The sequence below is a fragment of the Nicotiana tomentosiformis genome, chromosome 11 (assembly GCF_000390325.3).
Source record: "Nicotiana tomentosiformis chromosome 11, ASM39032v3, whole genome shotgun sequence".
NCBI lineage: Eukaryota > Viridiplantae > Streptophyta > Magnoliopsida > Solanales > Solanaceae > Nicotiana > Nicotiana tomentosiformis.
In genome coordinates this window covers 78432933-78505021 of record NC_090822.1, presented here as the reverse complement: position 1 = coordinate 78505021, position 72089 = coordinate 78432933, and the positions used below count along the sequence as shown (strand labels likewise).

Genomic DNA, 72089 nt, shown 5'->3' with positions numbered 1-72089 from the left:
AAAACACACGAAGCTATAACAAGGAATCATACCTCAACATAACTCCGCTGCAATGCAGGACTCTATCCAACCGATGATCCATATCATATACCTCAAGCCACCCTGCTCAAAATCAATAGCCACGCGAAATTCGACATCAAGAACCCAAAGTGCATTACCATAACCACGGAGAATCAGATAACACAATGCCACACAAAACCTGAAAGAACATAACCAATACGCCATCAATCATGCAATACCCAACTACTCATCTCGCTCAAATTCCACTATAAGACCACAATAGAACCGCACCATGTGTGCCTAAAACCAACGAATCACAACTCCTCGTAGCATAGAAGAGTAACTCACAGAAAATTCCAGAACACGAATAAGCTCAGCAACAACCAAATGGCACGTCCCTCAATAATAACAGTATGGAGCTAACCAATCCGGCTCGGTGTAGAATACACATCCTAATTGGGCCTACCAATGGACTCCCAAATCAGCTCTAGTCACCCACAGATAGATAAATAACCTCCGAAAGTCTACAATAACTGAATCATAACACTTTCTATCATCTGGCTAGCTTCGGCCATAACTTCACAGTCCACAACCATGAAACAATCTACTCTTGAGAACTCCCAATCTCCAAATCCATAGAACACAGTAATCACCATATTTGATCCCAACTCTACCGCTAGAATGTCTAATACATCTCTCATACATGATCATCCCACGAGGAATACTTCTAAAATTCTTCCGTGCCACATAGAAAAATTTGAATATCAATAGTCAATCAACCAGAAGAGTGACGCAGTACCAGTGAAGTATCCATACATCAAAACACATTGGCCCTTCTGAAATATATACTCTCATCAAGCCATACCAAATAGTAATATCATTTACCTAGTTATCTGAAACCATTCATGCTGCCTACGAATTTTATGACCTTCCCTTCCAAAACAGAACTGTGATCCCATTCACGTAAATCTCAATCCCATACAACATACCGCATATACCATGCCATCATATGAAAAATACGAGAACTTCATAGTCCACTCCGAGTCACAAGAAACTACATACTCGATTAGCCAAGGACCTTCTATTTGATTTCATCCAGGAGAAATTCACTATACACTAGATGCTCCTCACGCCAGCAGGAAAAATACACCTCGAACCTTGGTAAAAACCATTGAGAACTCTTCAAACCTATTTGCACATAACCACGCTATCAGAACCGAATCTCTCTAACTCAACCCAGCCACGCAAGCTGCAAAAACCCAAGAGCATTGCCATGAAACACCTGTAGAGACTAGCCACGTCGTAAGTACCCAAAGAACCGATTATATCTGTTACTGTGCTAACCCAACCTACTACCAAGCTGTCCTATTTCTCCAAGTCCTTTCCAAATTGCCTTAAAATTGATACTTCTCCTTGCTAGAACACCACGATCCTTAACCAAAATTCACTACACAAGAGACCCTAGTATAAAACCACAACGCCCTAAAGCCCATAAGCCGTTGACTTCCCTCTTAAGCACCCCGAAACACCACAACCGAGACACCCACTTTAAAAGAACTTATGTGAATTTAAAATTGTTCCTCTTCCCTTTTTCTTATACTAAAATGTAGAATCTGTAGTCATACAGAATTATCGCAAGTATAGACACCATCCAATGTAACTCTCAGTTTCTAGCCATATATGCATCTTGAAAATTTCAAACCGCTACATATAAATCTTGAATCCATTAGAACCATTCTCGAGAGTCATCCACTCTACTCAAACCTCAATTAAACCGACCAAATGGACCGAACGACATGTGCCCCATTAACACACCCACACCCAAGGGAGTAACCCATACTCCTAAGCAACCGAGCAAATTTCTACTCCTTGTACACTACATCTTTCATGACAAACCACTCAATCATTCCATAATTCCCATATACCCAGAGAGTGTAATACAACCCGTATCCAGAAATCCATTTACTCGAGTCATCCTCAATCTCAACCCCTGCAAGTCATAACTGATTCACCAGTATACCCTGAACCGAAACCAATACAACACATAACTGTACAATCAACTCATCGATAGAAGGCTCCCCCACTTGGCTCACATACATGGAAAAAAAACACTCGATAACATCACGATACACATACTCTATTATTGCCAGAATCCAACACTGAAATTCAACTAAATCATGCGTAAGCTCATGTAACACAAACCATATAATATCTCAAATCATCTGCAAATCTCGCATTAATCCTCGTGATAGCCAGGTCAACTGTTACAACCGATCCAAACTCAAATTTCACAAATATACCCCACTGGTAAAAGAGAACTCTCAACAAAACATCATAAGGATCACACAACCTAAGGACACCTCACAGAAGATAACCCACCTACTCTGCCTCAAACTGACATCTCTCTATACCCTTCCATAGTCACGACTACTACGCAATCACTTTATCTTCTTGATTCTGAACTCATCAACAGGACATGAGAATCTACTTCACTCCACAACTAAACAACATGAGAGATCCCTCAACACACCCATAACTCGAGACCATACGCTATATCAAGACAGAAATCAAACACCCAATAGTCTTTGCTACCTCTCAAGTAAACTCTTCTCGTCACATTCGAACAATCCGAACACATCTCGCAGTCATATCATACTCACCACATAGCTATTTCACCTCTCATCGAGCCACAAATTCCTCTCGTAGGGACATTACCAGTCATATGAGTCCAAATGTACAAGTTACCACTGAAGCTACCGAGCTCAAGCTGCAGTCTAACCAAGGCCTCAAATCCTCCAGGCTGGCGCATCACCAAAACACAGAATGCAAATCTCAAACCGTATTCATAGAATCATAAGCCGGCGATGCACAGCTGATACCGAGCGCTCATGTGCACATACGAATGCGTGGAAGGAATTCAAAAGGTTACACTTCAAGGTGAATCAATGCCACACGATAAGGAAAGAAAGATGGGAAGTATATCCTAAATGTCATGTAGCCTCTCGAAGAGAGGTATGGACGTCATCATACAAATTCGCAAGACTCTACTAGACACTTGCTCATGACTTGTAGAACCTATGAACCTAGAGCTCTGATACAAACTTGTCACATACCCAAATCCACTAGTCGTGATGGCACCTAACTCAACCCGCTAGGTAAGCCAATTATCAACTATCCAATTCCAATGAATTTAATAAGGCAATTAATTAAAAGAAGATATATAAAACTAATAAATTTTCCCAAGAACTGGTAGTACAAATCATAAGCTTCTAAGAATAGAGTTTACAAAGCGGAAATGAAATATATACATAGTCTGTTTGAAAAGTACATAAATAGAGTTTTATAGATATAAGGCTACCATAAACAAGAGACAACTACAACACACAGGTACATCTTCAGATCCAGCTCCCAACGAACACAGCAACATCAACAGCCAACATCTGCACGCAAGGTGCAGAAGTGAAGTATGAGTACAACCGACCGAATTTACTCAATAAGTAACAAACCTAACCTTAGGTTGAAAGTAGTGACGAGCTAACAAAAAGGTCGGGTCCAACACCAATATTCCACAATAGTTCTTAACAACATAGTACGAGTTACAAAAGAGTATCTCAGAAATAAAAGGCCCAGTTCGTTCACGGTTCCAGAAAAGTAGGCGTTTCTTTTGAAGTATCTCAGTGAAAACCCAAATCCTTTACCGAAAAAAAGCCAAAATACGAGTAAGTTTGAAAACTGTGATTTTTCCCAAAATCTTTTCAGCAATAAGTAAGATTTTTCATTTTCAGATAGCATGAGGAAAGTATTTCTCTATCCCTACATGTCAAGATACCGATAGAATCATAAATGTCTCCAAAACTGGGTAGCAAAAGGAAATGCACCTCTATGCATGTATCACAAGTATGCATGTCAAATGCAACACATTTCTATGGTGAGCTCATATACCCACACTCTCAGAGTACTCAATCTCACTGTCTCACATTCTCTCTCACTATGCTTAGCACACTCAATCACTCATAGTTGTACAATACCTGTTGCGGCGTGCAGCCTGATACACATATATTTAGTCGACTTCGCTCACTGGGGGTGTGCAGACTCCGGAGGGGCTCCATCAGCCCAAGCGCTATATTGCTGCGGCGTGCAGCCCGATCCAATATTGTTGCGGCGTGCAACCAAATCCAATATTGTTATGGCGTGCAACCCGATCCAATATTATTGCAGCGTGCAACCCGATCCAATAATATATATATATATATATAGAGAGAGAGAGAGAGAGAGCTCGAAGGCTCGTTGTGGCGTGCAACCCGATCCATATAAAATATAATCAATATAATATGTTGCGGCATGCAGCCTGATCCCAAAATTTCACTCTTACTCAGGCCCCTCGGCCTCACCCAGTCATCAATCTCTCCTGTCTCACTCACGGGCTCACAATGTCATGAAACTAGCCTGACAACAATGATATGATGTATCAATAAATAATATCTTAGACTGAGATATGTTATGAACACATAGATATGACTGAGTATGAAATATCAATGAACTCAGTCAGATGACAGTAAGAGACAACCACTATAGGTCCAAATAGTATCGGCATAATGCCTAAACATGATATCTACCATGATTGATAGCTTAACTACTTTACCACATGGTGAAAATACGGATATCAACAAAGTAGGACCATTATACAGTGCCATGGGAACAATAGTCTCAATTCACATGGTGCACGCCCACACGCCCGTCACCTAGCATGTGCGTTACCTCAATACTAATCACATAACACGTATTTCGGGATTTCATATCCTCAGCACTAAGATTAGAAGAGTTACTTACCTCGAACAAGCCAATTCCAACACTGAGCAAGCTAGCGATGCTCCAAAAAGCCATCCCGCGCGTTCCGACCTCCGAACGGCTCAAAAACTAACCAAAAACAACTCAAATACATTTGTTACACCCCATGTTTTCGTACGTAAAAGTACGCCATAAGTAAATTGATGAAAGCTCGGAAATGAGATATTACATCTCGCATTTTCGTACATTAATGTTTCGCCGTAAGTTAATCGACGTAAGTTCGAGAATGGGATTATTTTGAGATTATAAGTATTATGCTATTTCAAACAAGTGATGAGTAAAATCGTGAAGGTGAGAGGGTAAACAAATCGAAGAAAATAAATTTTGTCGAAGTTTGACATTTTGGGATAAAATACGGCCCAAGCTAAAATACCCGGCATTTATGGACTAGTACCATACAAGGTACCACATGGCCATGATAGTAATGTGTATTAAAAGTAAGTATTATTTTAAGTAATTTGAGATGATTCATAATTATGTGGGTAATTGGTTAACTGTTGGATTAGTGGGGAATTTTCATGTTAATTAGGAAATTGGTAATTTATTTAAGACATTTTGGATTGTCTTTTGGATAAAGTCTTGAAACCAACGTGGCAGCCAATAAAAAGCCCCAAAGAATGACTCTTCAATTAAGTGTTATGTGGCAGATTTAAGAGAATTGCTGGCACACAAACCTCAAAATAAGGGATTATTATGCATAAGTTAAGAGGAAAAATTCATAAGCTTGCTAAAGCTCACGGGTGAAGCTCAAAATTTCAAGAATCTCTTTATTCACTATAAGACTTCTAATTCACAAAGGAACGTGAATTAGAATTAAGCAAAGTAACAGATTTTGGGCAAAAGTTTCATACGGATTTCCCCCTACTTCGATCCGCTGTTACGTGTTGTCGCAATCAACGTGTGTTAGAGGGATTGTCAAGAGAATCGACTCAGGTATGTTAAGGCTAAGCCCTTCCTTCATTTTGACATGATCTCGTAATTACATGTGTTTGATAACGAGGCATAAAGAGAAGTTCAAACTCCCGAATTTATATACATTATCCTAGTCTCATAAATTACAGTATTCTCCTTATCGGGACTTCATATTTAATTGAGTATTGTATTCTTCCAGTCAAGAGAGCAGAGAGCCTATACATACAGTATTATAGTAGTTTCATTACCATCGAGCTATAATCGATGGGCAGGACCCTATTGGGCAACCTCTGATCAGATGGTAAGTTATATACCGAGCCTACTGTGGTCGAGCGCCTATGAGCGAGCCCAGTATGGCCGAGATATAGAGCCTAGTATGATCGAAGACCTATGAGCAAGCCTACTATGGCAGAGCAATTATGTATACTGAGCCTTATAAGACCGGACAGCTATTTTACTTACTATATTGAGAGAGTTGAGTCAGTATCAGCAGGTGAGCATATCTTCAGATTATCTTTGACTCCCAGTTACTTTCAGTTATTATATTATCAGTTCAGTTTCAGCTTTCAGTATATTTCCTTACATACTCGGTACATTATTTCGCACTGACGTCCCTTTTCTAGGGGTGCTGCATTTCATGCGTGAAGGTTCAAATAGACAGACGGGTAGACCTCCTCATTAGGTGTAGCCCGAGTTTAGCTTGATCGCTAAGCTCCATGCCCTTAGGAGTTGCTGGGTCTAGAGCTTTATGTACATCTTGTGTATATATGTATATATGATATGAGTAGGTCAGGGCCCTGTTCCGATCATAGTATATCCATCAGTAGAGGCTTGTAGACATATTCTGTCAGTTAGTGCAGTATTTTGGTCTTGTAGGCATTTTATGTATATTTTGTTGGTTTGCCAGTTGTAGTAGTTATGACGGCCTTGTCGGCCAAGTATTATATTGATGTTTAGTTAGCATTCGCAATTGTCTTGCAATGTGGCCCATGCACAAAGTATGATATTATATGTTCAGAATCCGTTAGTCGCAAGTTGGTACGCAAAGATAGGTGAGACACCGGGTGCCGGTCTTGCCCCCCAAGTTTGGGGCGTGACAAAAGTGGTATCAGAGCAATTATGTCCCAGGGAGTCTGCAAGTCGTGTCTAGTTGAGTCTTGTTTATGGGTGTGTTGTGCACCACACTTATAAGCAGGAGGTTACAGGGAATTTAAGACTGTCACTCTTTCTTCTTACTCTAGATCGTGTGGTAGAGTTCAGTCGTAAAAATTCAAATTCCTAAATTCTATTATATTTGTAATACAATGATACCGACATCTAGAAAGACAGTTGGTAAGGGATTAAATATGGCCGTGGAAGAATTGAGTCAGAGGAACTCAATTTTGCATCATGCTTATGATGAGTAAATGTAAGGTCTCCAACAGAATATGTGGATACTAAGACGTGCAAACTTCTTGATAAGGAGCCTTAAGGCAAGAATATCTATCCACCCCTATGGTGAAAGGCAATGAGAGATTTAGAAGATAGATACAAATTTAAACAAGTAAAAAAAGCAAGGTGAAGAAGGGTACGCGTTACCCAGTTAGTAAATATGAACATTATCTACAATCCAGGAAGAGAGATATAAGCATTTTGAGTTACCTTTAACAGTAACAGAGTTATTTAAAATTGGCCACACCCATTTCAGTTATACCCTATGGGGGTTAATAGGTGTAGTTTAAGGGAAGGACGTGATATCAGGATCCGGCTTGGGTTAGAGTAACCCAAAATGGTGAATGGATTGTTTGCATTAGTTGAAATTTCTGAAGGATATAGAAAATGTGCTAATAGATCTCCTTGTGAAACACCCAGATGGTGCACTCTAGAATAGTATTGATAGATATGAATACTAGAATGTTCAAAGACATGCACTGGAATCCTGGAAGGAATAAATATTACCTTAGTATGGCTCCCATCCCAAGTAGAGCGAGAATGCTAGGCAACCCGAAGCGCCAATGGATGAAGTAAGAGGAGCTAAAAGCAAAATAATGTCTTGTTGAAGTTTTCAAAAGAAAGTGAGGTAGAAATATTAGCGGGGAAATAAGGAGAGAGATAAGGAAGCATTATGATTAAGGTGTGATACATGGATGACAACGGTATATCAAAAAATAATGACAGTATTACAGAGTTTATAGTCAGGTGAAGGAAGAAACGAGAGGTGATAGGCCTTGAGACAACAAAAGAGCATAGGCCATAAAGTCATATCCTTATTTTGAGAAATAAGTTCGTGACTCTAACGTGATTACGAGAGGGAAAAGCTAGACCTTCAGAGTAATAGAAATCAGTATGGGCTGGCAAACAAGATAAACTAAACATGGATTAGGAACTAAGTAATTTGATAATGGTCGACATCATGAGAACTTTAGATTTTGTTCCGGCGATAATAGGATAGACAACAGAAGAAGATTCAAGAAAAATTTAGAGAATGGTCATTCAGGAAGACACTTCCCTAAAGCAAGCAATGTGAGAAAAGTTAAGCTTAAGGGATTGTGTGTGCCAGTTACACTAAGTGTCACCCTCGCGAGTGAGGAATTTCGTTATCCTTGGTACAGAAGGATTATCGCGAGGCGAGTAGGGATCATCGATGATGTGAAAAGATTCCAAAGATGAGAAGGTAAAACTTCTATACGTAGATCATCGTAGCACTAAATCTTAGTTCTCCCCTAAAGGAGGGAATATGGTATGATGTGGCATTAAGTCAGAATTAAGTGGTTCTAGTAACTATGGAATGGTAAAGGAAGAATGCGATAAAAATGAGAAAGGGATGAGAATGCACTCATCCAAATCCTATAGATATTCTATGATTCCAGAATATTATGCAAGCACGACGTCAAGGAGAGGAAGTAAGGGTTCCTACCCGAGATGTTATTGATAGAAAAGGAGCCAGAATGAGACGTAAGTTAAGACAAAAGAAATAACCCAAGAAATATTACACGGATCATTAATATGAGAATGGGCCAACGAGTAGTTGGTAGTTGATTCAGGAAGAGCCTAGTTATGTCTAGACAGGAGGTTGAAGACGAGTCAGAAGATCGTGCAAGATAAACATAATAAAACCCAATACGGTGAATTCAGCCTCGCAGTAATGTCATTGTAATACTTGAAAAATATTCAGATAGGAGTTGGGGTAGTTAAAGGTACTGAATGAGTGTTACGGAGATAAAAGAGAGTGCCACTGGGAAGACAATCAAAATATCAGCTCAGAAGCAACCCTACAAGTACAAGGGCATGGAGGTAAGTAACTACAGATAATTATAGGCGAGGAAGGACATCAAAAACATTCCGTCGAGTATACGATGTAATAAGCTCGCAGCTTTACAAGAGTCAGAGGGTCCTCCCTAAATACTACAATGAAAGACTAGCTGAGGAAGTAAAGAAGAAGGCTTCAACCTAAGCTCAGTAACCTAAGGCGGAAGTGGTCTTATAATAACAGTCTCGCAACAATATTGTATGCACCCCATAAGAAAGTGGCACCTATCGTGGCCAATATGTGTGGGCACTACTGTCAAAATTCTGAGACTTAAGCTTCCGTTTTTAGGGACTAAGTGTCCCAAAATACTCTGAAACCAAAACAAGACCTCTCGGCAAGTCACTTAAGAAGGAACAGATACAGGAAAAATAGTAAATAGGGGATCAGGGCTAATACACTCAAAACGAACGATCGGGTCATTACAGTAGAAGTAGTTTAGAATGAATTGGAAAGGAAGAAAATTACCATAGCTCCACATTCCCTAATTTCAAACGATCATATATTTCAATGTATAATGAGTTGAGATATGAACCATATATATATATATATATATATATATATATATATATATATATATATATATATATTAAAGAAATATCTTTGAGTTTAATTTTTAGAACTTTAAACCGGTTGTTATTCTAAAATTTCTATAAGAAGTTATGGCATTTTCATTAGATAGTAGCAGAATATCCAAATGAGACCCAGCCAAACTGTGGGCAACGGATCCAAACATGGCAACGGTTGCCCCAGTTGTGGAAAATTGGAGCAAGCGAGAAAGGGGAATATCCTGAAGGTCTAGGCCAAACATGGCCAACGGTTGCCCCAGCAGTGAACAATTGTTGCCCCAACCATGACCAACTATCCCCAACCGTGGCCAACGGTTATTCCTTTCAAGGAGATGTTAAGTTAAGATCATTCTACGCCACTCAATGTGAGTTTTTAACAAGATTAAATTTAAGAATACAATAGATTGACATCGTCTAACATCTAGAAATCTCAAAATCCTAGGTTTATATCAACAATTTGGGGAGCTGTTTAAGACCCAAAACCTAGGGTTTTGAGGACAATATTCAAGGTAATTTATTTACTCTCTACTTTAAAATTAAAAATTTTATAGTGTATAATAGCATTTAGATCATATGGATGATGAAGTTCATGCGTAGAATCAATATGAAGCCATCTATGGTTAAGTAAAACTTGAATTTGAAAAAAAGAAATAAGATTGTCATTGCGTTAATGGTTTTAGCTTTAATATAGATTTTTGAGATGATTGAATATATGAATTAGTTGGTAGAAGATCTTGACGATTGATTAAGGTAAATTGTATAATTTTTCGTAAGGCAAGGGCTTAATAAGAGAATTATCCGATAAGAAATTCTTGAATGTTCTTAAGTATAAAAGTTCATATTATGCGTTGGAAAACTTGTGGTTGCTTAAATGTTATGAATATATTCTTAGTTCATGACACAGATTATCTTACAGAAAGTAAATTGTCTTGCTTGATAACTAAACCAGCTCAGAAAATTAGAAGTAATTGAATCTCTTGTTTGATTTGATTTATGTTATGTCATTGCTCGCTTTGTTCAGATTCAACTCAAATTAGATATATGTGATCACATGTATTTTTAAAGAAGTAGGAAACTTCCCAAGTATGAGAGTTATAGCCGCCAGGCTAGTTGCTTCACACTTGTAGGTGTTTCACGTCTTCAAATTTATGTGTTTGGAAGAAGTAGTCAACCTACCCAAGTGCAAAAGTCACAAGGGCCGAAGAAAGATCTAGCCATCATCATACTCGCGGGTGCCATTGTTTGTAAGATAAGATTTTCAGAATACAGTATCTGAGCTATGTTTACTTTCAGTGCTTAACCCAATGTCATGACTTGTTTCAGTTTCTAGATTTCTTTGCTATTTGATTAAACTACTTACGTTATGATCATTGCCTTTTTATTATCATTGTTTAGTCTAGAAAAATCTTGTCCTTCACTTAGGGGGTAGTAAACAAGGCTTGTTGGGTATCTTTGGAAATACTTAGCTCGTTTAGGCCTGCCACGTTGCGTGATAGGTGTTGAGTGTCCAGGTGAAGAAACTCGTGGCTAGAGGCACACTTTTTAGACTCAGAGTACATGTTCTGTTGATTTTACCCAGCGATAGCTATCCTTCTCAGGATTTCATATTTTTTCAAATATTATTAGTTATTCCCTAGGAATGCCTTGTAGACTTATGTATTAAGACTTGCAGTTACAGGCTCATGACTTTGCGACTGGATTTTAGACAATAAACTCGGTAGTGTTGAGTTAGTGTTCGGGTTCTAGGCTTATATTATTTAAAGATATTATTATTATTTCTTTTGGATATTATGTTCAGTTTAGACCTACAGCTGGTTAGAAGAAAGTTTGCTTGACGAGTTAGAAAGATCATGTAACGACCCGACCGGTCGTTTTGAGATCTAACGCATCATTCAGCGGTTTGAGGCCATGAAAAACTTCACTTCGGGTATTATGACTTGTACGTGTGGTTGGAATTGAAATTCGGGAAATACAGAGTTAATTTGGAGAGAAAATTCTAATTTCGAAAGCTTTAAGTTGGACGAAATGACTAAGGTTTAACTTTTAAGTAAACGACCTCGGAATCGGGATTTGAAAGTTCCAACAGGTTCGTATGATGATTTTGGACTTGGGCATATATTCGGATTGGGTTTTGGATGACCCGGGAGCGTTTCGGCACCTATTGTGAAAAGTTGGTATTTTGGAAGGATTTCATAAATTTGGGGTTGAATTGTATTTTAATGTTATCCATGTACGTTTGGGATTTCGAGTCTGGAAATAGCTCTGCATGGTGATCTTGGTCTTAGGAGCGCGTCCGGATGTGAATTCGGAGGTCCGTAGGTCATTTTGGGGTCATTTGGGCGAAAATTAGAAATTTGGATAATTTTAAGAAGTTTGACCGGGAATGGACCTTTTGATATCGGGGTCGGATTCCGATTCCGGAAGTGGAGTAGGCCCGTAATGTCAATTATGAATTATGTGCAAAATTTAAGGTCAATCGGACATGATTTGATAGGTTTTGACATCGATTATAGAAATCTAGAATTTCAAAGTTCATTAAGTTAGAATTTGAGGGTGATTCGTTGTTTCAATGTTGTTGGGCGTGATTTGAGGCCTTGACTAAGTTCGTAATATGTTTTGGGATGTGTTGGTATATTTGGTTGAGGTCCTGAGGGCCTCGGATGGACTCCAGATGGTTAACAGATCAACTTTTGGACTAAAGGAATGATAAGGCAGCTAATATCTGGTGTGACCACACCTGCGAGGTTTTGACCGCAGGTGCGGAGCCGCAGAAGCGGCCAGGAGGGGTGCAAAAGCAAAATTAGTTGGGGAAGCCTGAGACCGCAGACGTGGTCAAGTTCCGCAGAAGCGGAACCACACATGCGCAAGAAGGGACGCAGAACCGTAGGCGTAGATGCGCAACATGGGTCGCAGAAGCGTGGTTTTTCGCAGGCGCGAGACTTGGAGCCGCAGAAGAGGTTGTTGCAGAAGAGACTATATCACCGCAGAAGGGTTCAATTTCACTTCATTTCGCACATGGGAGCCGATTTTGGTGCACTTTTGGAGTGCCATCTTCATCAATTTCAATGGGGTAAGTGCTTTCTTCACATTGTGAATTAAATACATGATTTTTGGATACGAATTTAAGCATGGAACTTTGTAGAAATGGGATTTTTGGCAGAAAACCTAGAAATTGGTATTCTTTGATTTTGATATTTGGGCATAAATTTGAGGATAAACTATATATTTGAGTTCTTAATCCTATGGGTGGTGTTTATCTTCGGAAATTTTTGGAATCCGGACACGTGGGCCTGAGGGTGATTTTATCGACTTTTCGAGCAGAGTTAGAAATTATTGTAAATTGAATTATAATGAGTATTAGAGAATATATTTATGGATATGCATATTTATTGAATAGTTTTGGAGCGATGGGCATCGGTTCGAGCTGTTGGAAAGGCTTTGGAGCCGGCTATGGAATTTCAGAGCGAGGTAAGTCTCTTTTCTAACCTTGTAAGAGGGAAATTTCCCCCATAGGCGAACTAAATTCATATGTGCTCTTATTCGCAGGGGCTACGTACGCACGAGGTGATGAGAGTTCGTGCGTAGCTACTAATTATGCTTATGTCCGGGTAGTTTTAGGTTTACACCATGCCTTGTTGATACCGTTATTTGATTATGCTTATTAATTGCCTTGAAAAAAGTTGAAATTGAGGATTTCAAAATTTGAAGGTTTTCATTTGATTTTCGCATTCTGAAAAGAATTGAGGAATTTTATAATAACTTGAGAAAATCTATGTTGAACTGCGTCGCAACTATATTCTGCGAGCGGGGTAAATTTCCACTACACTCATGGGAGCGAGTCGTTCGCCTCGTCAGGTTAATAGATGCATCTATGGTTCGCGTCGTTCGACCCTTGGAAATACACAGTTTTAATATTTATGTTGGATCGGGCCGTACAACCTCGGCATTGACTTGCGCATGATAACTCTTTGGAACTAATAATACTTGACATTGCTTTAGTGGCTTGAGATATAGATTGTTAAATGATAAAAATAAGATTTGGTAATTTCTATTAGTAAAAGGATTGTTTATTATTTTCGGTTATTGAGTTTTCAGTTATATTATGAAAAATCCATGCTTAATTAACATCGGTATTTTATTGTTAGCCCATAGTAAGTGTCGGAGTCGACCTCTCATCACTACTTCTTCGAGGTTAGACTGGATACTTACTGGGTACGCGTTGATTTACGTACTCATACTACACTTGCTGCACATTTTTGTGCAGGTACATATATATCTAGTGGCCTTGTGAGCGCAAAGGCGGTCATTACGGGGACTTATGTGAGCTGCATCTCTTGTTATGATCCACAGCCAGCAGAGTCTCCTTCAGAGTTAATTATATTTACTCCTGTCTAATTTGTATTCCGGACATATGGTGTATTTTATTTTACTTCCTAGTTGATGCTCATGCACTTGTGACACCGGGTTTTGGGGGTACTTATGGGTTGTCCAGTATTGAAATTGTGAAAAATATCTTCATTTATTATGTTAATCGCATCTCTTATTATATAATTGAAGGAAATTATGATTTCAAAAATACTAAAATGAGTAACTAGGGTAATCATTATTGTTGGCTTGCCTGACAACGGTGTTAGGCGCCATCACGACCTTAAATGGATTTTTGGGTTGTGATAACATGGTATTAGAGCACTAGGTTCACTTAGGTATCACGAGTCATAAGCGAGTCTAGTAGAGTCTTGCGTATCGGTACGGAGACGTCTGTACTTATCTTCGAGAGGCTACAGGACTGTTAGGAGCACTTCCATTCTTGATTCCTCATCGTGCGATTTGATTCCTTTGAGGTTTATGCCTTCAATACCTTCCCATTCAATCTTATGCGACGAGAAGCGCTTGTTATAAATTGGGAATAGTGGAATTTTAATGGCACTAAAGATGTAGTGTATGATGTTTCTCCTTACATATTCGATTGGGCTAATGTCATCGCCTTGCGGAAGGATGTTCTGTCATCTCAGCTCAGTAGCTGTATTTCTGATAGTTTTGGGGCTATGCACCAATTGCTATGATATTCATGAGTTGTTATTGCATAGTATTGATGTAATGGTAGGATACTTGTTTACGTGTCGGGACAGTGAAAGATTTGAAAGGAGGTTCTTCTCAATGCATGATTCAGAGGTTCAGTGTTTTATTTCCAGTGGAGGAAAGAAAATCGGGCTAAGAATGTTTAGGTTTGGGTTGATGGAGTAATGAGACTTGGTATTTTCGAGCATGGTAGAATCTTTATTTGTGATGTGGTGTCGTCATCTTCGATTGAATGTGTTAAGTTCGCCGGTGTTATGGCCTTCTTCAAATCGCCTTTGGGGTAGGGTATTGTGAATGGTGCCGGAGAAGCGGCTGTCGGAGGTCGCAGTGTGTTGTGGTTCAGAATCGAATCGGTGATCCTAATGTTGATTGCTCAAGGAAGATGATCTTCGAGGAGGTTTAGAGTTGGCGGCGATCTGTTGGTTCAGGTGTTACAGAGATAAATTTTGGTTTAAGGTAATAACTGGACATCGAAGGATGAGGGTTTGGCCAAAGTGGGAGAGTAGCAGAGTATCATATGGGTTCTAGGGTAGGATAGCTACACGCCTTGAGGAAATTTTGGAGTAATTTGGGATTCATGATGGACAATGACTAGGTCTACGGGCTTAATTTGGAATATTGGCTGCTATACGGAGGAAGGATGGATACGACGGAAAAGAGTTGCATGATATGAAGAAGGATACAACATGACTTTGGATTGGAATGTATTGTCGCACCTTTAGTTGATATCCATGAGGAGTGAACGGACTTGTACAGCTGGTGAATGAGCACGGGCTCAAGATGGTTTATTTGTTTCGTGGTAATTGTACTCGGTGCAGCATTGTTGGAAGATGTCGGCATGGAATTTCCACAGGTGGAATATTTTCGGTGAGCAGGTTAACGGTTGTGTGGTGTTGACAAAGCTTCTGTGAAGAATTCTACTGGCTACTCGGTATGAGTTCGAACATGTAAATATGGCTAGGGATTCAGAGCGTTCATGAAATGGTTAATAGGAAGATTTCGCGGAATTTGGCGGGTCGATTGTGCGAGGTCATGTCAGTGAGGAAGAAGGAATCTTGGTAGGTTCTAGGGTTATGTAATGGTAGCTTCAAGCTAAGTGGGAGAGCCTCATCGCCTACGATTGGATTGCATGGTTGTCTACTTGTGAGATTTCTGGTTATCAGCATATTGGTGGGTTATTACGACTAAGGAAAGAGAATATAAGTGGTGATTTGAGGAAAGGATTTGAGTAATGTGTGCTACAATTGGCCTTATCGATTCATGTTCAGGCTTTGGGAAGACTCAGGATTTATGTTTCGTGTAGATGTGGTGTACAAGAAAGGTGATTCAACCGGGTGCTTCTTTGAGAGGGCATTCATGTGCTAGCAGAGACTTGGAGTTTGATCATATTTGGGAACAAGTCAGAGTGGGTGACTCTCAAAAACAGTCCTAGTGGATGCCTAAGGATTTTGAGTCCGTAGTATGATTAAGTATCGAGCATTATAGCGGATTACGAATAGGGGCTTGGAGCGTTCTATGTTATCATCGGTCTGCGGTGTAACATTGGAGGAATGGGAAAAAATAACTTCGGATTCGTAAAGGAAATATTAGAATTGGTGTACCAGTTGAACATGAGAATGTGCGCACAAGCGGGTATGAGATAGTTTGTGGGTTTTGAGACAACTTGGTCTCAAGAAATAGAGTCCTTCTAGATGAGTGCGGATTGGGTTTGTCATATTTTGAATTGAGCTATTATTATTCCAAAGGCAAGACCGGAGTAAATTAGAAGAAGTCGGATCGGTTAGCAATGGTTGGATCGGCATGATGGTGGCAATGATCAATTCCTTCAACGTGTTAAGTTTTACATGTTATTATGGCGATACGTGTGAGGCTTGACGTCCACCGTAATTGATTTTACTTGGAGGCATTCGAGTTATTATGGCCTGTTATGTGTAGATGGATCCCGGAAGAGTCATGGTGGTTTAGACCACAACTTGGGGTTGTATTTTCTATGGTTATGAGAATTTGGTCGCGTGTTGCAATGGTTCTCCTGAAATGAGTTAAGTGAAAGGTTTCTATATGACGGAGTGTTTATTTTATTAGTCGATTAGTGGTTATTATGGAATTCTCGTACTCTCATGTATTGGAATGATTAGGTGCAGTGAGCAGCATGGGAATCGGAAGGTGAGGATCAAGGTTGCGGTTCGGTGTTGACAAGAATGTCACGAGCTCGGATGAGTAGGAAAGAATTCAGATGGTTAGAATCAGTTGGTATTGTCTTTAGCGTCACCTGAGATCGGTGTCCTGTGTAAGAGGCTTGTGTACTAAATTTTGGATTCTTGATTTGCTTTACAGCATTAATGTGGCCGACGGTATGGATGTGCAGACTTGTTACCTGGTGCGGAAGGTCATGGGAGCGTATCCCACGGGAAGATTGTATAAGTGTGACATGTAGTCACTTGATTGATTAAATATTGAAATAAAGTATGGAGATTTTGGTACTATCGCTAATGTGAGAGTTTAGGCCTGAAAGGGGTGCTTTATTAAGTTGGTTATGAATTGTGGAAGTTTGTTTCGGATTCGATGGTTGTTCTCGCGTGTCATAGGAAAAAGGTCATTGTGGATCCTTGAGAGGTTATTCGGCCAAGCATGGTATGATCATAATCGGTTTGAGGTCCGTTAATGGGTCCAAATGTGGATGTGTACTCTACACCATCCTGGGTGTATTCATTCAGCATAGCATTTATTATGGAAGAGTATTCTGGTGTGGGATGTTAATTTTGTCGCCAGCTATTTCATGTAATACTCTGTTGTGCCATGTGGGTGGTGAGACAGCTTGATCATTTGTACAATATGTTGAGGTCCCGCGTAGCGGTGGTGTTATGTAAGCAGGATGGCTCTCGATATGCAGATCATATATCACACCTTAGTTGTGCTTGAGTTTTATAGCGCATGATGCTACCCGTCTCCCCAGGATTTGTATTATGCACTTGGCGTGCTTATGGTTGATATTCGGGCATTTCGTAAGTATAAGCGTTACGACTCGATGTGTGTCTTCTTTAGATTATTATGTGTGGATCGGGTGGCACGCCGCCATAAGTATGTTGTTTGGATCGGGTGGCATGCCGCCACGGGTATCATGGTTGTATCGGGTTGCATGCCGCAACGGTATCATATATGGGTCGGGTTACACGCCGCAATAGTATGACGTTGAGTACAGTTTCCCTTAGCTATTCTTGTGTGTTTTGTGTCTCATTTCTGAAGAAGGTTCATAACATCTTTTCGGTTATTAAATTAGTTACGTGGGTTGAGTATTTCATTTCAGAGTTCGTTTTTCTTATGTATCACATTCGAGTTTGTAGCTTGTTAGCACAATGTGGCATCATATGAGGCTTTTGTAGTATCTGAGGTGGCTTATTGCATGAGCAGCTTGTACTAGGTGAAACGAGATTATTGGACCTGGGATCAGTGAGATCAGATTTATATAAGGCATATTAAAGAGAAAATATTGTTATTCAGTCCAGAATGGGATAATGGTTCTTGTCGAGAGGAGAAACTCAATGATTTGTTGACTCGGCAGTTGGTTATGAATTTCTACACCTCTTCCGTCGTGGCAGCATTACAAAAGTTGGAACATGACTTATATGTGTCATGAGGTGTGTTGTGGGCATCAGATTCGTGGAATTTAGGCTATTGTTATCGGGGACGTTATTATGGTCATGTGAATCATGCAGTGCATAGTGTGAATTCATAAAAGGGTATACAATAGTGTTTGGTGCAGTGTGTAGTGATTGATACGGTGTTCGTATGCTGGAAACAGGCCTGGTAGAGAATTTCAGATGTTAAAATTTGGCTTTAAGGCTAACTTGACTGAATAAAATGGAGAATCTTCATATTTGCTCGAGCAAATATGCTCAACTGGGTTGTGGTAGCACCAGTAGGTACACGAGGTGTTGACCAGTGATTTCGGACAACTCCAGAGTAGTTCTTAGCACGTTCGAGGACAAACGTATGTTTAAGTGGGAGAGAATGTAATGGCCCGACCGGTCGTTTTGAGCTCTAGCGCATCATTTGAGGTCAATCGGACGTGATTTGATAGGTTTCGACATCGATTGTAGAAGTCTGGAATTTCAAAGTTCATTAAATTAGAATTTGAGGGTGATTCGTAGTTTCGATGTTGTTCGGCATGATTTGAGGCCTCGACTAAGTTCGTAATGTGTTTTGAGACGTGTCGGTATATTTGGTTGAGGTCCCGAAGGCCTCGGGTGGATTCCGGATGGTTAACGGATCAACTTTTGGACTAAAGGAATAATGAGGCAGTTGATATCTAGTGTGACCGCACCTGCGAGATTTTGGCCACAGGTGTGGAGCCGCAGAAGCGGCCAGGAGGGGCGCAGAAGCGAAATTGGCTGGGGAAGCCTGAGACCGCAGATGCGGTCAAGTTCCACATAAGCAGGACCACGCCTGCGCAAGAAGGGACGCAGAAGCGTGGGCGCAGATGTGCAACATGGGCCGTAGAAGCATGGTTTCTCACAGGCGCGAGACTTGGAGCCACAGAAGCGGCTATCGCTGAAGCGAAAATCGTGGTTGGGCAGTGCTTTCTTTAAAATGAGAGTTGGGTTCAATTACACTTAATTTCGCCCATGGGAGCCGATTTTGGTGCACTTTTGGAGTAACATCTTCATCAATTTCAATGGGGTAAGTGTTTTCCTCACATTGTGAATTAAATACATGATTTTTGTATACGAATTTAAGCATAGAACTTTGTAGAAATGGGATTTTTGGTAGAAAACCTAGAAATTGGTATTCTTGGATTTTGACCACGAATTTGGGCATGAAATTGAGGATAAACTATATATTTGAGTTCATAATGCTATGGGTAGTGTTTATCTTCGGAAATTTTCGAAATCCGGGCACGTGGGCCCGAGGGTGATTTTATCGACTTTTCGAGCGGAGTTAGAAATTGTTGTAAATTGAATTATAATGAGTATTAGACTATATATTTATGGATTTGCACATTTATTGAATAGTTTTGGAGCGATGGACATCGGTTCGAGCTGTTGGAAAGGCTTTGGAGCCGGTTATGAAATTTCGGAGCGAGGTAAGTCTCTTTTCTAATCTTTTAAGAGGAAAATTTCCCCCATAGGTGAATTGAATTCATGTGTGCTCTTATTCGCGGAGGCTACGTACGCACGAGGTGACGAGAGTCCGTGCGTAGATACTAATTATGCCTATGTCTGGGTAGTTTTAGGTTTACACCATGCCTTGTTGATACTGTTATTTGATTATGCTTATTAATTGCCTTAAAAAGAGTTGAAATTAAGGATTTTGAAAGTTGAAGGTTTTCATTTGATTTTAGTATTCCGAAAAAAATTGAGGAATATTATAATAACTTGAGAAAATCTATGTTTAACCGTGTCGCAACTATATTCTGCGAGCGGGGTAAATTTTCACTACTCTCATGGGAACGGGATGTTCACCTCGGCAGGTTAATAAATGCATCTATGGTTCGTGTCGTTCGACCCTCGGCAGTACATAGTTTAAATATTTATGTTGGATCGAGTCGTACAACCTCGGCATTGACTTGAGCATGATAACTCTTTGGAACTTATAATACTTGACATTGCTTCACTCACTTGAGATATAGATTGTTAAATGATGAAAATAAGATTTGGGAATTTCTATTAGTAAGAGGATTGTTTATTATTTCCGGTTATTGAGTTTTCAGTTATATTATGAAAAATACATGCTTAATTAACATCGGTATTTTATTGTTAGCCCATAGTAAGTGTCAGAGTCGACCTCTCGTCACTACTTCTTCATGGTTAGACTGGATACTTACTGGGCACGCGTTGATTTACGTACTCATACTACACTTGCTGCATATTTTTGTGCAGGTACATATATATCTAGTGGCCTTGTGAGCACAAAGGCGGTCATTGCGGGGACTTAGGTGAGCTGCATCCCTTGTTACGATTCGCAGCCAGCAGAGTCTCTTTCAGATTTAATTATATTTTCTCCTGTCTAATTTGTATTTCGGTCACATGTTGTATTTTATTTTACTTCCCTGTTGATGCTCATGCACTTATGACATTGGATTTTGGGAGTACTTATGGTTTGTCCAGTATTGAAATTGTGAAAAATATTTTCATTTATTATGTAAATCACATCTCTTATTACTTAATTGAAGGAAACTATGATTTCAAAAATACTAAAATGAGTAACTAAGGCAATCATTATTGTTGGTTTGCTTGACAACGGTGTTAGGCGCCATCACGACATTAAAAATATTTTCCCCTTCTTGGTAGGGAAAATATTTTCCTCCAATTGAAGGAAAATGCTTTCCAAAACTTTTAAGCTAACCAAACATGAAAAAATTAAAAACTATTTTCCTTCGTACCAAATACACCTTTAACAATTTGAAGTTTGAAAAAGGTTAAAATAAATAATAGGTCGTAATTTATTTCTTAATTGTCAAAAAGTGTATTATTCAAATCAAAATTCTTTTTGTACAAGTGGTCATTCGAATAGAGATTTTTCAGAGAGAGTTGAGTGGTCCATGTGAGTGCCTACAATTATCCATTATCACTTCGTGTTATATTTAAGGCCTTAAATCTTTAAACACCAATATACTATGGGTGTTTAACGGGCCAGGTTGACCCAGTTCCGGACCGGCCCAGACTGGTAGATAAGGGCCGGGCAGGGTTGGGTTCGGGGGTAAGGGGTTGATCCAGCTAGCTTCGAAATTATGATTAACCGAACCGGTCTAAACTGGTAAAGTCAATTCATTGGTGAACCGATTAACCGGACCGGTCCAATGGCTATTTCAGAATTTATTTATTTTTTTAAATTAACTTGACCGTTGGCAACGGTCATCTTCCAATTTGACCGTTGCCCAATGAATATTTTGCAAGAATAGCCCTTTTTGGATTATTTCTTTTTAAAAAAACACTTTTAGTAATTACTAGCCCTTTGAAAAACTATAAATACATCCCCCCCCCCCTTCTTCATTTCTTCACTCGTCTCTCATTTCTCAAACTCAAATTCACAATTGTCATTCTCTCATTCTTCACCCAAATTGCAATCAACTATTTGGCTCTCATTTTTTTTGGAATTTAATTTATGGTATTATTTGAAGTTTGAACTTTGAAAAATTGACGTTTCTTCGTGGGAACGTTGGAGTTACAAAATTCAACTTCAAATATTCAAGACTTCAAAAATTATCAAGTGTTCAATTTATCAAGGAATTCGGTGCACTCCCTCCAACTCTTTCTCTTATTTACTATTTTATTTGCATATTTAATTTTTGTTAGTAGTTAAGTTTTTACAATATGTATAATGCTGCAAAAAGAGAAGAAATGCAAGCAAAATTCAAAAACTATTTCTTTCTAATTCCTCTGATTTACTTAATTGGTGTTGTTTTAAATCCTTCTATTAAGATGTCTAATTGGCACCAATTAATCAATACTTTATATACTTATATGGAGATTGAACCAACTGAAAACTCAGATATATATTGTTGTATGAACAAGCTAAATAATTATTTATAATAATTGTATAATTATTATGCAAATATAATTGATGATGTTGTTATTAATGTAGGCAATGTTAATCCCACTATGCATTGTACTACTTCTACTGCATCCGCTACTATGGATGAATATGAAGGCCTTGATGGTTATAATATTTGGTTTATATTTCCTTCCACTCAAACGAGTAACAGAAACATTGATGAACTTCAATTCTACTTGCAAAAGCAAACAGAGCCTCGCACAAAGGAATTTTCACCGCTGGGATAGTGGCATGAGAATGAAAAGCAATTTTATGTTCTTTCCGCTATGACCCGGGACGTGCTGAATATGCCAATTTCAACTGTTGCATCAGAGAGTGCATTTAGTCAAGCAAGACAACAACTAGGAGACACTCGTCACTCATTGGAAAGCAATACTTTGGAAGTTTTAGTATGTTTCAGAGATTGGATTAGATCGGAACGAAGAAATCAGAGACGTAAAAATGTTGATAAACTAGAAGACGAGGAACTTGGAGATATATTAACACATGGTAACCCCTCTGAATTTAACACTCCAGAAAATGGCCAAGAAGTTCATATTGATTAAGAAGAACTTACTAAGGCAATGCAAAACCTTTGAAGTTCTTGATTTATATTTAATAATTAGACTTTGAATTTACTCTTTTTTCTTTAACTAGTAAAATGTAAACTTTAATTTGTAAGTTTGAATAAAAAAAAGAATTTGCAAATTATAAGTTCAATTTTTTTCCATCTTCATTGTATTCTATTATCTTAAATTCTTAATGAAATATTCAAATATAAGGATTTTGTAGCCTTTAAAATTTATTCAAATATTCTTTTTATAAGATTGTTTTTATTTTTTATATTTTTACTTTATCTTAATATAAATTACGGTAGTTAAACAAAATACCAACAAAAAAAATCGGCCCGACCCCTTAAGCCCGGAACCGTTCCGGTTCAATAATTCACCGGAGGGGCTACGAACCGGTAAAACCGATATTAAAAACCCGGTAAACGGCCCGGTCCGAAGACCGGCTGGTCTCCTTTTCCAATAGTCCGGACCGAACCCTTGACACCTTTACTATAGACAATATATGTGGCATGCATGCTCAATTTTATACAAAGTACATATACTACCAAATTAAACTTGAAAACTTGGGTATGAATATGGCACTTTTTTTTTCTTTTTTTTAAAATTCCTCTCTAATTAGGAGGATCTATAATGTTTTCACATTTTCCCTCCAACGTAACTCGAACCCATGACATAACGGTAATGGGTGGAGGTGTTTTTATCAACTGAGCAAGCCTAACTTGTTGGATATGGCACTTCAAACTGTTTGCAAAGCCAGATCCTCCGGCTTATAAGAAAATACTAGTAGTAGTTTTCTGCACATTATCGAACTATCTATATTATTTTATTATTAGAATATCAAGTAGCAGTGTTAAATTATGTTAAGAGATAAGATATTAAAAGACTTTTCAAAGTTAGGTTCCACGTTGGACTTGTAAAGCGTCTCAGTATTAAATCCACTTTTCTGTTAATGTGAATATGAATTAGTGGGCGTTTGGACATAAGCACTGTAAAATTGGAAGAAAAAAAAAAAAAAATTCAAACTAAAAAAATTATTTGAAAATTAAAATTGTGTTTGGACATGAATATAATTTTGGGTTATTTTTGAATTTGTGTGAGTAATTTGAATGAAAATTTTAAAAAACAATTTTTTTTAGATTTTTTAAATTTTCAAAAAATTACAAAATTTATTTTAAAATAAAAATTAAAAAATTTATGACCAAACACTAATTGTTTTAAAAAATAAAAAAATTCTTATGTCCAAACTATTCTCATATTAGACTCCATAAAGAGAGAATAGTCCATTTCACCACTTGGGTGAAAGAGGAGACCAGATTTTATTTTACTTGGGCCGAAGACTCTACCCTCTACTAATGGTTTGACGGTTGGAAATTGGAATCTCAATCGGCTTCCATCAGCGAAAATTAAAACTACTTGCATTAGCGAAAATTAAAACTACTTGCATTAGCGAAAATTAAAACTATCTAATTACGAGTAACTCAGCTTTATTGGGATGGGAAGAATCGTCATATGTGTATTATGTTTGACCCCTATAAATTAATATCTCATGTATTCATCAAGAAATTGATATACTACTTTTCCTCAACTGGTTCTTGTGTTGGAAGATGCTTGATACCGCTTGCCTGGACAAGATTTTCTTCGTATCATAACTTTTACTAGTACTTTTTTTTGTAAATATCAGTAACAATCCCAATAACAGTATTCTTATTTCAAATTATTGTTGTAGATTTGTAGGCATTGTGCCTATTTTTATGGTCGTTTTTGCAATACTGTACAATTCCATTAATTATTATTATTATTGAAAAAATGACACTGTATAACGGTTCTCAAAATAATAGCCGAAAAAATATATATTTTTTGTATATATATACATTTTGTATGTTATATATAAAATTATACAAATTTTATACATTTTTTTGGCTACCGAATATAAATAGTTTCTGACGCGAGCGAAAAGTGAACAAAACTCATTATTATCTGTATCCAGTAGGGGTATAAATGGATATTTAAAAACCGACTAAACCAACCGAACAATACCATACCGAATCGATTTTTAGGTTTTTTTTAATAAAACTATAGGTTTTTATATAAATATATAATTTTACCGATAATTAGGGTAGATTTTTTATTTTATGAAAATAAACCGAAAAAATACTGAACCGTACCGAATAAATTTATATGTGAAAAATATATTTATATATTAAGTTTAAAAATAATAAATTATTAAATTTTTCCTAGCCTTGAAATTATGAAAAATGTTACAAGTCAACAAGTAACTAAAGTCAAAATCTCAATTCTCAAACCTATTATGTTACTTCTACCGACACTAAATTATTTCCAGCATATTCACTAGCAAGACACAAAGTATTATGGCGATTATGAGTAACAAACTATAATGTATTAATATGCTTCTTTCCATATAATTTAGATTTATCTTTTTGGATATTTAATCTTCTATAGATTTTATTTCTTAAGTCTGAACTTGGTTAATATCTTTCCACTCGTGTGATTTATATTTTTTTTGTCTTTGCTTAGTATTCTTTACGCTACTGTAGAATAGTTGACGGATCTATACTCTAGCCATCTTTCATGTTTTCATTATTCATCACTATTTAAATAGTAAAAATATCTAGTCAGTTTTGTTAAGTCCTATTAAAGTATATATGTATTTGCATTCTACTTCTACTAGTGAATTTTACATGATATTTAAAAAAATATCGAAAATTAACCGAACTTTACCGATACCGAAGAGAAACCGACATGATTGGGACGATTTCGAAAAGTCTAATTTTGATTATACATTATTAAATAACCAAAAAATTAGTATGGTATAAATTTTATAAAATAACCGACCGAATCAAAATATTGACACCCCAGTATCCAGCGCACCAATTTTTTGAAAAGACTGCGGTACAATAATATTTCCAACCATAATTCTTGCAAAAAACAATCAGGCGAATTTGCGATCTTGTTCCTACAATGCTATTGTAACAACTGTTTGCTTTTCTATATTTTCAAATTAAGCAGACTCAAGTTTGTTTTTCCACCTTGAGTTTAAAAAAGCGTCCAGACTCTAAGTTTGAAGATAATCACTAGTGTTGCAGCTAATATGTTAGTGCTGGAAAATTTTAAAAAGAGTTAATACTCTAAAATCCGCCTCAATTATATAATTTTTGTCAGGTGCTTATCTAAATTATCGCTTGTTCCCGAAACCCCCCTGAACTAGATCCTGCTTCATAATAAAATCCTCTCGTTGCTTATGTGGCATTATGTGGTAATAAATCGCCCAAGAGCGCGTGAAGGCTAAAAAGGTCACTAAAATAGCGTGTCTAATAGCTAATTAGCCCTTCTTTTTTAAAATTTATATTTTTTTTTATTTTCTCCTCTTTTTCTTTTTATTTCACCTTCCTTCCTCATTTATTTTTACCTTTCTACTCCATTTTTACCTTTCTTCCCCGTTTCTTCATTTGAATCCATTCGAAATTCTCTTTTATTATTTCTGATTTTATTTCTTATTTTTCTTGTTTTATGCATCCTCCATTTCTTACCTAAATTTATTTGAAAGAAGGAACACCCTTTCAAGTATTTATAGAGCATGAGGTTTAATGTTTTTCAAGAAATTAGGGAATAAAGAAATAGGACATGTGTGTAGCTATCTTCTTTAACAATTTAGGTATCTCCTTTCAACAATCTTCAGAATTTAGATCTATTAAAACCCTAATCTTTTATATCGATTTAGGAGCAGAAACCCTAGTTTTTATCTCAATTTTCGAACGGAAGCAAGAATAGACAATGCAATCGAGGTTAGAACCAAGATTAATAGAGAAAATCGCTAGTGAGAGATTAGTGTAGCCATTCTCCGAGGAGAGCAAAAGAGGAAATGACTTTTTTACAATTGACCCACTACCTTTAACCCTAGCCCCCATTTTTTATTTTTACCATATAATTTTTTACAATGATATAATAAAGAGTATTAAAATCTTAATTAAGACTGTTTTTTAAATTCAGTTAAACAAATATTCACGTAGGTTGCCACATGGCAGATTTTTAAAAATAATTTGAAGAGTATTACACACACTAGAAAGAATGCAATGAGGGGTTTTATTATGAATGAGGATATAATTCAGAGGGTTTTCGGAGAGTGATAGTTTAGGTAGGCAACTGACAAAGGTTCATAGTATAGGCGGATTTTGGGATATTAACTCTTTCAAAAATGTTATAAAGTTCTAACTTAGATGTTGCCTCCTATTGCACAAATTTAACACCTAGAAAATAGATTTCTCTTGTATTCATCAAATGATCAAGTTGTCAATACATCTCATCTCTTATTCTCTCACTTTGACACCAAAATTTTCTGCAAAAGCTGATGTATAATTCAAATAATACAACAGGACTATACAGGTAACCTATGATTTGCACAAACATGATCATGCAGAGAAAAGAGAAACAGAAGAAGAAAATCAAGAATTACAGCATTCCCGGGGCAGAGAGTTTTATAAGGTTTCCAACACTGAGAAGAATTCAAAGTCTGATGTAATTTAGAGCAATACAGGAGCTTACGAGGAAGCAACTGATCCAGTTTCGAGGGGCTCGCTGATTTCAAGAAGCTCATTACAAAGACCAGTAAAAACAACAGAATCCGTTTCGATAGGTTTAAATTTGAGTAGAGCTGCAGGAACCAAAACCTCCTCTTCAAGTGTTACGGCCCTCTCCCCAGCAGCTGGAAAATGGGGAATCACCCGCTTTTTAACAAGCACCGGATGTAACAATTCGAACTCTAAGCTTGGTTCCTTTAACGCTGAGCTCACAAACTAGAAAATAAAAGATGAACAGAATATGAGGAAGAAAAATCTAAGAGAAAACATAAAATAAAAACACATGTATACATGCTGACAAATATATAGCAAGCGTAGACACCAGATTACCAATCAATCATCACATGGAACAATAGATATGAAAAGAGTAACCCACAATAAATCTGGAAGTATGCTCAGGAAACAAAACGTTTCCAGCTTATTCGACATTTAATTTTCTATTCAAATGAGATAAAACATGGAATTTCTGCTATAGTAATATAGTTGACCTTTATTTTATTTTTTTCCTTACCATTTTCCTTTTTATATTCTGTTGGTGAATCCATAGCATCTCTTTATCCTATTTCTATTAGCGTAACCAAATGAAAAAGCGCCCTGTACGAACTTCATTGGCGACACCACAATGATTAATGGAATTTCAAATCTAACTACACAAATGGTCCGCACAATACGAGCAGGGATCTTCCTTGTAAAGATTAACTCGTCCCCATGCCCCACCCTCCTCCTAATTCTTTACAAATAAAATTTTCTCATCCCCTTCTGTCCTTTCTATCTTAATGTTATTGCAAGAAAGTATTTTGCAATCAGAAAGAAACTGAATTGACTCCCAACACCCCTTACCTTGAACTTTTCAAGTCTTTTAATAATACCATTGTACCTTGTACGGGATATTTTGAGAACTTAAAGCTTATTTATATCGTGTTCTTCCTGGTATATGCTAATCATGAGCCATAATCCTTTGACATACTCAACTGAGGACAATGAGAGACCGAGTGAGCGCTCAAATGGTACAAGATTTAGGTTATGAGCCAACCACTCAAGGAGTGACAGAGATATCGATCGATCGATCGGAGGGGGGGGAGGGATGATGAAAAAATCTTTTATTGCTCTACAAAAAGTAATGCATTGTATGCTTAGTAATTTGGAAATAAAGGAAGATTTTCTTTTGAATCTAAAAGAAGTTCCTTGCAGAAAATCCATTAAAGTTCTTACCAAATTAGATTTAGTAATTTGTCAACAAATATAATAACATAAAAAGCCAAGTACCAACCTCATAAAGAGCACTAGTTGGCTCCGAAGGTAGAAAGACACCTTGAAGCAATACTCCATCTGGAAACTGTATTCGGATAATGGATTTTGTGTACTTCTTTCTTGCAGCTTTTGCCTGCTTTTCCCGATAAGATCTAGGAATCAATAATTTGGAATCTTCTAATTTCTTCTTCCTCATCTCTGCTTCTCTTCTCAATTCCTCACGTGAGAGGTTAAAGAAAGTATCAGGTAGCTCAATTTTTGCTGCTACGCTCTCGGGAACAGAAAAGAATACCCGAATCTGTCGAGTTTAGAAATAAGAATGTCAGAGGCAGAAAGGATCAAAATAGCACGAGCACTGAACAAAATGTCATACAAATAGGATAATTACTACTATGTAGTTTCAAAAGTATGAGAAGTGTTATATGTAACTTTCCAAAATTAAGCTTGACCAAATTCACCAAAGTAAATTTGATTGTATTCACCATAATTAAGCTTGATCATGCTCACCATAATACTATCTTGTAAAACTCTATACAGGCAAGACAATATTCCAGTTTTCAAACGAATAGAAATTAACCTAACAAATTAATTTTAAAGCAAAATTCATGAAGTTTGATCATTACATAAATGGTAAGAAACACATAAGTAAAGAGCAGCACAAGTAATTCTTTCCTAAATACATAAATGAGATAATTATATAATTCAGTAAGAGACTGACCAACTAAACAAAAAGTTCAAGTGTAATTTTATCTTTCCAAATTAAACCTCATGTAGTCATGTGTGTATCTCTGTGTGTGTGCACGCACGCTAACCCCCCGAGTTCAAAATCACAGTTACCACAGAAGGTAATGCACTTAAGAATCATTTATTGATACAGGCATAGAAGAACACAATCGAAGAAGGATTTGGAACTGTTACCCTTTTGTTTGACTCATTTTTACACCAAATAACTCAATTCATTAAATATGTATTCTAATAGAATTGCCTCATTATTTCCTCGTGATGAACTGGACGTCTTGCCAGATAAAGTATAATCATCGAGAAAATCTTTTGAAATATACGAAAAAAGCCTTTTTTATCAATTTAGGATATGCTGTGATGTGATCTTAACCGCTTAACGCAAACTTCTGTTGGATAACCTAATGTTATCCATTCTTTTCATCCCTGAAAACTGATCTTTTATATACTGAGACACAAATATGTCTGAAAATAGAAGACATTGCTTGAGGTTTCTAGGAATTGTTAGGTTGTTCTGTAACCAGGACTAGCACCTATTAGAGGAGGCCCAAGGTAAAAAGACACTTGAAGCGCTCTGAAGCATGGGGGAATTACTTCAAAATTACTAGGGCCGAAGTGCCAAGTTATCAACTATGTTGCGTGGACTCTCCAAAATGATGCCGCACCCGTGTCGGATCCTCCAAAAACACACTACTTTTGGAGGATCCGACACACACCCGATGATATTTTCGGAGAGTCCGAGCAACATAGGTTATCAAACAATCTTAGGATCCTAGGAGATAGGGTGAGAAGAGGGGATTGAGTGTGGGCGAAACAATCTTATGACGTTTGGAAGCTCCTGAAAACTCAAGGAGAGGCCACTGGTTTTAACTCTTTCAAAAATAAATTTTCCTTAAAGACTAGGTCATACATGAAAAGCGATGAATAGAAAGTAGTTCAAAGTGAAAAAAAGGTTAGCAAAATATTTTTAACATGCTTTTTCCTTTTTGTTTTGGATATATATCTCTTAACAAGCTTAAGAGTTTTTGCTAATTTTTTAGTTTAATGTAATTATTGCAGCTTTATTTGATTTTGGAAGCTTCTGTGGCTTACAAAAAGTTTTATTTAGCCCAGGAAGCCATCGGAACCAGATTTAAGGTAGCGTATCCGAGTTGCAGTTGTGACAGAGTGATAGACAGATAGACACAGCACCCCAACCAAAGCAAAGGAAGAAAACGAAAACACAAGGAAACAAAAAAGGAGTGGAAAGAAACCTGTCTGGTGACTCCTTATAGAAAAAATTAAAAAGAAACTTGTCTGGTGACCATAGTGGTTGCTACTTGCTGGTAACATCCTAACTACACGAACCTGAGCAGCACAAGCCCCCCCAAAAAAAAAAAAAAAAAAATGAGAAAGTAAATGAAGAGGAAGTAAAAAGGAGCACAAAGAATCCACCAATATAGGCCACACTGGTCTTTCAAGGGTGTAGCAGTTGACTTGAGCCTTGGGGTTTGCTCCCTTTCAAGGTCTCAAGTTCGAAACCCACTGGGTGCAAACAATTTCTGAGGGCCATCGGACTGGGTAAAACCTGAATTAACCGTGGTGCACTTGCGGAAAACTCCTTGCCGAGGGCCTGTGCACCCCCGGGATTAGTCGGGGCTCAAAGAGACTCGGACACCCGGTGCAAAATCAAAAAAAAAGGGTGTAGCAGATGATAATTGAAGGTTGCTCATCAATTAGGTACATTTTTGGCAATCTTACTTATGGATAAACTATATTGAGAAACAAATCCTTACAATAGATTGTGAGTAATGTAGCTTTGTTTTGGTTGAAAATAATGTAAAGTATTGGGTTCTATAAAAAAGAACTAAAAACATAAGGAATTTAGCACACAATTCAAAGAACTCTTAGTTCAAAATATCCGGCGTACTCTCACAAATACTTGCTTTCCTAGCACCGATTCACACATACAGAAAATGATCACAATTCAAAAATCTGAGTATCATTTGGCTATAAGAAGCAGGGTATCAACTCCAGTTCAAAATGCTAAAAATAGAATTTGAACTACATTAGTAGAAAACACTAAACAAATAGTAGTGGAGCTTCGAATGTGATTTATCTTTTTCTAGTCACTTGCTCCAAGGGCCTAAATCTACTGGCTGATTCTTAAAATACACAACTGAGAGGAGACTCAAAGAGTTAGGATTTCACAATGCTAATCACGTCTTACTTTATCTCTAAATCAATATTCTCTCTCATAAAAGGCATTAGCACCAGAAGATATATTCTCATCGCAGTTTATTTCAGACTCTTAGTAATAATTCTTCACCAAATATTTTGTTGCGTTCAATCTCATAAGACCTTCAAACTTGTGGTATTCTTAACAGAGACTAAATTATGAGTATACCCAGCAACATTTGAAATATCTAATTGTATATAGCAAATTGTAGGATATTAGCTTATAACTTTAACAGTTAGATAAGATTCTCCTATAACATCCAATTGGTTTTACACATTGGAAGACATAAATGACATAAAATTTGAAACTAAAGAATAATTTTATATTTATCAAGCATTGATGTATTGAGAAAACATGAAAAACACAAATGACATGCTTCATCAATTTTACAGATTCTAGTATCCCAAATATATATTCAACTCTTTCCACTTCAGAACAAAGTTCAAATATTATTCATTGGATTATTGTTTTGAAGATTTGGAATTAGACGCCAAAGAGAAATATTTTGGCAAAATGAAAGAGTGGGGGTCAGTGTCCCGTCACATAGGATTGACACGGTAGCTGAATTGCAATTATTAAATAAAAAGTAGGACACAACAGCGGTGTTCGACATGTTGAGAACTAAGTAATGGTGTTCAAGTGAAGGTTCATCAGTTTACGTAATTAAGTAATATCTCTAATAAAGAAGCCTAACCCAAAGTAATTGCAACATACTAAAGCTTTTTAATGTATCATAGTGGAAACAGGAAATGAGTAATTTTATGTCGTAGTAATCAATCTAACACGAAAGAGCCATGCCTAGAATGTCTAGTCAGGCATTTTCTTTCTACCACCAGATTTCTTTGCATGAAACAAACTATAACATAGAGAATAACCAAATAGATCGGTCCGGTCAATTTGTGCATAAAAAAGCAATATGTTTCATCTACCCTCATATACTGAATTCACCTTCAAAACAACCTTATGGTTGGCATTTTATTACAGTTCTCATTGAAGAATAATTCAGACCAAAAATATATCAGTACTACCACTCTGTAGCTCTCCTTGCTAAATCCTGATAACCATGCCAAGGACCAATAAACCGAAACCACCAGCTAGATGCTCGGGTCCCTTTCTAGAGGAAATATATATTACCATGAAATGATACACCTAATTAACATATTGCCTGCATACGAGTTTGGCTATCTGTGTCCCAGAGGATTAAGTATCGCGAGCGTGAATTTTATGAAAAAGCATAAAAGAATATGGAGTCAATGAATCCAACAGTGTCATCTCAGAAGGAATATGAAATAAAATCAATAAAGATATCGTTACTTCACCAACTTTTCAAACAATACTACTATTAATGCACCTATTTCAAGTGTTATTATAGCTTTAAGCATCAATCTGCATTCTCTCAAACATCTATGTCCAGTTGAATCTATGTTGCTCGGGCTCTTCAAACATATTGATGGGTGCGTGTCGGATCCTCCAAAAGTAGTGCATTTTTGGAGGATCCGGCACGGTGTGACAATATATTTGGAGACCGAGCAACATACTTGATAAATAAACCAAGCCAGAAGCTATAGTATCTTGACACAAAAATAGCAGGATTTCCTCATTAATTGGCTAATAAGAAATAAAGTAGCCATTACCTTTTAAGAAGAAGTTATGTACTTAAAACAATGGTGCTATGTGACTATGTCAGGACGACAACATCATTCAACAATTCTCATTAGCAAGGGCTTTACTTGATGGGAAGCACAAGTAAAGTAGCCAAGTTGCTACATCATGTTCAACTAAGAGAAATAATTGGATGCCAAGGAAATTATATCGCTGAAGCATCAGGAAACGTAATACTATTCAGTAGTATCAAAGAGTTTCATTCGAGCACTAGTAAAAGAAAGCTTTAACATTGTATATAGGAATTTAAAAGAACATGGAAACAAAAAGACCGAACTATTACCAAAAGTTATCCAAATTCTACCTGTCTATCAATCTTCTTCGGCTCAACTGGTTCACTCGCCTTAACTTGGGATACCGACGCCAACTCTTCAACCTTCTTCGGTTCCAAGAGTGAAACTACATTCTTAAGCATAACAAGTTGTTCTTCAGAAGGAACATCCATCACAGCCCAAATCTCCCCACCGTCTTCTTTCAACTCAAATCCAACAAATTCCAATAGCTCCACTCCTCCTACAACATCACCTATAGCCTCTTTTATTTTTGGATTCCCCATCCTTATTTTCCTAAACTTGGCATTCTCTGGTTCCTTCACAATATTCTTTAACAATTTAATGACCACTTCAACTGACCCTTCTGAGGGCTTCCCTGAAACATATGCACTAACACATGTTTCCAATTCACTTTTAACTTCAACTTTACTTTCAACTCCCAAATTAGAAGACACTTCAGAACTTAAACAGCTATCAATATGAGTTGACACCTCTTCTTCAGAAACAAAACCACTACCACAGACAGGGCATTCAAACACATTAGTAAGTGAATACCCTTCCGGGTTTCTCTTCCCAGAAGTGATCAATTCACCATATGGATCAAAACCATCCTTTGATTCACTTTTGTTGACCTGAATTTCACATTTATTCACAATTCTTTGATCAGAATTACTTGATTTTTGAGGCGATATTTTTGTGTATGAAGGTTGTTGATTCTGCCTTGTATTTAGGGGATGTGATGAAAAATTATTGACATGATTTGAGGGTCCTGAAGAAGATGAACCACCCAAAACTCTACCTTGGCCTTTAAACTTACCTGAAGAAGAAGATGTGACTTTTTTCATGAACCCTTTGACTTTATCCTTCATGTCACCCATTTTTCAATAACACCCTCTCACCAAACTCTGTCAATCAATCAATGCAAACCAAATTCAGGAACAATTCCACCTCTCTATATATAGAGGTGGGAAATTTCCTTAGATCTCCTTGTGTTTTTTGTGGAATTGAGATGGGAATCTTTTCTGGGGCTAAGAAATGTAAGGAACAAGGTTTTCTGGAAGGATGGCTTTGGAGGTGGAAATTGGGAAGAAGAAGCAATTAGAAATTGGAAGTGGAGTTTGTGAAAGAAATCTGATATTGGATTGTGTTATTGTTGGCGCGTTTGGGTGGAATATTCTTAAACACGGTATATTGGAATATGGAGTTGTTCATGTGCTGTGTTTGCCACCTCAGCATCTAGAAGTGGGTCCCACGGTATGTGTCTTTGGGGTTTGGTATATTGATTTTGGAAAAAAGATTCAAATTTGCCCATAAATTTTACAATATGATCTACATTTGCCTTTATTTACCCTTTACGTTACAAAAGGTGAGGCTTGATTTGCCTTATTTAATGGCAGAAGCTTTTAACATGTGAACATGATCAAACTTATTCTTGAACTATGCAAAATTGTCCTAAGTTTATTCGAATGCAGAAACCAAAGAGAACGTTTTGTAAGAGTTGCCTAAACTGAGTGGCCTAATTGTCATTACAAAGACCACGCCTCAAAAAGTGTTCATGTATATTCTTTTGGCAACACTTTTCAAGTATAGTTGATAAGCATGTATTTTGATCGATTATTTGGTCTCTTTTACTTGCGATTTAGCTCAAAAATACTTAAAGACATTCTCGAAACTAACAAAATATGCTTACTTGCAGAAATATTGTGATATAAGCTAAAAAAGTCAAAATCAACTTATAAAGGATCAAAAGTGAACAAGAACCAAAATAGGGCAAAACGGCTAGCAGTGCGGGCTGCACAATTCTAGTGCGACCGCAGAGAGGAGATTCAGAGAATGGTATTTGGGCAAGCTGAAGGAGTGTGGATCGCACCAAAATTGTGCGGCCGCAGAATAACAAGTGCGGCCGCACTCACTATTATGAGGTCCGCAGGAGTGAAGAATCATAGAGTTGGATTCAAGTTCAAAATCAAGAAGTGCAGACCACATCATTTTTATGCGATCGCACAATCAGAAGCGTGCCCGCACTCATTTTTATGCGGACCGTAGAAGCCCCGAAGTTCCAAGCCCAAAACTCCAAGAATGCGGACCGCACAATAACTGTGCGGATCACACCAGAATTATGCAGCCGCACAACCTCCACAAGGGCAATTTTGTCAGATATTTTCGGTTTAGTATAAATAGAACTTTTTTTTATTTTTAGGTTAAGTGACGTTGGAGAAGAGCACCTGAGTCGTTTTCTTTGCTATTTTGAGGATTTTTGTACTATATTAACATCTATACATTAGATTTTATTTCCTAATCAATTAATATGCATTCTATCTTAATTTCTTCTTTGATTTCTGTACTTTCCACACGTAGCTAAATCTTTAGCTAGGGTTGTGACCCAACTCTAGTGTGGGTATTTGATGGGTGTTTAATTTAGGGCTTATATTTTTATTGGGATGGTCATATTTTGCCTTGTTCAAGATTGAACCCTAAAATCAATGGTTGCAAACATTGATTCATGCCTATTTGACTTAGCCTCTACTTGAGAAAGAGAGACTAAGTCTAGGAAAACTTTGCTAACAAGAAATTGGGGTGAACTCAAGAAATTTATAGCTCCAATTAAAGGGTTAAACCTAGAGATAGTAATACCTAGCTTGAGCTAATATCACTTGTATTGTGCAAATACCCAATTGGACTTGAGAATGCCAGATTGGGCAAGATCGCTCAAACTACCGAGAGGTATAGAGTGTGTACACGTATGTGATTGCTATATCATGACCCCTACTAATCAAATTTGCCCTAGAGTTTACAACCCATTAGATAACCACCTAGGTAGAAGTCACGACCCTAGTCCCTTTTAATCATTTGAAAAACTCAAAACCAAAAATATTGTCCTTAGTTTTATACTTGCAAATAATAGAGTAAAGTAGAAGTAGAACACCAATCAAGTTTGTGGAAGTGTAATTGGAGCCAAAACTTGCAATTAACTTAGATATACACTTAATCCCATATTCTAACTCCCTGTGGATTCGATCCCGACCTTCGTTGGGTTTATTATTGCATTGACCACCTCATTACTTAATTGTGGTATGGTTTGGCCGAGATCAGTAGTCTAAAATTAACGTGGCCTTAGACCAAATTTGTTGTAATGACGCCAAGACGGTGACGTTGGCTATGCCAAGTTTGCCACGGTTATAGTGGAGGGGTGCATTGAGTTATGTTACTAGCAGGGTTGTGTCATTTCTAAAAGCTATGTGGATGGTTAAGAAGAGGTATGATGCTTATCTAGCCTTTGTGAGAGATGTCAGTGCTGATACTCCTACCGTTGAGTCAGTTCCAGTAGTGAGAGACTTCCCAGATATATTTCCAGCAGATCTTCCGAGCATGCTGTCCGATAGGGATATCGATTTTGATATTGACTTGTTGTCGGGCACTCATCCCATTCCTATTCCACCATATCGTATGGCCCTAGTAAAGTTGGAGGAGTTAAATGAGTAGTTGCAAGAGTTGCTTGATAAGGGTTTCATTTGGCCTAGTGTGTCTCCGTGGGGTGTTTCGGTCTTGCTTTTGAAGAAGAAGGATGGTTTTATGCACATGTGTACTAATTATCGGCAGTTGAACAAGGTTACAGTGAAAACCAGGTATCTATTGCCACGCATTGGTGACTTATTTGATCATCTAGAAGGTGCCAGAGTGTTATCAAAGATTGATTTGCGGTCATGTTATCATCAGTTAAAGATTCGAGATCTGAATATCCCGAAGACTACCTTTAAGATTCGGTATGACCACTACGAGTTCCTTGTGATGTCATTTGGGTTGACCAACGCCCTAGCAACATTTATGCACCTGATGAACAGTGTATTCCAGCCATATCTTGATTTATTCGTTATTGTGTTTATTAACGACATCTTGGTGTACTCCCGCAGTCAGGAAGATCATGAGCATCACCCGAGGATCATGCTCCAGACCTTGAGAGAGAAGAAGTTGTATGTATAATTCTCAAAGTGTGAATTCTAGCTTGATTCGGTGGCATTTTTGGGTCATGTGGTATCGAGTGAGGGGATCAAGGTAAATACGAAGAAGATCGAAGTAGTTCAGAGTTACCCCAGACCATCTTCATCTACTGAGATTTAGAGTTTCCTTGGTTTGGCCGGGTATTATCGTCGTTTCGTAGAGGGTTTCTCATCTATTGCAGCACCTATGACCAGATTGACCCCGAAGGGTACTCTTTCAGATGGTCCGAGGATTGTGAGGCGAGCTTTCAAAAGCTCAAGACTGCTTTGACTATAACCCCAGTATTGGTGTTGCCTACGGGTTTGGGGTCTTATACTGTGTATTGTGATGCATCATGTGTTGTCCTTTGGCGTGGTGTTGATGCAAGGCGGTATGGTGATTGCCTATACGTCTAGATAGATGAAGACCCATTAGAAATATTATCCGGTCCACGACTTGGAGTTGGCAGCTATTGTTCATGCATTGAAGATTTGGCGGCGATATTTGTATAGTTTCTATTGTGAGGTCTTTACCGACCACCGGAGCCTACAACATCTGTTCAAATAGAAATATCTTAACTTGCGGCAGCGGAGATGGTTAGAGTTGATTAAGGACTATGATATCACTATTCTATATTATCTTGGGAAGTCCAATATGGTTGATGCCTTGAGTCAAAAGGCGGAGAGTTTGGGCAGTTTATCATATCTACCAGCAGCAAAGAGGCCACTAGCCCTAGATGTTCAGGCCTTGGCCAACCAGTTTGTTAGATTGGATGTTTCGGAGCCCAGTCGAGTTCTTGCTTGCGTGATTTCTCGGTCTTCTCTATATGATCTCATCAGAGAGCGTCAGTTGGACGACCTCCATTTGCTTGTCTTTAAGGACACAGTTCAGCGTGGTGATGCCAAAGAGGTTTCTATTGGAGATAACAGTGTGTTGCGGATGTAGGGTCGATTATGTCTGCCCAATGTGGATGGGTTGCGTGAGTTGATTCTTGAAGAGGCCCACAGTTTACGGTACTCCATTCATCCGGGTGCCGCTAAGATGTATCAGGATTTGAGGCAGCACTATTGGTGGAGGAGAATAAAGAAAGACATAGTAAAGTATGTAGCTTGGTGCCTAAATTATCAGCAAGTGAAGTATAAGCATTAGAGTTCAGGCAGTTTTCTTTAGAGACTCGAGAAGAAATTTGACACGATATGGGTGATTGTGGATAGGTTGACCAAGTTGGATCATTTCATTATGGTAGTGACTACCTATTCTTCAGAGCAACTGGCTCAGATCTATATCCGCGAGATTGTCCGACTCAATGGCGTGCCGGTATCCATCATCTCTAGCCGGGTACGCAATTCACATCGCGTTCCTTGAGAGTTGTATATCGTGAGCTAGGCATACAGGTTGAGTTGAGTACGGCATTCCCCCCTAGATGGACGGACAATCCGAGCACACCATTGCAGATATTGGAGGATATGTTTCATGCCTGCATTATGGATATTGGAGGTTCTTGGGATCAGTTCTTGCCGCTTGCGGACTTTGCCTACAATAACAGCTACCAATAGAGTATTCAGATGGCTCCTTATGAGGCCATATATGGGAGACAATTTCGTTCCCCAGTTGGTTGGTTTGAGTCGAGAGAGGATAAGTTATTAGGCACATATTTGGTTCGAGATGCCTCGGAGAAGGTCAAGTTGTTCTAGGATCAGCTTCGTACAACCTAATCTAGACATAAAAGTTATGCGGATCGGAAGGCTTGTGATGTTGAATTCTTGGTTGGAGAGCGAGTCTTGCTTAGGGTTTCACCCATGAAGGATGTGATGAGGTTTAGGAAGAAGGGCAAGTTGTGCCCAAGGTGTATCAGACCTTTTGAGATCCTTGAGAGGATTGGTTAGGTGGCCTACAAGCTTGCACCGCCGCCTAGTTTGTCTGCGGTTCATCCGTGTTCCATGTCTCTATGTTCCGAAAGTATTACGATGATATGTCTCATGTTTTAGACTTCAGCATAGTCCAATTGGACGAAGATTTGACTTATATTGAGGAGCCGCTGGATATCTTGGATAGACATGTCCGGAAATTGAGATCAAAGAACATTGCTTCAGTGAAGATTCACTGGAAGGGTCATCCGGTCGAGAAGGCGACCTGGGAGACCGAGCACGACATGCAGAGTCGTTATCCTCATCTATTTATCCCTTCATGTATGTCTTTATGCACGTCAAGGATGAACGTTTGTTTTAAGAGGGGATAATGTAATGACCTGACCCGTCGTTTTATGTAATTACGCCCCATTACCCCTATCTATGCTTCATACATGTGTGTTTATAACTTTATGACTTGTGGGGTTGGTTAGTTTCATTCCGGAAAGCTTTCGGGTTGATTCGGACCTTTGGGTAAGTGATTCTAATCTATTTCTAATCATATTCCATCAATATATCTTAGATTTAAACATCAAAATCATGTGAAACTTTGTCAAGTTCTTTAAAAATAAGAATTTGAGTTTTGAGAGTCGATTTGGACTTGAATTTCTAAACTAATCATATATATGAACTCGCGGAGTCATGGATAGTTGGAATCTACCATTGGACCCGGGTTTTGACTAGGAAACCATGGGTTGACTTTCGTTGACTTTTTGAAAAAAAATGTAAAGATCATAGCTTTATCTATTTGTAATTGATTCTCCTTGCATTATTTGATGACATCAAGTCGATTTTGGTTAGATTTGAGCCATGTGGAGGCGAATTTTAGGGGGGAAGCTATTTTTGAGGGTTGAATTTGCCTAGTTGAGGTAAGTATCTTGCCTAACTTTGTGTGTGTGGGAGGGGGGGAGGGAGGGGGAACTACCCTTTAGTATTTGGGATTGATTGTGTCTATTATGCTATGTTAAAGTCGTGTACGTAAGGTGACGAGTGGGTACATGGGTTGTATGTGGTATTTGACCAGTTTAAGCTACTTAGACTCTTTCCATGATTTAATTGAAACGTCATATCATATTCTAAATTCTCGTAGTCAATTTATTCTTACTTGTGTTAATCTATCCTTACATGCCCTAGATGACTTGTTTAACACTTGTTCTACATCCTACTTGAATTGCTCCCATGCTTTATTTGAACTTGTTGCCCCTTTTATTGTTACATGTTATCTATTTCATTGTTGATTATCATTATTTGAAGTCATTGTACATGTTATCTCTTTTATCGTTGATTATCATTATTTTAAGTCATTTTTACAAGTTATCTCTTGCATTGCTATTATTCTTATTTGAAGTCATGTTATCTCTCCCATTGTGAGTTATTTCTATTTAGTTCGTGGTTACACATTATCTTTCTCATGGTTGAGTTATTGGTGTTGAAGTTGTGAAAGTTGTATCACATTGAGGCGAAGTTGTTAATTGATGAGATATCTTTCTTGTTGAGAATTTTACATTTATTGTTATTGTTGATATTTTTGTACACGTTGTGGTGGAGACATGGGCTATTGTTGTGGAAACTTTAATATTGTGGATTGTTGGCAAGTTGTAATATATGGGCATTTGTGGTGCGAGTTATTATTGTGATGTGATATTGACGCTCATGGGGCGATATAAGGCTAGGGGTTAATGTGCATGTGGCGGTATAAGGTGGGACTTATGTGTGTGTTGCTTGTAAGGGAATTACGTGAAGCCACACGACGTCATAAGGTGGGCTAAAGTGCATGTAGCTATTTCGGGAAAAATATTTTCAAAACTATTTAAATGTAAGGCTCATACGACGGTATAAGGAAAGATTGTGATTGAAATTGAGAAATGTGAATATGAGACGGTACCTAGATTGTGATTCTTGTTATATACGAGGCAGTACGTCGGTTGTGATTCTTATTGTATGCGAGGTGGTACATCATTGTGATTATTGTTGTTTAATCTTGTTGCAAAGAGTTATTGGGTGAGAACCCTTCTTGTTGTTTTAATCTTTCGTGTTCTATTAGTTATTGTCCGTATATGACCATTGTGGTTCTTCTTAGTTGTTTCATTTATGTTATTTCTATGCTTACAACCCTTTCATTAGCCTGTGTTATCGACTTGTTTCATATACCACGTTGTTGCATATCTTTTTGTGCAGATCCAGGTACATCTGCTTGTGTCGGGCGTTAGTGAGCGACTGTTAGCTCCTTTACGGAGACTTCAATGTATGCTTGCTCAGCGGCCGTATGCCTCAGATTCACCTTCCTTTATCTTTACTTCCTGTTATATTTTCATTCATACAGTGATGTAGTAGATATTTTAGCTTACTATGTAGAGCTTATGACTTAGTTCCACCGATTTTGGGAAAGTATTTGTTGAGATTCTGTTTCGGGAGATTTTATGAGTTTATTAGACTTGTTTTAGTATTTCTGTTAATTATTTTTGTCAAGCTATTATTGAATGTTAGGCTTACCTAGTCGTAGAGACTAAGTGCCATCACGACATCCTACGGAGGGAAATTAGGATCGTGACATATTAGGATGAGATCCTTGTGATTAGTTCATATGTTTTGTTTCTCCGTTGTGGAATGGATTCGTAGTATGATACCTATGGGGAGTTGTACCTGATGTACTTGTTCCATAGTTCTCCCATGCGTTTCTTTTTTATATTCAGTTATATTCGAGTTGTGCTTATTGGGGTTTAGATTGCAAGGTATGTGCCCAGGTGGCGTTAGGTGTAACTTGTTGATTGGGTGAGTGGTTATGAGATTTACATGTTTCTTACATCATTTGAAGTGTTGGGAAGGTTTAGAACAGGGTTCTAGTTGATACGAGGTTGATTACCGGGCAGCTATTGTGGTTAGAATTATTGCTATGCGCATATGAGTGACGTGCTCCGTCATCTAGTTATACCGTGTGAGCATACTTATGGTTTGTTGCAACTGGTTGAGTTTGATACATGGTATATGTGAGGGGATCAGGTCTTTGAGGGGTGATCAGATGCTGAAATTTGGTCCTAACCCTTATCGGTATGGGCAAAAGGAATAATCTTTAGTTGAGATATTGTTGTCGGGCCTATGTGAATTGGGGTTACTTGGGATCACTCGTGAGTATATGTACAGTGAGTTCATTCTGTGATTTGATGACTTCAGAACGGTACTTGGCACGTTCGAGGACAAACGTTTGTTTATGAGAGGGAGAATGTGATGACCCGGCCGGTCGTTTTGAGCTATAAAGTTCCGTTCGATGGTTTTTGGTTTTGAGTAGCTTCGTATTATGGATTTTGACTTGTGTGTACGGTCGGTTTTGATTTTCGGGCGATTTGGGATTGATTTGGAAGAACGGTCATTATTTTAGAAGCTTAAGTGGTAAGAGTTAACCGGAGTTTGACTTTTGTGAAGACGACTTCGGAATGGTATTTTTATGATTCCATTAGCTTCATATGGTGAGTTTGGACTTAGACATGTGTCCGGATTTAGATTTGGAGATCCGTAGGTTGATATGATGTTTTTGGTGAAAATTGGAATGTTGAAGGTTTGTAAGGTTGAGAGGTTTGAGCGGGAATTGACTTTGTCGATATCGGCTTTGGATTGTGATTCCGTGAGATGGTATAGGTCCGTTGTGTCATTTGGGACTTGCATACAAAATTTGAGGTCATTCTGAGTTGAATTGATATGATTCAGCGTGAGTGTTGGAAGTTGAAAGTTCATTAGGCTTGAATTGAAGTGCGATCCGTAGTTTTGATGTTGTTTGATGTGATATGAGGCCCCGAGCAGGTCCACATTATGTTATGGGAGTGGTTAGTATGATTGGACGGGGTCCCAAGGGCCTCGGGTGTATTTCAGATGGGCTATGGGCCATTTCGTGAGATGGTATAGGTCCGTTGTGTCATTTGGGACTTGCATACAAAATTTGAGGTCATTCTGAGTTGAATTGATATGATTCAGCGTGAGTGTTGGAAGTTGAAAGTTCATTAGGCTTGAATTGAAGTGCGATCCATAGTTTTAATGTTGTTTGATGTGATATGAGACCCCGAGCAGGTCCACATTATGTTATGGGAGTGGTTAGTATGATTGGACGGGGTCCCAGGGGCCTCGGGTGTGTTTCGGATGGGCTATGGGCCATTTCTCCTTGTTTTGGGTTTGTTGTCAAGTGATATATGGTGTTCTTCATCGCGATCGCTGCTAAGGAGTCGTGTTTGCATAGAGAGAATTTGGCAGCAGTCATTTTGTTCTTCGTGATCGTGATGATGCGACCACGTACGCGAAGCTTGGAAGACTTTTGCTTTCACGTTCGCGTGCTATGTTCCGTGATCTTGTATAAGGATAGCTGGAAGGGGCATCACGTGATTTGTTATCCGCATTCGCGTGAGAGACACCACGTTCCCGTAGGTTGCTGGAGATTGTGAGTCGCGTTCACGACTAGAGTATCGCATTCGCGAAGAATGTTTTGTGCAGCTGGGTGAGTTTTATCTTCACGATCGCGAAGGTAATTCCGCGATCACGATGAGTAATACCTGGGCAGACTTATATTTACTCTATTTCGAGGGCTTTTGTTATTTTATCACTTTTTGAGTTAGAGAACTCTGATTTGGGTGATTTTGGAGGGGATTTTCACGTTTTGGATTGGGGTAAGTATTCTTGACTCAAATATGGTTATATTTCATGATTTTATCCTTGTTTTTATCATTTAATTAGTGATTTGAATTTGAAAAATTAGGAATTTTAGTAAAAACTTTCTAAAACATAAAATGATGATTTGAAGGCTGATTTGAGGTCGAAATTGGATGATTTTGGTATAGTTGGACTCGTATCGGAATGTGTGTTCAGATTTTGTTGGTTTTGTCGGGTTCCGAGGTGCTAGCCCGGGGTTAACTTTTTGGTTTTCATTAAAGATCGAAGATTTTATACCAGAATTGTTTCCTATGGCTTTTATTTATGATATTAAGTTATTTTAGCTATATTCGAGTTGTCCGGAGGTTGTTTCACACGGGAAGAGCTTTTTAGAGTATTGATTTAACTTCTTTTGAGGTAAGTATGCCTAACTTTGTGTGAGGAAAACTACCCCTAGGAATTGGATTGATTGTATTATTTGAATTATGTGAAAGACGTATACGCGAGGTGACGAGTGCGTACTCGAGCTTATATGTGGTGTTTGACCGGTTAGACTCCTAAGCTTCTTTCATTCATTAATTGAAATTGTCATATCATGTTATATCCTCCATGTTATGTTTACTCTTACATGCTTTATTGAAGTTTTTAGCACATGCTCTATCTTTTATTTGTCATGTTTACTCTTATTTGCTTATTTGAAGTTGTTACCTATTTTATTGTCAGGTTACCTCTTTTATTGTTGAATGATTCTTATTTGAAGTTGCTATCACATGATGTCCATTCTTTGTGGAGTTATCCTCATGCATTTAGACGTAGTTGCTATTTCAAGCCATATCTTTCATTATTAGCTTATGTCATACACTAGAATTTGAAGTTGTCATTTCATGGAAATACCTTCAATATTGAGTTTATTCTTAAGCACTTAATTGAAGTTGAAGTTATTGAGAGCCATTAACCTTTTCTAGTTCAAGTTATTGTTAAATGAAGTATCTTTCATTGTTGAATTATTTTTCCCGTTTTATTTTGTTGTTATTGAGATTCTTGTACACATCGTGATTGAGTCGTGTGCTATGTGTTATGGTGATATTACTATTGTTGATTTGGAAAGGTGTGGCATTGGGTACTTATGGTATGAGTTGATATGTCGTATTGTTGTGATGTTATCACATGTGAATTTTTTGTGTGGTTTGATTGTTGCTATGCGAAGTATAATAGTGGCATCTCACCGTTATTGATTGTGCGGAGTGATACGGGTGGCTAATGATACATTGTTAGGGCGGAGTGATACTGTTGGCTATTGATATATTGTCAGGGAGGAGTGATACGGGTGACTATTGATATACTATCCAGGCAGAGTGATACAGGCGGATATTTATGTTATTGTCTGGGCAAAGTAATACATGTAGCTATTGTGTTAGATGTATGAGCGGAGCGATACAGGTGGCTATTATGATATTATCAATACGGAGATATCAGAGTGGTTATATCAGGGATGAAATGTGATGGCTTGGGGGCATAATGTTAATGATATTCGTGTGATGGCGTGATTTTCCATGTGTAGGTCATACACGTTACGTGACTTGTTGTGTTGTTACCAATGAGCTACTCGATGTCTTTGATATTACTTGTTGAATTGGACTGTAATAGTACACTCGCACAAACATATACCATAACATGCAGTTTACACTAGTTTAGGAGTATGAAACTTGACATTTATTGATTATGTACATGTATTCTTGTATTCTCTGCTTCTATTGTGATATTGAGTCTGTGACCACGCCAGCGAATTGTGATATAGAGCATGTGACCACGCTGGGCGGATTATGATAGTGAGCATGTGACCATGCCGAGCGAATTGAGGTATTGACACATAAGTTGTTCGTGCAACACATGAGTTGTCCGTGCGGTTGTGATTGATAATGTGGGCACGAGATGCCATGTGTATATGATTTTTGATTTGGGACTCGTGACTTGTGGTTTTGAGGAGTGGTATTTCAGAGTAATTCGTTGTGAGCGACTTGATTATTTGGTTGTCATTTGCTTATCTTATTTGGTTTCATCGTTACTTTAGCAGTATTCTGCTTACTTTACTGTTTTTATCACATGTTTATTCCTTGTTACAATTTACTGTTTTCTTGCTTCCATTATTAGCTTTATACTTACATACTATACATATTATTATGTCTAGTAGGTGTCTTGACTTGTACCTCGTCACTACTCTACCGAGGTTAGTCTTGATACTTAGTGGGTATCGACCGTGGTGTACTCATACTACACTTCTCCATATTTTTGTGCAAATCCAAGTATTGAAGATAACGGACACATGCATAGTTAGCTTCTTGATCGCGGGGATTCAATATAGAGCTGCTTGGTCGCCGCAGTCCCTCACAGTCCTTTCCTTACATTACTACTGTCAATCTCTATCCGAGTAGTATTGTATTTTGAGTTATGTTATATATTCAGGAGAGTTCATGACTCTGTACTACCTAGTCTTGGGGATTTGTAGTGATTATCGTCGTGTTGTCATGTATCACCTTTAAACTTTTCATTTATATAAATTTATGTTCATAATATCATGTTTAACTAATTTAGTTGTCGTACGTAATCAGCTTAATTAGTTTTAGAGACTAGGTGATATCACGACGCCTAAGGCGAGATTTTGGGTCGTGACATAACGCAAAACCAAGTTTATAGTACAATACATACTATTACATTATGTATAATCTTATATTGCAACCTACGTTGAGAAAGAGACGAAGGAGAATTGAAAATAAAAGATAAGTGGAAGCAGATGTCCCAAATAGGTAAACACGTGTAACAGAAAAAAGAGAAATAGTCAAGGACTGCATTTTGAATGTACATGTGGGCAAAATATTCATTCACCAATAACGTAAAACTAAGTTTATAGTACTAACACACATTACATCGAGGAAAATGTATTGTTACTTTACTTGCCACATTTGTTTTGATTGTTACTTAAATTTTATTATAGCGCATAGTTAAATTAATCATTATGTAATGATAAAAAGTGTCACTTTATGAAAAGCCAGATTTGATATTGTAGCCTTATCACTTTGCTTTTTTTCTTCATCTTACCCTTTCTTTTTATTAAATAATCACATGTTATCTTTTACCATACTTTTTATATAATAATTTTATTATGTATTCTATTTTTTTTAAGTAATATTGCAAGTTTATTTTTCATATTATTTGTGCGTGACATCATGAAACGACGAAAAACGATACAATCTCTCCAAACGCTGTATTCATCAAACAATATAATAAATTACAATACGACACGTAATGGAACGCTTGTTCTCGATGGATGCTCCAATAGCTGCTATTCCCCAGCTATTGGCGAGTGGAATTTGATTATACCAAGATTAACATCGGATAAGTATGACCACACTATTCATACTAAACTTGCTTATACCAGACCAACATCGAATAAGTATGACCTACTATCATCCATATTAGCATTGAGCAAGTTTGAGTGTGTCCAAAACTATTTACGTACTAATTTCAGATTTTGGTTGCACTGTGCTACCTAAGATTTGTGTCAAAAGGAGAGGTTATATTTACGTGAAAGGAAAATAGGAAGAAGTTTATTGTCCAATTAGTATTTCGTTTGTATGATGCCCAGGGGTGGATCTACGTTGTGGGTTGAGGGGTCACGGGACCCCGTTAGTCTCGGTAAAAATCAGGGGCGGACCTACGTTGTGGGTTGAGGGGTCACGGGACCCCGTTAGTCTCGGTAAAAATACTGTATATATATGTTATATATATATATATATATATATGTCCATATATATGGGACCCAATAAATATTTGAGTTGTGCCCCCAAACAGAGAAAGGCTGATGGAGAAGTAGTTGTGTTGGACAATTAAATTCGCTCATTGGCTGGATGACGAAGGTTCGAAACCCTACTTCAGCCTTTTCTCCTTTTTGTTTTAGTTCTTGGAATATAACAGTTTTTATACTTAATAGTTAATACTCTGCAAATTGCGTTATTTTTAACTTTTATCTTCTTTTTGAATTCAACTATAGCTTAGTACTAATATACATAATAGTCAACTTAATTAGTTTTATTCTTTTTCAAATCTCTACCTTAAAATTAAAAGTCTCAAATTGCAACATATCGCACCACAAATAGAAAAATTAGAATTCTTCTACAACTGTCTTCTTCAACAATCACTTTGACTCTGACTCGGCAATAACAATTGAGAGTTTGAAACCCTTGTTCAGTTATTTGACTATTAATATGCCCATAATCTTGATTTCTTTACTAAATTTTGATAATTTAAAGTTTGGACGCCCCTTTGATCATTAGCCTCTTTTTCATTTATTAAAATACTAATCATACTTAATCAAACATCTTCCCTTCCCATATCATTTATTTTGCGAAGAAATCTCTCTTTGTTCAGTGCTTTCTTTTTCTTTAGAACTTCTTTTTGTTTATATTTGAATGGTAAGTCATCATAATATTAAGTTTTCAAATAGTTGCACACCAAATTTTATCGCTAGTGATTAGCATACTGTGGTGCACCCGTCTTTCTCTAATCCTGAGTCCGCCTCTGATGACGTCTGCAGTTCCGAAGTTGATGTCGCGGGTTGACCGCTTTGTGGCCTGGCATTTCCTTCAACAGCTCAGGGGTGTTTTTAAATCGTTGGAATCGTCTTTTTCCATTTTTTCTATAAACTAGTAGGGGTGTCCTGGGCTTTACTCTGGGCCCAACAAGAACAAATATACACACATATATATATATATATATATATAACGATTAAAATATCCTTAAAACCTTGATCGACTTTTATACTATTAAATATTTATATAATTTAAGGATGTAATTATAAATTATCCAAAATTGAAATTCTTTTCGGATTTAAATTGCACATAGCAGATCCTACAAAGTTTATAGTTTATTTCCATTAGGATTCATATTAGATACGATTTATATATCCGATAAATGTTAAAATTTTCATTAGGTCTCTTACAATTTATACGCTTAGAATTCTTGTCAGTGCTACATAGTTCTAAGGGAAATATGATTATTTATAGAGTTATCATGGACAAACGGTGGACTAAATTTCAGGAGGAGATTGAACTAGCTCCAAGGACGCTCTTTGTTTTCACTTTCAGCAACATCTGTTGTGCTTCTTGTTTTAAATGAAGGTTGCATTTGATTGGGTTAGTTTTTGTTCTACAGTCAAACCTCAGTATAACAACCTCGTTTGTTTTGATATTTTTTGACTTTTATAGTGAATGACTGTTATACACCTATATCAGTATTTGGCGTTTAAATATTTTTTGGATAGATAAAAATTATCCAAAAATTAATTATTTTTCCTTTTTAATATTTAAAATCTCAAAAGATATGCATATATTACAACAACAACAACAACAACAACAATCCAGTATAATCCCTCTAATGGGGTCTGGGGAGGGTAGTGTGTACGCAGACCTTACCCCTACCCCGAAGGAGTAGAAAGGCTGTCTCCGAAAGACCCTCGGCTAAAAAAATAATAATAAAAAGACAAAATGACAAAATGACAAAAAGGAAACAATATTAGTATCACAACAACAATCATAGGATAAATAGGAACACCATGAAATCCTAAACCTATACATATTTAAACTCTAAAGCAGACATTTTAAAGCTACTTAGAAAAATAAATTATGTCAAGATTGATGGAAGAACTTTATAATTGTAGCGTGTTTCATAGATTTTATTCTTTACTAATATAACACTTGAATTGACGAAGGTTCGTGTCCAAATTTGTAACAAAAAGGTATCCAATAACTTTTCCTTGAAGACAATCTAAAAGTTTAACAATTAAATTTTCTATCTAAATATTTTTTGAAATTTGTCCAATGGAAAAGATGTCATATGCGAATCTTCAAATCTTCAAATCTTATATATTATGCAAGATAGAAACTTTGTTTAATGAAAAAAAATGTGTGCATAGTTTTAGAATTATTAATAGTAGTCTTAAAAATTCCGTATGGCTGTTGTAGAGGGGTAATTTTAAAAAGAGTGTTCTGCTATAAATATGGTCATTGCTGTTATAGGTAAAAAGTTGTTATAGAGAGGTAACATATAACTTAAAAAATCGGTTCTGAGAAAAATTTGACTTTTATAGTGAATGACTGTCATATAGAGATGCTGTTATAGAGAGATGTGACTATATATCTCTTTTTGTGCATGTGAATATAAATATTTTGAACACAAATCGTATGTTAGCTAGATCTTCAGTATTTTCCCTTTTTATTTTATTGAAGGTTGGGTTGGGTTAGTTTATTTGTTTTTTTATGTATTTTTTACTCTATGTATGCATAAATTTTATGTGCAAAATCATAGAAGAGAAGATTATTTGGCAAAAGACAACAATAAAACAAGTTAATATTAGAAAAGCGTCTTTTTTTTTCCTCACAAAAATGCGAGTTTTTCTTTTCTTATGTCAAGATGGTACTTCTCTAATTCTGGTTCACTCAGCTACACATTCCTATTCCTACATCTTAGAAGAGGGAATAACAGAGAGCTCTCCGTCAACATGCTTGCTTCCTCACGAGGGTAAATTGGTCATTTCATGCGTTATTATGCTTAAATTCTCTATTGTGCCCGTTTTTGCTGTTAACGTGTTCTGATCTGAAGTAGAGTCCAAAGCTACTTAGCTACCGTGTCACCATGTCAGTAGTTCAGAGACGAACTAGAATTTGAAGTCCACTTATTGATAATTTATTTGGGTGCAAAATTACAAAGATGTATTTTTCTTTTGTTTTAGTATTTTAGAGGAGCTTTTGTTTATAAAAAAGGAAAAATATAATTCTGATTTTGCAAGGAAACTAGTAGGTTCCTTTATTTAGAGCTTTGTCGTAGTTGGTGCTTTTTAAAAAATAAAAAATAAAGGGAAGCGTGGTGAAAAACACCATGAAATGTGTTGCTTTCAAGGGGGCTCAAACCTACCTGCGTGTTCTCCGTGAGAAGAAGCAGCCCCAACTGAACCAATACACCTTTTGTTACCGGGTTAGGGGTGACATATTTTTTATTTAAATTGTGAATTTTTCAATAATGTAGTGTTGGGAAAAAGTCATTGGGTTCAGAGTGTTCGCCCGAACCGCACACACTGCTGCAGCTCCGCTCCTGCAGTCAGTCCCCACTGCCCTCTTTTGGTTAATTTGCTTTCTCTCTCCTCATGTCAACGCTCAAGTTTTGTTATTCCAAGGTAATTCGATAGTTCAAAATTTAGTTTATTGATCTATGTTTTCGTATGACGAAGCTTCATCTCTGTTCTTGTGACTTTCTGATTTTGTGTTCTTCCTATGGCCTTTAATTCCTCTGTAAGTTTCTTTCTGCTTTAATATTTCACTTTGTTTTTTTGAATGTTTACTGTCGTCTGATTGCTTCGCCCCAACTTTGTAATTGATTTGTTTTATTGACATGCAAATGGGTAATTTGCGCAAAAATTGAGTTGATCCTTGCAATTTTTGACATTTTACAGCCGGAAAACACTCTATTTCGCGGTCTGTGGCAAACTACTTAAATTTAATTTAATTTTTACTCCATAGATCACCAAAAAGTTTATTGTCAGATCTGATGCAAGAGGAAAATTTACAGTGATGGGAAGTTCGCATGTAGAACAACAATTTCTCACTGTGAATGGTTAAGCTATGAGATTGTAGTTTAGCTATGAGATCATAAGACTTTGCACATGTCCTTGATATAGAAAGCTTAACGAAACAGTGTTAGAAGCAAAGTTGCTTTTTTGCTTAAACATTTGAAGAATATGTTGCATAAAAATCCCTATAGGCATGATTACTAAGTGCAAATAGGTAGAACATATGTGTGCACGATTAAGTGTCCATATGGAAAAGGTTGGCTCCTAGCTCGCTACAGTCCTAGAAATTGCTCTACTGTTACTATGGAAGTATTTTCAATTTTATTTCTTTAATTATAAACCTATTTACCTTCTACACAATTCTGATGACGAAAGAATTTGTAGATTTCTTACAAATGTAAATTGATCTTGTGTAGTTTTAGAAGCACGGAGTTTGTCGATAAAAGATGAGAAACACTAAAATAACCTCTAGATCTAATAGTTACAAACACAGAATCCAGTTTCACTATAGAACCTTAGTCAGAGTGTAGCCCAGATATACATAGGTCCAGTTAAAAAAAGAAAAATACTTCTGATTTACTGCTCTTTATGATTCTGTCACATATTTACAACTTTTTCCATGTTTTCCCTGCTATATTTCTCAACATTCTGACAGTTTCCAGTAGAATAAACGATATACTGTATTTTGACAAAGTTTTCCTGCATTATTAAATTTGGTGTGTAAGTTTAAGACATTAGGGAAATAACACTGTAATTATGCCATTATGGTACCTATTACTTTCATATATGTTGTCACTTGAAAGTTTTACAACTTTAGCTTCAGTCTTTCACTTTAACCGTTGTCTTGAGCTCATCCGACGAAGAATGAAACTAACATACCAAAACCACATACACATTTATTCAATTTTTTAAATGATAGTGTGTTTTACAATGGAATAACTTTGACGTAGCCCAGTATTGAATTCATATACCTTTCCATTGTCAGTAGAATAAACAACAAACTCTCCTGCTTAAAGTCTACTAAGATACTTTTTGGCTTGATTTCTGTGAACTATTTGAACTGCAGATATCTCAAAGTAACAAGTTTGTGAAGAAATGTCTTCTGACCGAAGGAACAAACATATACAGAAGATACAAAAGAGGAATCCTTAGTGAAAAAATGGATTGCAGAAGCATCCGTAGGAGAAGATTGCTGTGTTATTATATACACTGACGTCTGGTATATATATTGCCACAGTCCTTATTAAAAGTTATAATCATTGACATCCTTGCTGGTGCTAAAACATGTGAACTTCTTTAGAGGAAAACATGTGAACTTGTAGCTATCTTTTTTCCATGGTTAACAGCACTGCACAAATATCACATTCCTCAAACAAACACATAAATCACTGGGACCAAATTAAAATACATGTATAGCCCATCAAAGCAGAAAAAACTTAACAGTTTACGATAAAATGTCATTCGACGAAATCACTATTTTAACATGCTAATCAGAAAAGATTGAATTGCATATTTAGACAACGAACAAAACCTTGTTGTTATTTTTATATGTCAGAACTTGCTAGATTCTAGACCCGTTAAGGTTTCTCTCATTTTGATTGAATAGTAAAAATGGATATTTGTTTGTCATAAGGTCTCTTTATATAGAAAAAAACTATTGTTACTGTTAGACTGTGGTAGTTTTGATATTTTCATATTCATTTGTGAATTAACCCACAGTCTGCTGATGCATTTCCGATCATAATAACTGGTGAACTGGTATATTCCATTTCATTTTCCTTGTACTCTAAACCGAAAATGTTATTTATGCTATGCAGCATGTGCTACATCTACATCTGGATGGTCATGAAGAATAACAACTGCTGTCATTCATATTTTATTTCTTGTGCAACCGTCATTTGAACCTTAATATTCTGTGCTAGGATTGGTTAATCGAACTTGTCTATGTCCGTGCTCTTAAGCATACTATACTATGTTTTTAGAGTATTGTACATGTGGTCTGTCAAGTCGTTGCTTAAACATAATGTTTATCTATACATTTTACAATTATGTCTTCTAATTATATAGTGGCTAGCTTTATTTCACTGTTGCTAGAGTTGATTTGACATAATAATTTATCATCTTTGTTGATAAAAATTCTAATTGTTGCTATCTTGCACAGATCCATATCAGCAGTACATGCTGGAAGACCATATGACTTTGGCATTAAGGTTTCTGTATTTGTTGGTTTGTACATCCAAAGCATTCCACTGAGAAATAACAAAATATTAGAAATAGATGGCATATAAAGAGTAACATTTCTGTAATAACTCTATAATCTTCTATTTCTCTTTTAGACACAAGCTCATTCTTGGCGGATATTGTCACTATACCTCAATTTATAAAAGCAAAGCTTTGTTCATGTTGGGCTCGGGAAAAGCCCGGGCTACCCTTACTAGTCTATTGATAAGTGTTGATACATTGAGTGTTTGCTTTTCTTTTTTGCTTTGTGTTTTGGGGTTTTATGAAAAACGTGGTCATCTTTAGTACGTATCGATTAGTGTATCTTAATGTTAATGCACTTAAACTGCTTTAGGAAGATTTCTGAGGTCAGTATTAATAATTATGCAATAAATAGTTACTTTTATAGAAGATGTAATTAATCACATTTGATTAAAAACAATTCTTTGGTATGTAGGAAATTATCCAAGTCACAAGCATCATTTGCTCTTGAATTATACAATACAATTCCCCACGAAGGAGTGTCAATGTATCGACCCCAAAATTCTACCTTATGAATCGTGATGACCCATAATTATTAAGACTAGGTAATCCTAACACACATTGAGAATTTAACAGAATTAACGACTAAGCTATTAATCTAAAACTGAGAAATGACATAAATAAACCATAACAGAACAATCTCAAAATCTCAAAGTCATACAATCTCAAAATCGGCGGTACAAAGTCATAAGCTCTACTGAAATACACTAGGAATCTCTATTACAATACTGTTCAGAAATAAAAGAAACAGTAGCATATGATCACTAGAAGCTGACTCCGAGGCTTGCGAGCGTCAGACAAATATATCTTGAAGTCTCAGCGAAGTCTGAATCAACTCACTAGAGTTTGACACGTGAAGAGGTACTTGGATCTACACAAATATGTGTGCAGAAGTATAGCATGAGTACACCACAACATTACCTAGTAAGTATAAAGACTAACCTTAGTGGAGTAGTGACGGGGTCATGTCAAGACACCTACTAGATATAGAAACTGTCAAGACCCAAATCCCATAATAGTTTGGGATGGCGCCCAACGATATTGTTAGGCAAGCGAACTTGAACCTCAAATTTAATTATTCATTTTAACTTTTAAACTTAGAAATTTAATTAGATAAATAGAAATTAAACCTAGAATTCATGGAAACATACACACTGCTTTACTAAAATAACGAGTACAAATAGTACATAAAGTAAAGTGATAGTAACAACAAGTACAACTGCGAAAGTCGACAAGAAGCCCCCAAAACCCGGTGTCACAAGTGGATGAGCCATCTAGGGAAAATACAAAACCATTACATCTAGTGTCTGAAATGAAGTAGATGGAAATTATAAATAAGATAAAGGGAGACTCCGGGTGCTGCAGATCTAGGCATAGAAGGCAACTCACTACTAAGTCTCTGTGATGCATCTACGTGCCCGTGTGACCACTCAAAGCACCTGCATCGTACCTGCACAATCAGTACAGAAGTGTAGCGTGAGTACGTAAATCAACATGACTTAGTAAGTATCTAGTCCAACCTCGAAAAAGTAGTGTCGAAGGGTCGCCTTGACGCTTAGTAGTTTTCAAATAACTAAATACATAAAGTAGACAAGTATGAAACACAACAAGTAACAACAAAATAAATAAGATTTAATAATAAGCTTCTAAATATATATTATTGCAAAATCACTAAAATATCATAACTAGCCTCGAAGGCACAATATCAATCAATATCAATACCACATCAAATCTCAAGTGTTACGCAGGAGTTTGCCGAGGCGAATGACCCGATCCCATAAGAATAACTCACAATACTGCCGAAACGAACAATCCGATCCCGTAAGAGTAATTATTAATCCCCCTGAGGCGAACGGTCTGATCCCGTAAGAGTAGAGAGATTCTCTTGCTCGCAAAAATACATGCGAGTCGAGAAGACACGAAACTACCGTTCATCAAATATTTCACAATTTCCAAAGGAAGAGACTCGGTCAATATTTTATTCTAGTCTCAATCTTAGTAATAAGTTAAAGAAATCAAATACACAAGATTAATTCAAATAGCACATTTTAAGGCATGATGTGAATCTAAATCTATCCGAATATAAATATGAATATAGTTACACACAGACTCTCATCACCTCGTACGTACATAGCCCCCACAACAAGTAGCACACAATAATTTATACACCTAAGGGGATAATTCCCTCTTACAAGATTAGGCAAGAGACTTACCTCACTTTCAAGCTCACTCGGCTCTTAAACCTCACTAGAAATCCCCAAACAACGCGGAGCAATCCAAAACTAGTCACAAATCGTACAAACTAATCAATATATGCTCAAAAGTTCATAGTTAATTTGTTAGAGTAATTTTCTAACCCAATTTAGAAGGTCCATAAAAGTCAGCCCCGGTCCCAAGTGCCTGGATTCTGAACTTTTTTGAAGATAAACATTACCCAAGCCATTACAAACTCAAATATATAATTTATTCCCAATTTCATAATCAATTTCGTGGTCAAATCTCATTTTTACCAAACCTTTGGTTTCCAACAAAATCGCATAATTTTCTTTAATTTTCATGTTAAATCTACTCATAATCCATATATTTAACTCAAAAGTTGGCAGAATTCACTTACCTTATGATGCTTGATGAACATCTCCTCAAAATAGCTCCCCAAATTCGGCCAGCCCAAGTGAAAATGAGAGAAATGGGCTAAGTCCCGTATTAAAATAAGTCTGCCCAGGGATTCCTTCTTTGCGATCGTGTAAGGTCCCTCGCCATAGCAAAGACAAACTGTTTTAGCCGACCAAAATTATCCTTCGCGTTCATGACCAGTCCGCCGCGTTCGTGATGAACCAACTCCCAGCCTTTCGCGTTCGTGATCCCCCAGTCGCGTCACGAAAGCCATATGCCTTCCAACCCAGCTCATCACCTCCGTTCTTCACTTTCGCAACATGGTCTACGTGTTCGCAAAGAAGGACTAGACCCCCCCTCGCGTTCGCGAGGACCGCTTCGCGTTCGCTAAGAGTAAAATCCCAGACATCCATTGAGCCTTCCTCGCGATCGCGGGACATGCTTCGCAATCGCGAAGCACACCACCATACCAGCAATTTCAACCAAGTTTAACTTTGCTCCGGGTGGTCCGGAACACACCTGAGCCACCCGAAACCCCATCCAAATGTACCAACAAGTCCATAAACATGCTGCGGACTTATTCGAAGCCTCGAAACACATAAAATAATACCAAAACTAAGAATCTCACCTCAAAACCAAATTAATCAACTTATATGCGTCAACTTCATTTCAACCAACTCTGAACGCGACAAGCCATACTTAGACAACTCGGAATAACGCCGAAATTTACGCATAAGTCACAAAGCACAATACGAACCTATTTCAAGGCAGGGAATCCCAAACGGAAATCGATAACACCAATGTCTACTTCAAATCAAATGTAGGAAATTCTAAAACCTTTAAAATGCCAACTTTCAACAATAAGTTCTGAAATGCTCCTGGTCTACCCGAAACTCGATCCGAACATCCGCCCAATTCCAAAATCATCATACGAACCTATTGGAACCTTCAAATCACGATTCTGAGGTTGTTTTTTCAAAGTGTTGACTCAAGTCAAATTTGGCCACTATTATGGAACTAAGTGTTCCGCATTCAACCTGAATCCTTCCAAAACAAAACCAACCATCCCCTCAAATCATAAAATAGTAAAAGCACATATTGAAAGTATTACATAGGGGAACGAGGATCTAGAAAGCAATATGACTGATCAGGTAGTTACATTCTCCATCTCTTAAACAAACGTTCGTCCTCAAACATGTCTAGAATCGTACCAAGAGTGCCTAATAAGTGTGGATATCTACTCCGCATGTCCTCGTTGATCTCCCAAGTCGCCTCCTCGACTGTTTTACCCCTCCACTGGAACTTCACTGCTAACATCTTCTTATACCTCAACTTGCGAACCTGTCTGTCAACAATGGCAACTGGCTCCTCCTCATAACTCATGTTCTCATCAAGCTGCACTGTACTGTAATCTCACACATCTGACCTGTCAGCATGGAACCTCCGAAGCATAGACACATGGAATACATAATGAACTCCCGATAGGCTAGGAGGCAAAGCAAGTCTGTATACGACCTCTCGAATTCGCTCCAACACCTCAAATGGATCGATAAACCTTGGACTCAGCTTGACCCTCTTTCCAAACCTCATGATACCCTTCATCGGTGAGACTTTTAAGAAAACCTTCTCGCCACTATAAATGATAAGTCACGCGCCTTTTGATCCGCGTAACTCTTCTATTTGGACCGTGGTGTGAGAAGTTGCTCCTGCATCAACTTTACCTTATCCACGGTATCCTTTAACAAATCAGTACCATAAAACCTAGCCTCACTTCGCTCAAATCAACCGATGAGGGAACTACATCGCCAACCTTACAAGGCCTAAAAAGGATCCATCTCGATGCTGGATTCATAACTATTGTTATAGGCAAACTCAGAAAAAGGTAAGAATCAATCCCACTACCCTCCGAAGTCGATCACACATGCTCTGAGCATATCCTCCACAATCTGAACTGTCCACTCCGACTGCCCGTCGGTCTGCGGATGAAAGGCAGTGCTGAGCTCTACCCAGGTACCCAAATCACTATGTACAACTCTCCATAAATGTGAAATGAACTGAGTGCCTCTATCTGAAATGATGGAAATAGGCATGACATACAACCAGACGATCCGCTAAATTTAAATTTGGGCCAACCTCTCTGAAGTGTAAGTAGTCACCACCGAAATAAAGTGTGCAGACTTGGACAGAATTTCGAAAATGACCCCAAAGCATCAAATTTCCTCAACATCAGCAGCAACCCAACCACGAAATCCATAGTGATACTCTCCCACTACGGTATAACCATTTGATGAAGTAGGCCACCTGGACTCTAGTGCTCGTACTTAACATGCTAGCAATTCAGACATCTAGCCATATACTCAACTGTGTTCTTATTCATCCACCGCCACTAGTAATGATGCCTAAAGTCACGATACATCTTCGTGGCACCTGGATGAATAGAATAACACGAATTCTGTGTCTCCTCTAAAAACATCTCCTTAAGGCCATCAATATTAGGAACACATAAACGACCCCGGATTCGCAGGACACCATCATTGCCGATAGTAACCTGCTTGACATAACCCGGTAGCACCGTCTCTCTAAGGAACAACAAGTGTGGATTATCATACTGACGAACCTTGATCCGATTGAATAAGGAAGACTGAGCCACAACACATGCAAGAACTCGACTGGTCTATGAAATATCCAACCTTACAAGTCGGTTAACTAAGGACTGGATGTCCAAAGCCAATGGCCTATCCCCCACTGAAATGAATGCCAAACTACCTATACTCTCGACCTTTATGCTCAAGGCATTCGCGACCACATTCGCCTTGCCCGGATGATAGAGGATGGTAATATCATAATCCTTCAGTAACTCAAGCCACATGCGTTGCCTAATATTAAGATCCCTCTACATAAACAAATGCTATGAATTGCGGTGATCGATGTAAACCTTGCACGACACCCAATAAAGATAATGCCTCCAGATCTTGAGGGTATGAACTATCGCAACCAACTCCAAGTCGTGAATAGGGTAATTCTTCTCACTAGGCTTCAGTTGACGTGAAGAACATGTAATAACTCGTCCCTCCTACATCAACACACAACCCAAAACCAACGCGTGAAGCGTCGCAATACACATTATACATCCCCAAAACAGAGGGAAAAACCAACACCGGTGCTGTAGTCAATGCGGTCTTGAGATTTTGAAAGCTGGCCACACCATCATCAGACCATTTGAACTGAGAACCCTTCTAGGTCAAACTAGTCAAAGGAGCTATGATAGACGGGAAACCCTCCACAAATCGGCAATAATAACCTGATATCCCCAAGAAACTCCTTATCTCGGTCACTATGGTAGGACGCGACCAACTCTGAACTGCCTCCATCTTTCTGGGATCCACTTAATACCCCCACCTGATACAACATCCCCCAAGAAATCCATGGAATCTAGTCGGAACTCGCACTTGGAGAACTTAACATATAACTTTTTTCCCTGCAAGGTCTAAAACACTAACCTCAAATGCTTCTCGTGCTACTCCATACTACGTGAGTAAATCAATGTGTCATCAATGAATACAATGATAAATGAGTCAAGATATGGTCTGAACACTCGATCAATCAAATCCATAAACACCGCCAGGGCGTTAGTTAAGCTGAAGGACAATCGGTAATAACTTATAGTGCCCATATCGAGTTCGGAAAGCCTTCTTCGGAATATCCGAAGCACGAATATTCAGATGATGATAACCAGATCTCAAGTCGATCTTTGAAAACACTCTATCACCCTGTAGCTGATCAAACAAATCATCGATGCGCGGAAACATGTACTTATTCTTGATGGTGACTTTGTTCAGATGGCGGTAATCAATGCACATCCGCATACTCCTATTCTTCTTCTTTACAAATAATACAAGTGCACCCCAAGGTGACACACTCGGCCTGATGAACCCTTTTTTGTGCAACTCCTGAAGTTGTTACTTTAGCTCCCTCAACTCCATTGGAGCCATGCGATAAGGCAAAGTAGAGATAGGATGGGTGCATGGCACCAAATCAAAGCCAAAATCGATATCCCGATATGGTGGCATACTTGGTAGATCAACAGGAAATACATAAGAAAACTCCCGTACCACCGACACTGAATCTATCGTGGGAGTCTCTGTAGTGGTGTCCCAAACAAAAGCCAGAAAGGCCAGACATCCCTTCTCGACCATATGTCGAGCCTTAAAGAAAGAAATAACCCAACTGTAAGTACTAATAGATTAACCCCTCCAATCCAATCTAGGCAACTAAAAAATCTCCAAGGTAACAGTCGTGGCATGGCAATCGAGAATGGCATGGTACGAAAACAACCAATCCATGTCCTGTATTACCTCGAAATCAATCATATCGAGCAATAGAAGATCCGTTGTAGTCTCATAACCATAGAAAGTCACTACACAGGACCGGTAAACCTGATCCACAATAACAGAATCACCCACTGGCATGGACACATATACACGAACACCCAAGGACTCACGAGATATATCTAGATAAGGAGTAAATAGATAAAAGACATGGGAATAAGTCGACCCTGGATCAAATAGTATCGAAGCATCTCTACCGCAGACATAAATAGTACTTGTAATCACTACATCGGAGGTGACTTCCTCTGGCATGGTTGGGAAAGCATAAAATCTAGCCAGAGCGCCACCTGATTGGCCTCCACCTCTAGGGCGACCCCTACCTACCTGCTCTCTACCTCTGGACGAGCAGGGAGGCGGTGCAGTAATCATGAGCCAATGGTCCTGCTGCACTGCCTTGCCCCAAAGACTGGGACAAAACCTCTTCACGTGGCCTAACTCCCCGCACTCAAAACAACCTCTCTGAGTGGTGAACTACTAGCTCGGAGTCTGACCTTGATAGTCTGAATACCCACCAGAGGAAATAGCCGACGAACGGTAAGTATTCTCTGGAATAACACTAAAGTAGGGTTATGCTGGAGCACTCAGAGCAGACGGTGGTGCTGAATACATGGTCCTGCTAGACTGGCCCCTCGTGAACTGACCTCTGCCTCTAGATAGGGCACCACTGAATCCACCAAAATGCCGAGGCTTCTTATCCCTCGACTAAATTTTCTGCTCTAGTTGCGGATGCGCTCGATCCTCCGAGCTATCTCCACAACCTATAGGAATGAAGTCCCAATCTTTGTCTCATGGGCCATAAAAACATAAATCTCAGGGTGCAGACCTACAATAAACTTCTGCACTCTCTCTGCATCCGTGGGGAGTATAATAGTTTCATGACGAGACATGTCAGTGAATCTCGCCTCGTATTTGGTAACAGATGTATGACACTATCAGAAACGCTCAAATTGACCCTAAAGATCCTCTCTCTCTGAAGGAGGAATATACTTCTCCAAGAAATGATTTGTGAACTGATCCCAAGTCAAGGGAGGTAAAACTGCTGGCCTATTATGGAGGTAAGCCTACCATCATCTGCGGGCCTTGACCTCTAGTTGAAAAGTGGTGAAGTTCACCCCGTTGGACTCTAGTACTCCCATATTACGCAGCCTCTCCTTGCAACGGTCAATGAAATCCTGTGGATCCTCTGATCGCTCACCGCCAAAGACAGGATGATGAAGCCTAGTCCACGTGTCCAACTACTTCTGCTCCTTAACGATCGCGGTCGGTCCGGTCTCTGGTCTAACTGCTGCAACCGGCTGAGCCCCTCCCACGATTAGTGCATCTGGGGTCTAATAAACGACAATAGCGTGCCCTAAAGCATGAGCGGTAGGGGTCTGTGCTCCACCTCCTGCTTGAGATATGGTTGGATCTGCTTGAAATAGCCCGACCTGGGTCATAGAATCCATGAACCACAACATACGACCCATGACCTCCTGAAAGCCTGGTGCAGTCATAAAATCCACTAGGGCCGGCTCTCCTGCAGGTACATCATCCTGTTTCTCAATAAAAAGATCCTCCACTAAATCCACTAATGGTACTACTGGAGCAACTCTAGGATGTCCTCGTCCTCTAACAGAAGTTGTGGCCCTCCCACGGCCTCTGGCTCTACCTCTAATAATCGGGGGAGCAACTACTCTGCCACCGGTACAGCCATAACACACGCTCTCACAATCTGTGAGAGAATACGAGAAAGCTATTTAGCATAACATCAACTGCACGATAGGAGATGAAGAAAGAGAAGTTTCCTAACACCATATAGCCTCTCGAAGATAAGTACAGATGTCTCCGCACCGATCCACAAGACTCTACTAGGCCTGCTCATGACTCGTGAGATATATGTGAACCTAGGGTTCTGATACCATCTATCACTACCCAAATCCCATAACAGGCCGCGATGGTTGCCAACGATGTTATTAGGTAAGAGAACAGTGAAACTCCAATTTAATTATCCATTTTAACTTTTAAACTTGGAAATTTTGTTAGATTAATGGAAATTAAATCTAGAACTCGAAATATATGCACTGCTTTACCAAATTAACTAGTACGAATAGTATATAAATCAAAGTGAAAGTAACAAAAAGTACAATTGTGAAAGTCCACTAGAATCCCCGAAAATCTAGTTTCACAAGTGCATGAGCTATCTAGGAACTATATAAAACCACTACAACTACTGTCTGAAATAAAGTAGACAAAAACAAAAAATAAGTTAGAGGGAGACTCCGAGTGCTGCAGATCGAAGCATAGAAGGCAGCTCACCACTAAGTTTCCGTGATGCGCCTACGCACCCGTGTGGCCGTGTAGTACCTGTCTCAGTACCTGCACATTTAGTGCAGAAGTGTAGTGTGAATACGTAAATCAATGCGTACCCAGTAAGTATCTTGTCTAACCTCGAAGAAGTAGTGATGAGGGGTCGATTTAATGCTTATTAGTGGTCAAATAAATAAAAGGACAAGTATGAAACACAACAAGTAACAACAAAACAAATAAGCTTTAATAATAAACTTCCAAACATGGATTATTATGAAATCACTAAAATGTCATAACCGCCTTCGAAGGCACAATATCAACCGATATCACTACCACATCAAATCTCAAGTATTACGCACGAGTCTGCTCGCCCGACCCCATAGAAATGGTGATACATAGTACCGCCGAGGCGAACAACTCGATCCCATAAGAATAACTCACAATACTGCCGAGGAGAACGACCCGATCCCATAAGAGTAATTATTAATCATGCCAAGGCAAACGACCCGATCCCATAAGAGTAGAGAAACTCTCTCACTCATGAAAATACTTGCTAGTCAAGAAGACACAGAACTAACGTGCATCAAATATTTCAAAATTTCCAAAGTAAGAGACTTGGTCAATATTTTATTGTAGTCTCAATCTTAGTCATAAATTAAAGAAATCAAATGCACAAGATAAATTTAAATAGCACAATCAAGGCATGATGTGAATCTAAGTCTACCCAGACATAAACATGAATATAACTATGTACGGACTCTCGTCACCTCATTCGTACGTAGCCCCCACAACAAGTAACACACAATAATTTATACACCTAAGGGGATAATTCCCTCTTACAAAATTAGGCAAGAGACATACCTCGCTTCCAAGCTCACTACTCAACTCTTAAACCTCATTAGAAATCCCAAAACGACGCCGAGCAATCCAAAACTAGTCAAAAGTTGTATAAACTAATCAATATATGCTCAAAAAGTCATAATTCAACTATTAGAGTAATTTCCCAACCTAATTCGGAAGGTCCATAAAAGTCACCCCGGGCCCACATTACCTATGACTTACGGACTCAAATATATAATTTATTCCCAATTCCATAATCAATTTTGTGGTCAAATTCAATTATTGCCAAGCCCTAGGTTTCCAACAATCCCATAATTTTCACTAATTTTCATGTTAAATCTATCAATAATCCATGTAATTATCTCAAAAGTTGGTAAAATTCACTTACCTTGTGATGCTTGATGAAAATCCCCTCAAAATAGCTCCCCAAATTCGGCCAAGTGACAATGAGCTAAGTCTTGTATTAAAATCAAGTCTGTCCAGAGATTCATTCTTCGTGATCGCAGAAGGTCCCTCGTGATCGCGAAGACCAACTTTTCTAGATGACCAATATTACCTTTCACGTTCGCGACTAGTTGGTCGCGTTCGCGATGAACCAAATCCCATCCCTTCACGTTCGCAATCCCCTATTCGCGTTCGAAGGCCATCTGCCTTTCAACCCAACTCAACACCTCCCTTCTTCGCGTTCGTGACGTGGTCTACGCCTTCGCCAAGAAGGAATAGCCCCCCTCGTGTTTGCGAGGACCTCTTCTTGTTCGCGAAGAGTAAAATCCTAGACCTCCATCCAACCTTCTTTGCGATCGCTAAGCACACCAACACACCAACAGTTTTAACAAAGTTTAATTTTTCTTCGGGTGGTCCGAAACATACCCGAGCCACCCGGGTCCCCGTCCAAATATACCAACAAGTCCATAAACATACTACGAGCTTACTCGTAGTCTCAGAACACATAAAATAACACCGAAACTAATAATTGTACCACAAAATCAAATTAATCAATTTCTAAGCTTCAAACTTATTTCAACCAACTCCGAACGTGAAGAACCATACTTAGACAACTCGAGATGATGCTGAATTTTACTTACAAGTCAAAAATCATAATATGAACCAATTCCAAGGCTCGGAATCCCAAACGGACATCGATAACACCAAAGTCCACTTCAGCTCAAACATAGGAAATTCTAAAACCTTCAAAATACCAAGTTTCTACAATAAGCGCCGAAAAGCTCCCGGTCCACCCGAAACTCGATCTAGACATACGCCCAAGTCCATAATCATCATGTGAACCTATTGGATCCTTCAAATCCCGGTTCCTAGGTCGTTTACTCAAACTTGGCCACCTTAGGTCACTATTATAGAACTAAGTGCTCCGAATTCAACCCGAACCCTTCCCAAAAAAAAATCAACCATCCTCAGAAATCATAAAACAGTAAAAGCACATGAGAGAAGTTTTAAATAGGGGAATGGGTATCTAGATAGAAAAACCACTAGTCGGGTCATTACAGAAACCTATGCAGAATATGAATATAATCTAACAATGGCAAATAAAAGCAATAAATGACAACAACGAGTGAGCATATGAATAAACAATAAATGATTAAATACAATCTAAATACAAGTCAAATGAATTAAGGAAAAATAATAACCATTCAAATCAACAAGCCGTTCCAACATAGAATGTATAACAAAAATCACACCAAGGTACCACACCTCATATTCATATCTCACAAGTCACAATAATAATATTCCTTATATCGCCGCGTGAGTTTTGCATTTATTTTAGAAATATTCTGAAATAGCTTCATGCGCTTTAGCCCCCTTATCTCGCTGCATGGCTTCAAGTAATTTCCCTTACTACGACCAAGCGCATAAGTTCCATCTTATCTTTCCACATGCGCATCAATATACCACCCTTATACCGCCGCATGCACATCAATATCACAACACAATAATCAAATTGCACCACCCATGTCCATATTCCACAACATTTCCAAAATCAACAATACCAATGTCACCACAACACATAGCCCACGACTCAACCACAATGTGCACAAGAATATCAATAGCAATAAAATGAATCGGGAAAATAATTCAACAATGAAGTATATAACAACAAACTTCAATTAGAATATGTTAATAGCTCCCGATAACTACAACTTCAATTCAATGCATAAGAATAATCTCAACAATGAAAGGTATGAAATGTAACAACAACCTCAATTAAATGCATATAAGAGCAAACTCGACAAAGAAAGGTAGAACATGTGTTAACAACTTCAATTAAGACATATAAGAGTAACTCGACAAGGAAGGATAGAACATGTAATAACAGCTATAATTAAAGCATATAAGAGTAAACTCAACAATGAAAGATGTAACGAGTAATACCAACTTTAATAAATGCATAGAAGTAACTAAAAGTCAAAACAGGTCAATTTTCACATATAAGGCCGTGTACACACTTGTCACCTCGTGTACATGTCCTCCACTTAATTCAAATAGTGCAATTTAACAAATCCTACAGGGTAGTTCCCCCACAAAAGGTTAGGCAAGATACTTACCTCAACAAGGCCAAATCAACAGTCAAAAATGGATTCTACCTTAAATATTTTCTCCGCACGGCTCAAATCTAAACCAAAAACAACTTAATATCATCAAACAATGCAAGAGAAACTAATTTCGATTAATAAAGCTAAGATCTTAACTACAATTCCCTAAACGTTAACAAAAGTCAACCCCGGGACCGCCCGGTCAAAACCCGATTCCAAGGGTAGATCTCGACTACCCATAACTCCACGAGTCCATATATGTGTTTTGTTTTCAAATTAGAGTCCAATTTGTCTCTCAAGTCTCAAATTTCATTTTTCAAAACATAGACAAAATTCTCCAATTTTTCTCTTCAAATTCCATGGATTAAAGGTTAAGTTTCACAAATAATACGAGTCTAAGGTTTTAAAATATGAAAATGAAGCTAAGTCCCATTTTTCCAGCCCTTTGTTTTAGCTGCAGCAGTCACAACTGCGATCTTGGGTTTGCAATTTCGAACCATCACAATTTCGGAAAAAGGATCATTAAAGTGAACCCTGATAGCCCACTCAGATGTAGCAATTGCGACAAAGGCTTCGTAATTACGATGACAACCTACTTTGCAAAAGCGACCTGACCTAACTATATATTCGATTCCCAAATGAGATAAGGGTGTCGTGTTTGTAACATTTGAACCTCCCCTGCGCTCTTCGCAATTGAAATGCTGGTGCTCGCAATTGTGATAACTGGAGCACCAACATGCCAGCAACCTAAAAGTGAGTTCAATCCAATCCCAAACATGTCCGATACTTACCCGATCCCTCGGGGCTCCATACCAAACATCCACACAAGTCTAAAAATATCATACAAACACGTTCGCGCAATCAAAATACCAAAATAACATCCGAAACCGTGAATCGGACATCAAAACACATGAAATTCAAAAAGAAACTCAAGAATCTCTAGAATCACAACTAAGCGTCCGATTCCTATCAAACCAACTTGGAATGACACCATATCTTGCAGAAAAGTTCCAAATAGAAAAACAAACCTATTCCAAGCCCCAAAACCAAAATCCGAACTTGATAGCTATAAAGTCAACCTATGGTCAAACCTAAGGAATTTCCAAACATTTAAATTGCCGACTTTCGGCTAAACAAACCAAGTTTAACTTAGGAACCTCCGAATTCAATTCCGGACATTTGCCCAAGTCCAAAATCACAATATGAACCTATCAAAGCCACCAAAACACTATTCATGCAACATTTTCGCAAAAGTCAAACCTAGGTCAATATTTCCAACTTAAGCTTCTAAACCAAGAACTAAAGGGTTCAAATCATTCCAAAATTTTTCCAAAATAAAACCAACTATCCCCGCAAGTCATAATACCAAAAATACACATATGGGGAGCTTCAAAAGGGGAAACATGGCTCAAATATACAAAAATAATCGGCCGGGTTGTTAAGTCAACCACACGCGCAATGCATTGCTGTGACAAATTCTCTTCTAAGCTTGGTAACTTTTATAATGTTTCTTCTCTCATTATTTCTTTATTCATCTGCATATTATTTCGAAGATTGGTATGTTCTATATGTTCTCTTATCTCATCATTTCTTTATCTATGTTTCACGATCCCAATAGCCCTCCGTAGGATGTCGTGATGACACCTTGTCTCTACGATTATGTAAGCCTAACATTTAATAATAACCTGAAACAATTAATTAAAAAAATACTAGAACAAGGCTGAATAACTGATGTAAACTTCCAAAAACAGAATCAACACTAATACACTCTCCAAGACCGGTGGAACTGAATCATAAGATCTACAGTCTGAATGAAAAATACAATAGTAGTAAAAGTAGAAAAAAGTGAATCTGAGGCCTGCGGATGCCGAGCAGGCATAACTTGAAGTCTCCGTAAAGCCTATAACAGATGATCACTAAAGACCGACACAAGCAGACGTACCTGGATCTGCACAAAAAAATGTGCAGAAGCGTAGTATGAGTACACCACAATGATGTCCAAAGATCAATTGAGCAACTACCTACTGCTGAGGATAAGATAATTAAACCAACTCTTGTTAATCAATTAGATGAAATCCATCAAACTCTTCAGCTGGCTCCTTCAGACAGAATTGTTGCGCACCTTTCAGCTCATGGAGATGAGACTAACACCAATGTCCTCACAATACTTGAGCAAACTGGAACAAATAAGAGTGCACCTACTGTTACAAATGCCAATGCCAATCCTATATTACAGAACCATATCGCTCAAATACCAACATCGCTGACCTTTCCTAAAATATCCACTAATTTTGATAAACAACCAACTCTACACAAACAAACACTAGCTACACACCACCAACAGAACAATGTCAACAATAACTCCTCTGCATCAGAAACCAATCACCTAGCAAAACAGAACACTCAAACATACAATCCTGCACCTTCTCAAATCAACAAAAATATAACAACCAATTCTGATAAACCAACACACCCACAGAATGTTAAAAAACATACAACTATTATCCATAACGCCCAGACTCATACCAACACAACAACTGCTCTTTCCAATCTTCAAGCACCCAACCCCACCTATTATCCTAGAGATCCTACTACCCAGCCAAATAAACAAGCCAACTACCCTGCCCCTCCACCTCCTACTATAACAAATTCCTTAGCTACATAATTGAGGGCAAGGCAGGTTGCAGAGATAGCACCAATAGATTAACACCTCCAAGAATAACTACCAAACAGGGCCAACCAACTGTAATATTTACCAGGAAAGATTATATGGTCACTCTAGCCACTAGATGCCAATACACTATTGTCGGTAAATTCCTAAACACCATGCCTCGAATGGAACAAATTAGGAGAAGCTTCATAGCTCAAACTGAGCTAGGGGGAGAGTTAAAATAGCCCACTTCAATGCAAGCACAGTGTACATTGACCTAGACAATGAGTATGATCATACAACCATCTGGAAAAAACTTTCATGTACATTCAAGGACAAAGAATGGAATTATAAGCTTGGACTCCAAACTTCAACCCGAATGAAGATACTCCCATTGTACCTGTTTGGATAGTAATACCAGAACTACCATGGCATTTCTACTACAGGGAGGTCCTATCTGTTCTGTTCTCTCCTATTGGTAAGGTACTCCACCTAGATCTTGCATCAATACAAAAAACCAGAGGAAGTGTTGCAAAAGTGAAGATGTAGGTAGATGTATCTCAATATAGACCTCATCATGTGTGGCTGGGTTTTGACGATATGCAGGATGTCAATGGAGATGGGCAGTGGTTGGAAGTTAAGTATGCAAACCTTCCTACTTATTGAATATACGGTAGACATATCCCAGAGTATTTAAATTATATTGCTAGAACACTAGAAGGATATTGTTGTATGGTATTGGCATCAGCAGTCTCCTTCACAGCATGAGGTATACTCCCAGCATTTTGAATCCCAGATTTATCAACATTAGTTATCAACTGGTTGTCCATCTTTCCAGTATTAACTGCAGCATATGTATCTTCATAATTGGGGATAGGATCATTCACAATTTCCAGTGCTACTGGAGTAACTGATTGTAGCTTATTTGTCAATAACTTGTCTGGTTTGGTTCCTTGTGTCTGTAGTACTTGTTGAGAGTGATTTTTCAGATTCTGCTGCTTGCTTTTGTTATTAACAACCTTGAAGGTTTTTTTCTTTGAGTATGCCATTGATATTTAGAATGGTTATCCCTAGTCATTGGCTGAACAGTTGTTGTCTGCTTCATTTTTTGTTGTTGTTCAACATTGTGGTCTTGAACCCCTATCTGTTGCTTGGAAATCTGATTGTTGTTATGGACTTGTAAATTCTGTTCCTGCTGCTGTTGTAGGGTAGTTGTATCTGTGTCCCACTTGTATTTTGGTTCTCATGTTTTTTTGAGGATTCTGCAGAGGATTTATGTTTTTGTTCCTCTTCTTTTTTCCTAGCAGAACAGTAATATTACAATTAGAAGATGAAGATGATGATGAATCTACTGCTGGAAATTTAAAAGCTGTTGCCAGGGAAAGTGATTTGTCACCTAGAATCACATCAAGAAATGGAAAGAGAGGCAAGAAGAAAACACAGGCTAATGATAGCCTACCACCAATAAGAATCTTGCCCAGGCGGGCAACCTCAACAACTAGATGATGATAAAAACACTCATATGGAACATAAGGTCTGTTAAAACACAACATGCCTTCCAAAGAGTCATCAACATGCAAAAGCAACATGGATTTTTAATTATAGCTCTCATGGAGCCCTTTAAAAAACAAGGGTTAATTCAGAAGTATAGGAGAAGGTTGGGCATGGAAAATGCAATTTCAAATATCAATGGGAAGATATGGTTATTTATTGATGTTCTGGTAGAGTGGGGAGTTATTGATTAATACTGAGCAACAAATAACAATCAAAATATTTCACCAAGACATTGGTAAATACATCATGATGACTTTTGTATATGCAAAGTGCTCATCAATGGAGAGATTAGAACTGTGGGATAATCTATACTACCTTGCTTTAGATATGGAGTTACCTTGGATGGTCGGTGGGGATTTTAATGTCATTCTTTCTGAAGAAGAGAAAATAAGAGGCCAGCCAGTATATCCACCAGAATATGAAGATTTCGCATTCTGTGTTAATTCATGTGGTTTATTTGACACTGGATACAAAGGGAGTCCTTTTACATGGTGGAATGGTAGATCAAATTCAGAATGCATATTCAAGAGACTGGATCAAATTTTTGTCAACCAACAGTTCAATTCTCTCTTTCCCACAATCGAGGTGGAGCACCTCATAAGGATTGGATCTAACCACACACCTTTATTGATGAATTGTGGAGAAGATTCAATGCATTTTGTTAAACCATTTAAGTTTCTCAATTTCTGGACAACACATGATTCTTTCAAGGAGGTGGTACAACAGAATTGGGTGGCAGATTTTGTTGGAGATCCTTTTCTAATGTTCAAACAGAAGCTGAAGAGAGTTAAAACAACACTTTCGCATTGGAGCAAAATAACATTGGGAGATATCTTCAAGCAACTGGCTATTAGGGAAGATATTGTTTTGATTAAAGAAATGTTGTTTGAAGAGGAGCCAACAACAGAGAACAAAATTATACTACAACAGGCTCAAGTAGAATTGAAAGGTTATCTAAGCATTGAAGAACATTATTGGAAACAAAAGTCGGGCATGAATTGGTTTGCTGAAGGTGACAGAAATACAAAATATTTTCACAATCATGTCAATGGAAAGAGACAGAAGCTACAACTCAAAAGAATCCAGAATACTAAAGGTGCAGTGGAATTCTTCCAGCATCAGTTCACTTAAGAAAGGGAGACTACAAGCTTTGAGTTGCTTAACAATATCCCTGCTATGGTAAGTATTGACCATAATTTAGAGATGTGCAGATTTCCAACGATAGAGGAAATCAAGAGTGCAGTGTTTGCAATGAGTGGGGATAGTGCAAGCGGTCCAGA

At 37.9% G+C, this 72089-nt stretch overlaps 2 protein-coding genes and 1 long non-coding RNA gene across 3 annotated transcripts; 2 read left to right on the top strand and 1 right to left on the bottom strand.

The window, feature by feature from the left end:
- Positions 1-27053: 27053 nt before the first annotated feature.
- Positions 27054-34738, bottom strand: LOC104113991 (plant UBX domain-containing protein 2). Its single transcript, XM_009624330.4, has 3 exons — positions 33565-34738; positions 28662-28940; positions 27054-27607 (listed from the first exon to the last, which is right to left on the bottom strand). Exons 1-3 carry the CDS (start codon positions 34408-34410, stop codon positions 27353-27355), a joined length of 1380 nt encoding a protein of 459 aa, XP_009622625.1. The 5' UTR covers positions 34411-34738; the 3' UTR covers positions 27054-27352.
- Positions 34739-50988: 16250 nt separating this feature from the next.
- LOC104113992 (uncharacterized) lies at positions 50989-54125 on the top strand. The gene is made up of 3 exons (XR_690308.4): positions 50989-51274; positions 52734-52886; positions 53829-54125. It is a non-coding gene; the product is annotated as an uncharacterized lncRNA (long non-coding RNA).
- Positions 54126-71088: 16963 nt separating this feature from the next.
- LOC138901722 (uncharacterized) lies at positions 71089-71940 on the top strand. Its single transcript, XM_070189505.1, has one exon. It carries the CDS (start codon positions 71089-71091, stop codon positions 71938-71940), a length of 852 nt encoding a protein of 283 aa, XP_070045606.1.
- Positions 71941-72089: the final 149 nt, after the last annotated feature.

What these genes read in the sequence shown, in the direction of transcription:
- LOC138901722 (XM_070189505.1), top strand. Translation starts at nt 71,089, where the DNA reads ATGGAGAGATTAGAACTGTGGGATAATCTATACTACCTTGCTTTAGAT.
- LOC104113991 (XM_009624330.4), bottom strand. Translation starts at nt 34,410, where the DNA reads ATGGGTGACATGAAGGATAAAGTCAAAGGGTTCATGAAAAAAGTCACA. An exon ending in CGAAGAAGATTGATAGACAG is followed by an intron (nt 28,941 to 33,564) that starts GTAGAATTTGGA and finishes TAAACTCGACAG; the next exon opens with ATTCGGGTATTCTTTTCTGT. An exon ending in CAACTAGTGCTCTTTATGAG is followed by an intron (nt 27,608 to 28,661) that starts GTTGGTACTTGG and finishes TTTATTTTCTAG; the next exon opens with TTTGTGAGCTCAGCGTTAAA.